General features: G+C 46.0%; 2 protein-coding genes and 1 long non-coding RNA gene across 3 annotated transcripts; all 3 read left to right on the top strand.

The window, feature by feature from the left end:
- The first annotated feature begins 34783 nt into the window (after positions 1 to 34783).
- Positions 34784 to 62175, top strand: LOC138663227 (oocyte zinc finger protein XlCOF7.1-like). The gene is made up of 7 exons (XM_069749389.1): positions 34784 to 34860; positions 55728 to 55877; positions 56004 to 56180; positions 56264 to 56387; positions 56994 to 57076; positions 58116 to 58206; positions 60361 to 62175. Exons 2-7 carry the CDS (start codon positions 55800 to 55802, stop codon positions 61212 to 61214), a joined length of 1407 nt encoding a protein of 468 aa, XP_069605490.1. The 5' UTR covers positions 34784 to 34860; positions 55728 to 55799; the 3' UTR covers positions 61215 to 62175.
- Positions 39900 to 42764, top strand: LOC138663232 (uncharacterized). The gene is made up of 6 exons (XR_011318137.1): positions 39900 to 40021; positions 40114 to 40199; positions 40280 to 40318; positions 40405 to 40566; positions 40664 to 41557; positions 42238 to 42764. It is a non-coding gene; the product is annotated as an uncharacterized lncRNA (long non-coding RNA).
- On the top strand, positions 61698 to 64845 carry LOC138666424 (gastrula zinc finger protein XlCGF8.2DB-like). The gene is made up of 3 exons (XM_069754646.1): positions 61698 to 61704; positions 62806 to 62932; positions 63590 to 64845. The coding sequence occupies exons 1-3, from the start codon at positions 61698 to 61700 to the stop codon at positions 63888 to 63890; spliced, it is 435 nt and encodes a 144-aa protein (XP_069610747.1). The 3' UTR covers positions 63891 to 64845.
- The last annotated feature ends 7244 nt before the right edge of the window (positions 64846 to 72089 follow it).

Genomic DNA, 72089 nt, shown 5'->3' with positions numbered 1-72089 from the left:
AGACCTCAACTATGGGAGACAAACTGAGAAAAAAAATCCAGAAAATCACATTGTCTGTTTTTTTTTATCATTTTTTTTGCATATTATGGTGGAAAATAAGTATTTGGTCAGAAACAAACAATCAAGATTTCTGGCTCTCAAAGACCTGTAACTTCTTCTTTAAGAGTCTCCTCTTTCCTCCACTCATTACCTGTAGTAATGGCACCTGTTTAAACTTGTTATCAGTATAAAAAGACACCTGTGCACACCCTCAAACAGTCTGACTCCAAACTCCACTATGGTGAAGACCAAAGAGCTGTCAAAGGACACCAGAAACAAAATTGTAGCCCTGCACCAGGCTGGGAAGACTGAATCTGCAATAGCCAACCAGCTTGGAGTGAAGAAATCAACAGTGGGAGCAATAATTAGAAAATGGAAGACATACAAGACCACTGATAATCTCCCTCGATCTGGGGCTCCACGCAAAATCCCACCCCGTGGGGTCAGAATGATCACAAGAAAGGTGAGCAAAAATCCCAGAACCATGCGGGGGGACCTAGTGAATGAACTGCAGAGAGCTGGGACCAATGTAACAAGGCCTAACATAAGTAACACACTACGCCACCATGGACTCAGATCCTGCAGTGCCAGACGTGTCCCACTGCTTAAGCCAGTACATGTCCGGGCCCGTCTGAAGTTTGCTAGAGAGCATTTGGATGATCCAGAGGAGTTTTGGGAGAATGTCCTATGGTCTGATTAAAGCAAACTGGAACTGTTTGGTAGAAACACAACTTGTCGTGTTTGGAGGAAAAAGAATACTGAGTTGCATCCATCAAACACCATACCTAATGTAAAGCATGGTGGTGGAAACATCATGCTTTGGGGCTGTTTCTCTGCAAAGGGGCCAGGACGACTGATCCGGGTACATGAAAGAATGAATGGGGCCATGTATCGTGAGATTTTGAGTGAAAACCTCCTTCCATCAGCAAGGGCATTGAAGATGAAACATGGCTGGGTCTTTCAACATGACAATGATCCAAAGCACACCGCCAGGGCAACGAAGGAGTGGCTTCGTAAGAAGCATTTCAAGGTCCTGGAGTGGCCTAGCCAGTCTCCAGATCTTAACCCTATAGAAAACCTTTGGAGGGAGTTGAAAGTCTGTGTTGCCAAGCGAAAAGCCAAAAACATCACTGCTCTAGAGGAGATCTGCATGGAGGAATGGGCCAACATACCAACAACAGTGTGTGGCAACCTTGTGAAGACTTACAGAAAACGTTTGACCTCTGTCATTGCCAACAAAGGATATATTGCAAAGTATTGAGATGAAATTTTGTTTCTGACCAAATACTTATTTTCCACCATAATATGCAAATAAAATGTTAAAAAAACAGACAATGTGATTTTCTGGATTTTTTTCTCTCAGTTTGTCTCCCATAGTTGAGGTCTACCTATGATGTAAATTACAGACGCCTCTCATCTTTTTAAGTGGTGGAACTAGCACTATTGCTGACTGACTAAATACTTTTTTGCCCCACTGTATGTGTGTGTCCTGTGTGTATATATGTCCTGAGTATATAGATATATGTGTCCTGTATATATGTGTGTGTCCTGTGTGTATATATGTCCTGAGTAAATAGATATATGTGTCCTGTATATATGTGTGTGTCCTGTGTGTATATATGTCCTGAGTATATAGATATATGTGTCCTGTATATATGTCTGTGTCCTGTGTGTATATATGTCCTGAGTATATAGATGTGTCCTGTATATATATATGTGTGTCCTGTGTATATATGTCCTGAGTATATAGATATATGTGTCCTGTATATATATATATATATATATATATGTGTGTGTGTCCTGTGTATATATGTCCTGAGTATATAGATATATGTGTCTTGTATATATGTGTGTCCTGTGTGTATATATGTCCTGAGTATATAGCTATATTTGTCTTGTATATATGTCAGGAAGGAGGATGGGGGAGCCATGCACGCAGGGGAGGAGGATGGAGGAGCCATGCACGCAGGGGAGGAGGATGGAGGAGCCATGCACGCAGGGGAGGAGGATGGAGGAGCCATGCACGCAGGGGAGGAGGATGGAGGAGCCATGCACGCAGGGTGAGAGGATAGAGGAGCCATGCACGTAGGGGAGGAGGATGGAGGAGCCATGCACGCAGGGGAGGAGGATGGAGGAGCCATGCACGCAGGGTGAGAGGATAGAGGAGCCATGCACGTAGGGGAGGAGGATGGAGGAGCCATGCACGGAGGATGGGGGAGCCATGCACGCAGGGTGGGAGGATGGAGTATAAATATGGAGTATAAATACTGGGCCCTAAAGGGGGGACACATTGTAAGAGGACAGTGTGAAGAGGGGGCCGGTATGGAAAGGAGAGGTCAGTGTGAAGAGTATGTACCATAAGAGGGACAGTGTGGGGTTCATATTTTGTGCAGACAATATAGTGAGGGGCAATTTTTTATTCAGGAGCATTATAATGACACTTGTATCTTTAATGGCATCATGTGGAGATTTTCTGCAAAAGAACGGAGAAGATGGAAGTCTGCAGAGATGGCTGTGGATGAGAAAACTCATCATAGGGTCTGGACAGGATGAAGAGACGACGTCATCTATCAGGTACCTGGATGTAAATGTTATTTGTGATACTAACTAACTCTCATGTTTTTATTTATGTTAGGAGCATTAAAGGGGATGTCCAGGTTTGTAATGAGTCTGCAGTCATTCTTTGTGACTGCAGACTTCTGACTTCTCACAGTGCGCACTGCACGCTGTCAGGATTCCCTCATGCCGGCGATTTACATACGTGCGGTCACGTGCTGACTAGACATGTGTGGCGTCAGTCAATGAAAATGAACTGAGTGAGGCCGGGCACGTCTAGTCGGAATGTGGTCAGAAGTGTACAAATCACATGCTTGTGCTGACATGACTGTCCACCAGCAAGGGAGAATCCTAGTAGTGTGCAGTGCATGCGTTGTGAGAATTCAGAAGCTGCGATGTCAGGATTCAGCTCTGCAGGTTCCAGTAGTCGTCACATGGACACTTCACTCACATGCGACTTTCATACTTATGGTCCTGTGACAACGAGCTTCTCTTCTGCTTCTCTCAGTTTTTCACTGAACATTGAGAGCATTAGGGAGAGCGGCTCGTGGGTACATGAATAAGTGTGAAAATCTCGTATGTCCTTGGTGGAGGGGGGGCACCAAAAAGGAATTCTTGCCCCTGGTGCCAGAAACCCTAGATACTCCTCTGCCAGTATGCTACAGCGAGCAGTGATTACCGGGTCTGGTGGAGGGAGGTCTGTGCACAGGCAGTGAGGCAGGGACTGAGGGTGTGCACAGAGAGAATGGAGACCCGGAGACTGCCCATCCCTGTCTACGCTGTAGCCTGGAGCCCTCCTTATCATACGAATATGACAGTTAATTGTTTTTCTAAAGCTTTATAGTGTAGTTTTAGGTCAGAGAGGGATGGTTATGGATGAGCTGGCAAGGTGCAGGGACAGGTAGTGATGGCTACTTGCGGACATGTGCGGCACTTGCGGTGATACAAAATACACTGCTAGCAGTGTTTTTTTCCATTGCTGCAAGTACCGCATTTGCCGGATCGCGGCAAAACCGCAAGTGCCGCACATGCCCGCAAGTCCCATAGGGAATGAATGAGGCCAAACGCAGTGTTGCCGTAAGTGATCAGTTACATGGCAGATGCGGAAAAACTGCCGGATCTGCTGCAAAAGGCCAAAGTCACTGCCGATAGTGTCATACTCACCAAAGGGGGAGGCAGCACTAAAAGTGCCTAGGGCAATCTTGCCTTGCGCAGGCGTGTACTATGGAGGACAGAGAATTAACTTCAATCCAATATTGCAGCCAGCATGCAGCCAGCGGGTAAGGAAAGGGTGAATCAAACACCCGAAAACCCCGCCCCTACGGCTGAAGATTGTTCCCTCCAAATTCAGGTGACAGAGATCCTTTAATGGATGGGTTAGTGAATTCTGGAGTATTTTCAGTAAAATAGTTGTCAATAGCTTTTTGGATCGTGGCCATATGAATGGGATCATGGGTAATGGAGGAGTTGCATTTCCACATCCTCGCATTTTTTAGTAATGGGCCAAGAAAAATCTCACCAGTGACTGGGGAATGATCCGATATCGTCCTATCTCCTATGTATATTCTTTTTAACCTCTCCAGAGAGAAAATGTCTGTAAGGATCAGGTCTATCCTAGAAGCCGATTGGTGGACTGTAGAGAAATGAGTGAATTCCTTAGATGTGGAATTCAGACATCTAAAAGTGTCGTAGAGTTTGTTTCTATCCAGCCACCAATTTAGGTTATCTGAGGCTGGTCTAGAGCCTGATGAAGAGTCTAGAGTCCTGTCAGGTGTAATGTTGAAATCTCTCAAAAATATGAGAGTCCCTTTTTTTACCTCATTTACCTTCTTCAGTAATTTTGATAGGAATCTAACCTGGTTTCTATTAGGTGCGTACACATTTGCCAGAGTACATGTTTGACCATTGATGACACAAATCAAGATATGGTATCTGCCTTTAACATCACCAAACTCCTCAAGGACCTCAAAGGGGACGGTATTTTTGACCAAAGTGATCACCCCAGCTCTTTTACTGGAATTGCAGGCTTCAAAAATGTGAGGGAAGCTGCGATGTTTGAAGTAGGGGTGATTTCCTGCCAAAAACTTCATCTCCTGAATACAAGCAATATCTGCCTGAGATTTGAGTAACTCTCTCCATATAGTATGCCTCTTTTGGGGGCTGTTTAGCCCTCTGATGTTGTAAGAGAGAATTTTAAAAGTCATTTTAAACAGTTCGCTATGATAGAAAATAACACTTTAAACCTTAGGATTTCTATAGTCTGAGAAGGAAAAATTGCACTTAGAAACGAGATATTGTGTTAACCCGTGTACCGTATTATATCTTTCTTCTTGCGAACCGCAGTCTCGACGGGTCTTTAGTTGAGACCTGAAAGATAAGATAACGTCTACAATGTCTACACAAGTAGGTCCTCAGAACTACCTGAAAAGAGAAATTGGGTTATTAAAAGTGGGTGGGAATAGGGGAAAAATCCTAAACAGCGGTTGAGATGGAGACCCCCACCACTAGGGGATGGCTGAAAAAGAGCTTCCCTGTAACCATCATCTGGTTAATCTCTATTCAGCGGTCAAACGATCTAACGAAGTTCAATCCGTCTTCAATGGAGAAGATTGGTATGGTTCTTCCCCGGTGTGAAATTAGCAGTTTCAACGGAAAGCCCCATTTGTAACTGATTCCTTTATCGCGAAGAGCTGTAGTCACGGGCCTGAATTCCCTTCGGCCATCCAGAGTTTCTTTTGAGAAGTCGGGAAAAACCTTTAGATCCTTAGAAGGCTCTTGGAAGGTTTTCTTATCCTTTAGGTAGGCAAGTATCATCTCTTTGGTTTTGAAAAAGTGAAGTTTGAGGATAGTGTCTCTTGGTAATAACGCAGAGACCTTGGAAGGTTTGGGCAACCGGTCGGCTCTATCGATCGTTAGGTCTAGATCTGAAAGGTCGGGCAAGGCCGATTTAATAATATTCTTAAGCTTAAACCAGGGATTCAAGCTTCAGGAGGCTAATTTGCATATTCCAGGTGCCTTCTGGGAGAAGCGAAGTCTCCCTAAGCTAGAAGATCGTTGGGTACAGCCGGGACCAGCTGCTTCGAAAGCATCACCAAACCAGGGATTCAAGCTTCAGGAGGCTAATTTGCATATTCCAGGTGCCTTCTGGGAGAAGCGAAGTCTCCCTAAGCTAGAAGATCGTTGGGTACAGCCGGGACCAGCTGCTTCGAAAGCATCACCAAACCAGGGATTCAAGCTTCAGGAGGCTAATTTGCATATTCCAGGTGCCTTCTGGGAGAAGCGAAGTCTCCCTAAGCTAGAAGATCGTTGGGTACAGCCGGGACCAGCTGCTTCGAAAGCATCACCAAACCAGGGATTCAAGCTTCAGGAGGCTAATTTGCATATTCCAGGTGCCTTCTGGGAGAAGCGAAGTCTCCCTAAGCTAGAAGATCGTTGGGTACAGCCGGGACCAGCTGCTTCGAAAGCATCACCAAACCAGGGATTCAAGCTTCAGGAGGCTAATTTGCATATTCCAGGTGCCTTCTGGGAGAAGCGAAGTCTCCCTAAGCTAGAAGATCGTTGGGTACAGCCGGGACCAGCTGCTTCGAAAGCATCACCAAACCAGGGATTCAAGCTTCAGGAGGCTAATTTGCATATTCCAGGTGCCTTCTGGGAGAAGCGAAGTCTCCCTAAGCTAGAAGATCGTTGGGTACAGCCGGGACCAGCTGCTTCGAAAGCATCACTAAACCAGGGATTCAAGCTTCAGGAGGCTAATTTGCATATTCCAGGTGCCTTCTGGGAGAAGCGAAGTCTCCCTAAGCTAGAAGATCGTTGGGTACAGCCGGGACCAGCTGCTTCGAAAGCATCACCAAACCAGGGATTCAAGCTTCAGGAGGCTAATTTGCATATTCCAGGTGCCTTCTGGGAGAAGCGAAGTCTCCCTAAGCTAGAAGATCGTTGGGTACAGCCGGGACCAGCTGCTTCGAAAGCATCACCAAACCAGGGATTCAAGCTTCAGGAGGCTAATTTGCATATTCCAGGTGCCTTCTGGGAGAAGCGAAGTCTCCCTAAGCTAGAAGATCGTTGGGTACAGCCGGGACCAGCTGCTTCGAAAGCATCACTAAACCAGGGATTCAAGCTTCAGGAGGCTAATTTGCATATTCCAGGTGCCTTCTGGGAGAAGCGAAGTCTCCCTAAGCTAGAAGATCGTTGGGTACAGCCGGGACCAGCTGCTTCGAAAGCATCACCAAACCGCGCGCCGTACGGCGCGCGAATTTTTGCCTGTAGGACATTATTGCAAGAGAGCTTGGCTGAGTAGATTACACAAGAAGGAAAACACACAGCAAGTCAGCAGGATCTAGGAGCAACATGGCAGATGTGACAACCTACATGGTGAGCTGCAGCATGTGCTACATGTTCACAGATCGACCAGAAGAAGAATCCAATTTCACCTGTCAGAAGTGTAGACTAGTGGCCCTTTTAGAAGAAAAGGTGCGGGGTCTGGAAGAAAGAATAGCAACTTTGAAACTCATCAAAGAGAATGAAGACTTTCTAGACAGAACAGAAGCATCTCTACTGGTCACAGAAGGTGCAAAAAGTGTCAGAGAACCTCCAAAAGCAGATGAGTGGAAGCATGTGACCAAAAGAAGTAAGAAGACCATGGAGAAATCACCAACCACACAACTGAAGAACCGATATCAAATCTTTGTAGAGGATGAAGATGGCACACCTAAGAATGAAGCAATACCAGCAAGCAAAAAAGAAAAGGGCACACAGCAACAAGTGACAGCAAAAAGTACAGCCAAGAAGCAACGAAGAGTGGTGGTGGTGGGAGACTCACTACTGAGAGGCACAGAAGCAGCCATCTGCAGACCGGACATAACTGCAAGAGAAGTATGCTGCCTTCCAAGTGCGATGATCAAGGATGTGACCGATAGGATACCAAAGCTCTTCAGCTCCAAGGACGTCCACCCATTTCTTCTGATACATGTTGGCACCAATGACACGGCAAGGAAGGACCTACCGACAATCTGCAAGGACTTTGAAGAGTTGGGGAAGAAAGTAAAGGAACTGGATGCACAGGTAGTTTTTTCTTCTATCCTTCCAGTAGATGGGCATGGCACCAGGAGATGGAACAGGATCCTTGATGCAAACAACTGGCTAAGACGATGGTGCAGACAACAAGGATTTGGATTCCTGGACCACGGTGTGAATTACTGGTATGATGGACTCCTCGCCAGAGACGGACTACACCTCAACAAACCTGGGAAACACACATTCGCCAGAAGACTCGCTACACTCATCAGGAGGGCGTTAAACTAGAAGAAGAGGGGACGGGAAGAAAAACATTAGACTCGAACAAAGACGACCCAGGAAAACATACTCAGAAGGGAGGTAAGAACATTTCTAAAACAATCCACAGTGAGGAGATTGGAACAAAACAAAATCCTCTAAACTGCATGCTCGCAAACGCCAGAAGCCTGACAAACAAGATGGAAGAACTAGAAGCAGAAATATCTACAGGTAACTTTGACATAGTGGGAATAACCGAGACATGGTTAGATGAAAGCTATGACTGGGCAGTTAACTTACAGGGTTACAGTCTGTTTAGAAAGGATCGTAAAAATCGGAGAGGAGGAGGGGTTTGTCTCTATGTAAAGTCTTGTCTAAAGTCCACTTTAAGGGAGGATATTAGCGAAGGGAATGAGGATGTCGAGTCCATATGGGTTGAAATTCATGGAGGGAAAAATGGTAACAAAATTCTCATTGGGGTCTGTTACAAACCCCCAAATATAACAGAAAGCATGGAAAGTCTACTTCTAAAGCAGATAGATGAAGCTGCAACCCATAATGAGGTCCTGGTTATGGGGGACTTTAACTACCCGGATATTAACTGGGAAACAGAAACCTGTGAAACCCATAAAGGCAACAGGTTTCTGCTAATAACCAAGAAAAATTATCTTTCACAATTGGTGCAGAATCCAACCAGAGGAGCAGCACTTTTAGACCTAATACTATCTAATAGACCTGACAGAATAACAAATCTGCAGGTGGTTGGGCATTTAGGAAATAGCGACCACAATATTGTGCAGTTTCACCTGTCTTTCACTAGGGGGACTTGTCAGGGAGTCACAAAACATTGAACTTTAGGAAGGCAAAGTTTGACCAGCTTAGAGATGCCCTTAATCTGGTAGACTGGGACAATATCCTCAGAAATGAGAATACAGATAATAAATGGGAAATGTTTAAGAACATCCTAAATAGGCAGTGTAAGCGGTTTATACCTTGTGGGAATAAAAGGACTAGAAATAGGAAAAACCCAATGTGGCTAAACAAAGAAGTAAGACAGGCAATTAACAGTAAAAAGAAAGCATTTGCACTACTAAAGCAGGATGGCACCATTGAAGCTCTAAAAAACTATAGGGAGAAAAATACTTTATCTAAAAAACTAATTAAAGCTGCCAAAAAGGAAACAGAGAAGCACATTGCTAAGGAGAGTAAAACTAATCCCAAACTGTTCTTCAACTATATCAATAGTAAAAGAATAAAAACTGAAAATGTAGGCCCCTTAAAAAATAGTGAGGAAAGAATGGTTGTAGATGACGAGGAAAAAGCTAACATATTAAACACCTTCTTCTCCACGGTATTCACGGTGGAAAATGAAATGCTAGGTGAAATCCCAAGAAACAATGAAAACCCTATATTAAGAGTCACCAATCTAACCCAAGAAGAGGTGCGAAACCGGCTAAATAAGATTAAAATAGATAAATCTCCGGGTCCGGATGGCATACACCCACGAGTACTAAGAGAACTAAGTAATGTAATAGATAAACCATTATTTCTTATTTTTAGTGACTCTATAGCGACAGGGTCTGTTCCGCAGGACTGGCGCATAGCAAATGTGGTGCCAATATTCAAAAAGGGCTCTAAAAGTGAACCTGGAAATTATAGGCCAGTAAGTCTAACCTCTATTGTTGGTAAAATATTTGAAGGGTTTCTGAGGGATGTTATTCTGGATTATCTCAATGAGAATAACTGTTTAACTCCATATCAGCATGGGTTTATGAGAAATCGCTCCTGTCAAACCAATCTAATCAGTTTTTATGAAGAGGTAAGCTATAGACTGGACCACGGTGAGTCATTGGACGTGGTATATCTCGATTTTTCCAAAGCGTTTGATACCGTGCCGCACAAGAGGTTGGTACACAAAATGAGAATGCTTGGTCTGGGGGAAAATATGTGTAAATGGGTTAGTAACTGGCTTTGTGATAGAAAGCAGAGGGTGGTTATAAATGGTATAGTCTCTAACTGGGTCGCTGTGACCAGTGGGGTACCGCAGGGGTCAGTATTGGGACCTGTTCTCTTCAACATATTCATTAATGATCTGGTAGAAGGTTTACACAGTAAAATATCGATATTTGCAGATGATACAAAACTATGTAAAGCAGTTAATACAAGAGAAGATAGTATTCTGCTACAGATGGATCTGGATAAGTTGGAAACTTGGGCTGAAAGGTGGCAGATGAGGTTTAACAATGATAAATGTAAGGTTATACACATGGGAAGAGGGAATCAATATCACCATTACACACTGAACGGGAAACCACTGGGTAAATCTGACAGGGAGAAGGACTTGGGGATCCTAGTTAATGATAAACTTACCTGGAGCAGCCACTGCCAGGCAGCAGCTGCCAAGGCAAACAGGATCATGGGGTGCATTAAAAGAGGTCTGGATACACATGATGAGAGCATTATACTGCCTCTGTACAAATCCCTAGTTAGACCGCACATGGAGTACTGTATCCAGTTTTGGGCACCGGTGCTCAGGAAGGATATAATGGAACTAGAGAGAGTACAAAGGAGGGCAACAAAATTAATAAAGGGGATGGGAGAACTACAATACCCAGATAGATTAGCGAAATTAGGATTATTTAGTCTAGAAAAAAGACGACTGAGGGGCGATCTAATAACCATGTATAAGTATATAAGGGGACAATACAAATATCTCGCTGAGGATCTGTTTATACCAAGGAAGGTGACGGGCACAAGGGGGCATTCTTTGCGTCTGGAGGAGAGAAGGTTTTTCCACCAACATAGAAGAGGATTCTTTACTGTTAGGGCAGTGAGAATCTGGAATTGCTTGCCTGAGGAGGTGGTGATGGCGAACTCAGTCGAGGGGTTCAAGAGAGGCCTGGATGTCTTCCTGGAGCAGAACAATATTGTATCATACAATTATTAGGTTCTGTAGAAGGACGTAGATCTGGGGATTTATTATGATGGAATATAGGCTGAACTGGATGGACAAATGTCTTTTTTCGGCCTTACTAACTATGTTACTATGTTACTATGTTAAGGTGAGTCGACAGTTGTTCCTGAGTCACATCCTCTGATTTGCCCCTTACTTTCAGATTGTTTCGTCGACCTCTGTCTTCAAGATCCGCCATTTTGGAGCGTAAGTGTTTCATCTCTAGGTTGAGCCGGTCCAGTTCATCAAAAGTAATTGACGATCTGTGTTCGAGCCTATTTAACCTCTCCTCATGTTTTGACAGTTGTTTATCGATCTTGTCAATCTTGTCACAGTATCTCGGCTTGCGGCCGACTCTGTGCGTCTGATGAGGAGACGCTGCACCACAGTTCCTGCTCTCTGTTATCTGCCGCTTGATGCGGCGCTTCAGCGGCGTTCTCCTCCGCCGGTCTCCTGGAGCCACGGCTTGCGGACGACTCTGTGCCTGTAAGGCCCGCTGCACCTGCTCTCCGGGGTTAGCCTGACAGAAGATCCTCCGGCTTGTGACCTGCAGATCTCCCTGAAGGATTGCAGTGGGGGACCGTTTTGCAGGGAATGGGAAAGAATAGGGATGAGCAGGGAGAAAGTCTTTTGTTATTAGTATTAGGCCTCTCAGGCTTAAAAGGCCTCAAAGGCCCCGTCAGGCAGATGCCAGATTGCAGCCTATCGCGCAGTTTAGCCAGTCAATTTTTGGTTGGGAGTGTTCCCTATGGTGTGAGGGGTCTATATCGAGGGGTTGTGTGGCAGATAGACCCCTTTAGGATGCGTTGGTAGCCGCTTTGTGGGATTCTTCCCCAGAGCTCCCTCTTCAAGTGTGTCTCTCCATTGACACCGAAGCCACGCCCCCCTCCTCCAACCTTCTAGTCATTTTCCTCCCCATTGAGGTGCAGCCCATCCAGAGGCGTAGCTAGGGTTTTGGTTCGGGGGGGGGGGAATTCTGAGTGGGCCCCTAACCAGGTGACCCTGACTACAACTGGGTAACGCGCCCTAATAGTAGAGGAGAACCTCAGCAGATGACCGCGCTGTTACTGAAGATAAGGCAGCTCCAATAGGCAGACTCTATAGCACAAGGCAGCCCCCATAGGCAGACTCTATAGCACAAGGCAGCCCCCATAGGCAGACTCTATGGCACAAGTCAGCACACATAGGCAGACCCTGTAGTATAAGGCAGCACCCCCATAGGCAGACTCTGTAGTATAAGGCAGCACCCCATATGCAGACCCTGTAGTATAAGGCAGCACCCCATAGGCAAACCCTGTAGTATAAGGCAGCACCCCCATAGGCAGACCCTGTAGTATAAGGCAGCACCCCATAGGCAGACACTGTAGTATAATGCAGCACCCACATAGGCAGACCCTGTAGTATAAGGCAGCCCCCATTAAAAAACCTGTAAATAAATACTAACCTCTCTTCCTCTTTGTTCCTGCGGTGCTTCGAACTCCCGCTCATCTGACAGTGGGCGCCGGGTAGTGACATTATCGTGCCCGCTGTCAGTGTCGGTGATGTCAGACGCTGACAGAGAGATGATGGCAGAAGGAGCGTAGCGCTCCTTCCCTCATCAATGCTGTATTGGCTAAATGCCGAAACAGCTGACCTTGCGGTGATGGGCAGGGGGCCCACTGCTGGCAACGGGCCCCTCCCTGCCTGCTCAGGGGCCCCATAGTGGCAGAGCAGGGAGATCGATTCTCCCTGCTCTGCCACAGAATATAATTGTATCGACGTGTGCAGTTACAGTAGCATAGATCCAGGTGGGCCCCCTCTGAGCATCGGGATCGGAGCGATGGTCCCCTCTGCCCCCTGGTAGCTTCGCTACTGAGCCCATCCCTAGCATAGAACCTGTAGCCAACTGAGAAGTTGGCCCAGTTCTCCAGGAACCCAAACCCCTCCTTTCTACATTAATTCCTGAGTCACTTATTTATCTCCTTAATTTCCCTTTGCCTCTAGCTTGGCACGTGGTACAGTCAGTATTTCCGAGAATACCACCTTGGAGGTCCTTGCTTTTAGGACCTTCCACCTACCTCTAACTTTGTCATTCGTGTCAATGTGCACCATGACCGCTGGGTCCTCACCAGCCCCTCCCAGTAATCTGTCCACCCGATCAGTGATGTGTCGGACTCGAGCGCCAGGTAGGCAGCACACTCTTCGATGATCCCTGTCTTTGTGACAGATTGCCCTATCTGTTCCCCTTATAATTGAGTCCCCCACTACCAGCACCTGTCTGGCCTGCCCTGCTCTCCTATTTCCCTCCTTACTGGAGCAGTCACTCCTCCGGCTTTCAGAGGACATGCCTGGCTGCAGCAGTGCTACCCCTGTACGGGCACCCCACTCATCTGCCAACGTAGCAAACATATTGGGGTGTGCCAGATCAGGACTAGCCTCCCTGGCACTCTTCCCTCTACCCGGCCTTCTAACTGTCACGCAGCTTGCTGCCTCACTGTCCTGCGGCTCCATCCTACCATCCCCCCCATCTATCCCATTGAGCTCAGTGAGCAGAAGACTCCTTTCTATATTGTCTATGGATCTCAGTGTTGCCAGCTGCACATTTAGATCCAGAATCTGGGCTTCCAAATGCACAATGTGCTCACATCTCGCACAGCAGTATGCACCCTCGACCGGCTGCTCAAGGATTGCATACATGTGGCAAGACGTGCACTGGATGGCATTAACAATAGTGGAGCACATTTCCTAATGGGGATTGCACCAGACAGAAACGTTATGTAAAAAATAAGTGCAAAGTATTAATAAAATACTGATAGTAATTCAGTAATTCCTCCCTTGTAAACTCCCTGAATCCAAAGTCACTAAATCACAAGACACACACTTACTTCAGTTCACACTTATGCTCCGGTCACACTCAGCTCGTTCACACTCGCTGAGAACACCTTGTACACTCACGGCTCCGCTCCATACACCTTGTACACATACGGCTCCGCTCCATACACCTCGTACACACACGGCTCCGCTCCATACACCTTGTACACACACGGCTCCGCTCCATACACCTTGTACACATAAGGCTCCGCTCCATACACCTCGTACACACACGGCTCTGCTCCATACACCTTGTACACACACGGCTCCGCTCCATACAGCTTGTACACATAAGGCTCCGCTCCATACACCTCGTACACACACGGCTCTGCTCCATACACCTTGTACACACACGGCTCCGCTCCATACACCTCGTACACACACGGCTCTGCTATATCCACACTATAAACCCCTCCTAACCACACACAAACATCCCCTCATCCAGCACCATGACAACCAGCACAGTATAGTCCTGCATAGGCCGGAGTCACACATGCGAGAAACACGTCCATATCTCGCATGTGAACAGCAAGCTCTGGCGCCGGCACTTCGGAGCGGAGCGTGTAGCCGCATAGGAACACATGGAGCAGCACGCTCCGCTCCGAAGTGCCGGCGCCAGAGCTTGCTGTTCACATGCGAGACATGGACGTGTTTCTCACATGTGTGACTCCGGCCATACACTGAGGCCCCTGATCATGTGACTCCGGACTCCTCACCTCCTGTGACCTCATCACAGGTCCTGTGTGCACAGAGCAGCCATATATGTGGAGTGCGACTCTGTGGGTGGGGTTGCATCTAGTTTGGAGTTGATTTTTTGTGGTTCTCAAAAAATCAACTCCATTGTAGCTGATTCACTAGTGAGCCGTCTAGATCGGAGTTGATTTTTTGAGGCCTCATTTTTTCAACTCCACTCTAGACGGCTCACTACTGAAGTGACTAGATCGGAGTGGATATTTTGTGGTCCTCATTCCATCCACTCCACTCTAGCCGGTTCACAGGTGAGGTGACTAGATCGGAGTTGATTTTTTGATGATCTCTCTGCAGCTTCTCCATTCTAGACCGTTCAGTTTCTACAGTGACGTCCCTCAAAAAATCAACTCCAATGTTCAGAATGGAGCTGATTCCAGGAGCCTCATAGACTGCAATGTAGTGGAATTGGAATGTATACACACTGTGTGTGTGTGGGTGTGTGTATATGTATATCTATCTATCTATCTATCTATCTATCGATCTATCTATATAAAATCAGCTTTATAATTGTAATAATATATTTTTATATTTTAGATACTTCCTTAAACTGTTATATTTGTTATGTGTTTCCAAAGGGCCAAAAAATTTTTTTCAAGATTAATCAAACTTGCATTTTATTACTGCTTTTTATAATATAAATAATTACACATAGCACGCATTGTTGATTTTTGCCTGAATTTTACTTTTGCTGTATTACCAGTCCTGGCCGCAGCATCGACATTGGAAGAGTGGACGGAGCCTCACAGGGAAAAACGTAACAGAGCGCATCAACAGAATCCTCATAATTTACAACGTTGGATCCTAGTGGAATTTTTGAGGTCCTCATTTTAGCAACTCCATTCTAGCTGATTCACTAGTGAGCTGTCTAGATCGGAGTGGATTTTTTGAGGACCTCCCTGTAGCCACCAATCTGTACAGTTTGGTGCTGAGGTGACTGGAATCGAGTTTTTCAAAGACTGAGTGGAGCTTCGCAAAGAGAAACATAACAGAGCGCAGCAACAGAGTCCTCATAATTTGCAACGTTGGATCGGAGTGGGTTTTTTGAGGACCTCATTTTAGCAACTCCATTCTAGCTGATTCACCATTGAGCCGTCTAGATTGGAGTGGAATTTTTGACTTCCTCATTTTAGCAACTCCATTCTAGCTGATTCACTAGTGAGCTGTCTAGATCGGAGTGGATTTTTTGAGCACCTCCCTGTAGCCTCCAATCTGTACAGTTTGGTGCTGAGGTGACTGGAATCGAGTTTTTCAAAGACTGAGTGGAGCTTCGCAGAGAGAAACATAACAGAGCGCAGCAACAGAGTCCTCATAATTTACAACGTTGGATCGGAGTGGGTTTTTTGAGGACCTCATTTTAGCAACTCCATTCTAGCTGATTCACCATTGAGCCGTCTAGATTGGAGTGGAATTTTTGAGGTCCTCATTTTAGCAACTCCATTCTAGCTGATTTACTAGTGAGCTGTCTAGATCGGAGTGGATTTTTTGAGGACCTCCCTGTAGCCTCCAATCTGTACAGTTTGGTGCTGAGGTGACTGGAATCGAGTTTTTCAAAGACTGAGTGGAGCTTCGCAAAGAGAAACATAACAGAGCGCAGCAACAGAGTCCTCATAATTTACAACGTTGGATCGGAGTGGGTTTTTTGAGGACCTCATTTTAGCAACTCCATTCTAGCTGATTCACCATTGAGCCGTCTAGATCGGAGTGGATTTTTTGAGGACCTCATTTTGTCAACTCCATTCTAGCTGATTCATTAGTGAACCATCTAGATCGTAGTGGATTTTTTGAGGACCTCCCTGTAGCCTCCAATCTGTACAGTTTGATGCTGAGGTGACTGGAATCCAGTTTTTCAAAGACTGAGCGGAGCTTCACAGGGAGAAACATAACATAGCACAGCAACAGAATCCTCTTAATTTATAACATTGGATCCTAGTGGATTTTTTGAGGACCTCATTTTAGCAACTCCATTCTAGCTGATTTACCATTGAGCCGTCTAGATCGGAGTGGATTTTTTGAGGACCTCATTTTGTCAACTCCATTCTAGCTGATTCATTAATGAAGCGTCTAGATCGGAGTGGATTTTTTGAGGACCTCCCTGTAGCCTACAGTCATGACAGTTTGGTGCTGAGGTGACTGGAATCGAGTTTTTCAAAGCGTGAACGGAGCTTCGCAGGGAGAAACATAACAGAGCGAAGCAACAGAGTCCTTGTTATTTACAACATTGGATCGTAGTGGATTTTTTGAGGACCGCCACAGCCACGTAGTATATAACACAGCCCACGTGGTTTGTTGCACAGCCACGTAGTATGTTGCACAGCCCACGTAGTATATTGCACAGCCCACATAGTATATTGCACAGCCACGCAGTATATTGCACAGCCGACGTAGTATATAACAGCCCACATAGTATATAGCAATGTGGGTACCATATCACTGTTAAAAAAAGAATTAATATAAAAAATCATTATATACTCACCCTCCGACGGCCCCCGGATACAGCCCAGGCATTCAGCGATGCTCCTCGCGACGCTCCGGTCCCAAGAATGCATTGCGGTCATAACGCGGTCCGTTAACGCTGCCATTAACCCAGTGTGAGCGCTGACTGGAGGGGAGTATGGAGGGGGCACTGACTGCAGGGGAGTAAGGAGCGGCCATTTCGCTGCCGGACTGTGCCCATCGCTGATTGGTCGTGGCTGTTTGGCTGCGACCAATCAGCGACTTGGGTTCTCCGTGACAGACAGACAGAAAGACGGAAGTGACCCTTAGACAATTATATAGTAGATAATATATTTTTATAACGCCATTTATTCCACGGTGCTTTACATGTGAAAGGGGCAGATATAGACAAGCACAATGAGCATGAGCAAAACAAGGCACACACAAGTACAGAAGGAGGACCCTGCCCACGAGGGCTCACAGTCCACAGTGGATGAGTTAGGATACAGTAGGAGAGGGTAGAGCTGGTCATGCGGCGGTTCAGCAGACTAAGGAACACTGCAGGTTGTAGGCTTGTCAAAAGAGGTGGGTCTTCAGGTTCTTTTTGAAGGTTTCTGTGGTAGGCGAGAGTCTGATGTGTTGGGGTAGAGAGTTCCAGAGTATGGGGGAGGCATAGGAGAAGTCTTGTATGCAGTTGTGGGAAGAAGAGATAATAGGGGAGTAGAGAAGGAGATCTTGAGAGGATCGAAGGTTGTGTGTGGATAAGTACCGGGAGACCATGTCACAGATGTATGGAGGAGACAGGTTGTGGATGGCTTTGTATGTCATAGTTAGGGTTTTGAACTGAAGCCTCTGGACAATAGGAAGCCAGTGAAGGGCTTGGCAGACAGGAGAGGTTGGGGAATAACGGGGAGACAGGTCGATTAGTCGGGCAGCAAAGTGTAGAAGGGATTGGAAAGGTGCAAGAGTCCTAGAGGGGAAGCCAGAGAGTAGGAGGTTGCAGTAATCAAGGCGGGAGATGATAAGGGCGTGCAGTAGCGTTTTTGTGGTTTCATGGTCAAGGAATGCACGGATTCGGGGAATATTACTGAGTTTAAGTCAAAAGGAGGAGGCAAGGGCTTGGATATGAGGCTTGAAAGAGAGGGCAGAGTCGAGGATCACCCCGAGGCACCGAGCATGCGGGACTGGGGAAAGTGAGCAGCCATTGACATTGATGGATAGGTCTCGGGGAGGGGCAGATTGAGATGGGGAAAGATGATGAATTCTGTTTTGTCCATGTTCAGTTTTTAAAAGCAAGCAGAAAAGAAAGCTGAAATAGCAGACAGACATTGTGGAATTTTGGTAAGGATGTGAGGTCAGGTCCAGATCGGTAGATCTGCGTGTCATCGCCGTAGAGATGATACTGCAAACTGTGGGATTCTATGAGCTGTCCCAAGCCGAAGGTGTAGATGGAGAAGAGCAGGGGCCCTAGGACTGAGCCTTGGGGAACACTGACAGACAGGGGGCGAGGTGAGGAGGTGGTGTGGGAGAGGGAGACACTGTTCGGTCTGTTAGATATGACGAGATCCAGGATAGAGCCAAGTCTGTGATGCCAAGAGATGAAGAATCTGTAGCAGGAGGGAATGGTCAACAGTATCGAAGGCAGAACACTGGTCCAGGAGAAGGAGGACAGAGTAGTGTCGCTTGCTCTTGGCAGTTAGTAGGTCGTTGGTGACTTTAGTTAGGGCAGTATCAGATGAGTGATGCAGTCGGAAGCCAGATTATAACCGGACAAAGAGGGAACAGGAGGAGAGGAAGGAGGACAGTTCAAGATGGAGATGCAGTTCAAGTAGTTTTGAGGCATAAGGGAGAAGAGATATTGGGTGATAGCTAAACACAGAGGATGGGTCAAGGGAGGGCTTTTTGAGGATGGGTGTGATCGAGGCATGCTTGAAGGATGAGGGGAATTTGAGTGAGAGATTGAAGAGGTGTGTTAGGATTGGGATGAAGACTGTGGCGAGGTTAGGGATGAGGTGGGATGGGAGCAGGTCAAGCGAGCAAGTGTTGAGATGCGATCTTGACAGGAGGGTGGAGAGCACATCTGTCATGGAGGAGAAGCTGGTTTTGGAGGAACAGTGTTGAGCAGCTAAGAGGGGTATTGGGGGCTGCGGGCCAAAGCTTTCTCTGATCGTATCAATCTTCTGCTTAAAGAGGCAAAGTCTTCAGCAGAAATGAGAGGAGAGTGGGGAGGTGCTGGGGGACGTAGTATAGAATTGAAAGTGTTGAAAAGCTGTTTAGGGTTGTGTGACAGGGAGAATATGAGAGATGAGAAGTTTGTGTGAGCGTGGATTTAAAGCTGGCAAGGGACTGCTTGTATGCGATGAAGTGCTCGGCAGAGCAGGATCACTTCCATTTCTGCTTAGTTACCCTGGAAGCCCGCCTCAGTTCTGTGGTCAGGCTGGTCAGCCAGGGCTGCCTGTTGATTGTACGAGTTTTGCTATGCGTGAGGGGGCAGCCGAGTCAAGTGTTGATGTCATTGTGGTGTTATAAAGGCTGCCATCACACTAGCAGTATTTGGTCAGTATTTTACATCAGTATTTGTAAGCCAAAACTAGGAGTGGAACAAATAGAGGAAAAGTATAATAGAAACATATGCATCACTTCTGCATTTATCACCCACTCCTGGTTTTGGCTTACAAATACTGATGTAAAATACTGACCAAATACTGCTAGTGTGATGGCAGCCAAAAAGTGATAGCAGTATCTGTGTCATGAAGGGAAGCTGTCTGTTAGAGGGAGAAGGGACTCGGAGTGATTGTAAATTGAGGTGTTAGATTTCTGCAAGGGTGAGTGAGTTTGTGGAGTAGGGGTTGCACACTAGGAGAGGAGAGAGAAGAGAATGTCAGTAGGTTGTGGGCAGACAGGGGGAGGGGTGAGTTAGTGAGATTGAGATTAGTAAGGGAACAGAGGCGGGTGGAGATAAGGTCCAGCATCTTTGTGAGTGGCCGCAGAGGACCATTGAGTGAGGACAAAGGAGGCAGTGAGTGATAGACGTTTAGAGGCAGCTGGGTGGAAGCATCAATGGGGATGTTGAAGTAGACCATGATGATAGTGAGGATGTCAGCAGAAAGGAAATGAAATAGCCAGGTGGTGAAGTGGTTGAGAAAGGTGGAGATGGCTAGTTCTGGGGGGTGGCATATGAAGGCCAGCTGGAGGTTGGAGGGGAAGTAGATGCCGACGGAGTGCACTTCAAACGAGGGAAGAGTAGTGGAGGGTGGTAGTGGAATTGGAGTAAAGGAACAGGTGTCTGACAGGAGCAAGTCAACTCCTCCACCGCGTTTGTTGCTGGGGCGAGGGGTGTGAGAGGTGGAATCCGCCATTGGAAAGTGCAGCTGGAGAGGCTGAGTTAGAGGTAGTGAGCCAGGTTTCAGTGATGCAAGGAAGGAGAGTTTGTTGTCAATAAAGAGGTCATGGATAAACGGCAGTTTGTTGCAGACAGAGCGTGCGCTCCATAGAGCGCCAGCTAAGGGGACCGGGGGACTGGGGGCTGGATGAGTGGGTATGAGGTTATCATCATTGAGAAAACATGTAGAGGATCGTGGTAGGGTGTTCAAAATGAGTGTGGGGATGTGTTGAGGAGGGCCAGGATTTGGGGATACGTCATCAGCAACGAGGAGTAGCAGAAAGAGCATTAGAAGGTCATGATGAACTGTCTAGACTGGCCTCTATTCTGTAGTTTGGTGCTGAGGCGACTGGAATTGAGTTTTTCAAACAGTGAGCGGAGTTTTTCCTTGTAGCCTCTATTCTGTACAGTTCATTGCTGACATGACTAGAATGGAGTTACTGGAGTGATGTCCTCATAGAATCAAATCTAATCTAGACGGCTCATGACTGAAACTTTCAGAATGGAGTTAATTCCGGGAGCTCCTCCTAGATTCCAATCTTGTGGCATAGGAATTATAAATGTATGCATGTATGTATTGTCACTTTTTGTAAAAAAATAATTAGGCCGGTTCCACACGTCAGTGGCTCCGGTACGTGAGGTGAGTTTCCTCACGTACCGGAGCCACTGACACACATAGACACATTAAAATCAATGCATCTGTGCAGCGCCAGCCAGCGAGGGAGCCTGGTGAGTATTTTAAGAACAGCGGGAGGGGGGGGGGGGGGGGTGGAAAGGGTGCGCACAGGGGGTGGAAGGACCTGGATATTGATTTTACACACGATTATTCATATCTTCTCTACAGCAAATGCTGCTGCAGGGAAGATATGAATCGTGGCTTCAGCACGATGCAGGGGACAGCGCTAAACTTTAGCGCTGTCTCCTGCACGGTGCGTGTGGTACCCAGTGGGCACACAGGCAGCACATGTGTGCTGCACGTGTGCCACACTAATGTGCCACAGAAACGCACCGGCACACGGATAATTCCGGTACCGATTTTTCCGGTACCGGAATTATCTGGACGTGTGAGACTGGCCTAACACACAGCACTGATTGTTCAGTTTTGCCGAATTTGACTTTTACTGTATTCCAACCAGTCCCAGCTCCGACATTTCTGGAGTGGGTGGAGCTAGACCGGCTGATAACCTCTGAAGGAGCATGCGACTTTTGCCATTTTTTTGTGTGCCTGATTTTGCCTATCGGGACTTTGCGACGCGTCGGACCTTTCTGATGAGTGTTGTGAATTCTGCTTTTGGGTTTTCTCCAGTGGTTGTTGGTGCGAATGCAGTTGTCTCTGACTCGCAGTCCTGGCCAGGTGTATCGGATGATTACAATTCTGACTGGGATATTTAGGTGTGCAGGATCCTTTAGCCCTTGCCAGTTGTCAATGTTCCTTGTGAAGTGATGGATCACTTTCTGGCTTCTCCTGCTTGCTGCCAAATTCAGCAAAGATAAGTGTTTGGTTTTTGTATCTGTGGCACACTGCTGTGTGCTTGTTTCAGTTTTATTCCTGCTCTGATTGTAGGATTCACTGGAGTTGCAGATTTACGCTCCTACATCTTTTAGTAGATGTAGGAAGTTTTTTTTGTATATTCTGCTGTGTATGTTTTGAAGGGTTTTAATACTGACCGCACAGAACTCTGTCCTATCTAGCTAGAGTGGCCTCCTGTGCTAAATCCTGTTTTTCTACCTGTGTTTTTTCCTCTCCGACTCACCGCCAATATTTGTGGGGGGCTGTCTATCCTTTGGGGATTTTCTCTGAGGCAAGATAGTTTTCCTATTTCCATCTTTAGGGGTAATTAGTCCTCCGGCTGTGACGAGGTGTCTAGGTGTGTTAGGTACACTCCATGGCTACTTCTAGTAGCGGTGTTAAGTTCAGGATTGCAGTCAGTATAGTGGACACCTTCTCCAGTGAAAGTTCTCATGCAGCTCCTAGGTCACCGGATCATAACAGATGAGGATGTGGAGAGGCATCCAGAGGGGGTGTTATAGCGCTACTGTAATCAACATTGTTGGGATATGAAAGAGCGGGGGTTAATAGAAATTCTTTATTAGCTATTTGGGCTATAGGGAATGATGTAGGATGCCCCAAGATTGCCATAGAAACACAGCTGTGACCTAATAAAATAGTCTGTAGGATGAAAAATATCTACATTATTGCAAACCTATTATCGTGGCTATTTGTGTAAATACTTCTGGATTTTTTAAAAAAGATTTTGCAAGAAAACACACCTTCATAGAGATCAAACAGCCAGTAACCTGTCATTAATGCCCCAACAAGCTTTTCTCAAACTGTTTGATTAACCCCTTAGTGACAGAGCCAATTTGGTACTTAATGACGGGCCAGTTTTTACAATTCTGACCACTGTCACTTTATGAGGTTAAAACTCTGGAACACTTTAACGGATCCCGCTGATTCTGAGATTGTTTTTTGGTGACATATTCTACTTCATGATAGTGGTAACATTTCTTTGATATTACTTGCGATTATTAATTAAAAAAATGAAAATACGGATAAAATTTTTTAAATTTAGCCATTTTCAAACTTTGAATTTTTATGCCCTTAAATCGGAAAGATATGTCACACAAAATAGTTAATAAATAAAAAAATTTTTTAGGAACCATCTCACATTTAAAGTCACTTTGAGGGGTGTACTGTTGTGAATTCCGCTCTTGGGCTCCCTCCGGTGGTTGTAAGTGGCACTTTTGTGAGTTCTGCTCTTGGGCTCCCTCCGGTGGTTTTAAGTGGAATGGCTGCTCCTTGGATTTAGCAGTCTGCAGCTGCTTCCACTAATTGTCTTTCTGCTCGGCTATTTATGCCTGGCTCTTTCCTTCAGCCAGTGCCACTTGTCAATGTTTCCTGGCTGGATTCACATCTCTGCTTGGATTTTCCTGGTTTCCTGACCAGTTCAGCAAAGATAAGTCCTGGCTTTGCTCATTTCAGTCCACATGTTGTGGACTTATTGTTCTGTGCATTCTATATTTGTCCAGCTTGTCAGTATGGATTATTTCTGTTAGCTGGAAGCTCTGGGAAGCAGATTTACCCTCCAAACCTTTAGTCAGGTGTGGAGATTTTTGTAAACTCCGTGTGGATTGTTTTGTAGTTTTTATACTGACCGCACAGTATCCTTTCCTGTCCTATCTATCAAGCTAGACTGGCCTCCTATGCTAAAATCTGATTTCATTTCTGCGTATGTTATTTTCCCCTCCTCTCACCGTCAATATTTGTGGGGGCTATCTTTCCTTTGGGGATTTTCTCTGAGGCAAGATAGGTTTCCTGTTTCCATCTTTAGGGGAAGTTAGATCTTAGGCTGTGCCGAGGGGTCTAGGGAGCGTCAGGTACCCCCCATGGCTATTTTTAGTTGCGCTGTTAGGTTCAGGGTTTGCGGTCAGTACAGATACCACCTCCTTCAGAGCTTGTCTCATGTTCCTAAACCACCAGATTATAACAGTGTACATGACAGAAAATACCCAAACTTAACACCATTCTAAAAACTACACCTCTCAAGGTGCTCAAAACCACATTCAAGAAATTTATTAACCCTTTACGTGCCTCACAGGAACTGAAACAATATGGAAGGAAAAATTGAACATTTAACTTTTTTTTGCAAACATTTTACTTCAGAACCAATTTTTTTTTATTTTCACAAGTGTAAAAAGAGAAAATGAACCACAAAATTTGTTGTGCAATTTCTCCTGAATATGCCGATACCCCATATGTGGGGGTAAACCACTGTTTGGGCGCATGGCAGGGCTTGGAAGAGAAGGAGCACCATTTGACTTTTTCAATGTAGAATTGGCTGGAATTGAGATTGGACGCCATGTCTCGTTTGGAGAGCCCCTGATGTGCCTAAAAAGTGGAAACTAGGGTTGAGCAAAATGGATCGGTCAAATTCAAAAATCGCCGACTTTCCTAGTGTGGGATCGGCCATGAGGTCGGCGATCGTCGCGCCAAAGTCGCGTTTCGTATGACGCTTTCAGTGCCATTTTTCAGACAATGAAGGAGCATGCAGAGTGTGAGCAGCGTGATGACATAGGTCTCGGTCCCCACCATCTTAGAGAAGGGCATGACAGTGATTGGCTTGCTTTCTGTGGCGTCACAGGGGCTATAAAGGGGCGTGCACGCCGACTGCCATCTTACTTCTGCCGATCTTAGCATAGGGAGAGGTTGCTGCAGCTTCATCAGAAGAAGGGATATAGTTAGGGAGGGAAGATTAACCCCCAAACCGCTTGTGCTGTAGCGATTTCCACTGTCCAACACCAGCTTTTCTTTGCAGGGACAGTGGAGTTTATATTTTTGTGCATCAGCGCTGTAGCTTATTAGGCTGCCTTATAAGGCTCACTGATAGCTGTATTGCTGTTTGTACGCTGCTGTGCAAACCAACTGCTTTTTTAAAAGCAAAAATCCTGTTGCTTCTTTCTGCACAGGTATCTTGTTTCTTTGTCCACACTTTTGTGTGCAGCAGTAGCTTTTTATTGCTGCCATACTTGTCCTGACTGAGATCATTGTAGGGAGATTGAAATTGTACTACAGTCCTTGTATTTTTGATATATCTTCCAGCCACGTTCTGCCACTTACATCGTGTAGTGTCATACACTGGGCCTGAGTTTTGTTGCAGTTTCCTCCCCCCCCCCCCAAAAAAAAGGGAGATTTAAATTGGCACTAAGTGGATCTACGTCAGTTTTTTTTGTCGTATATCAGCCCGCCACGTTCTGCCACTTACATTGTGTGTTGTTATACACTCGGCCTGAGTTTTGGGTGCAGTCTCCCCCCCAAAAAAGGGAGATTTACATTGCTACTAAGTGGATCTACGTCAGTTCTGTTTGTCGTATATCAGCCAGCCACGTTCTGCCACTTACATTGTGTAGGGTAATACACTGGGCCTGAGTTTTGGTGCAGTCTCCCCCCCAAAAAAAGAGAGATTTAAATTCTCAACAAGTTTATATACACCTTCTACCTTGTTTTACAGTACCATATAATGTTTGTTATTTTGCTTACATTTTCCCAAAAATGAGGAAGTCTGGTGGAAGAGGCCGTGGGCGGTCGTTGCCAGCTGGTAATGATGGTGGTGGAGCAGTAAAGGGAGAGAAAAAAAGAAGCGCAAAAGAGGTGCACACTGATCCACAGTACTAATCAATTACAAATCTTTATTGAGACCAACAGACAGTGCTAGACATTAAAAACAGCATAAAACATATGCCTACACACACTAAGTCAATGTCCTCTGGATACGAGGACATGATAGAAACCAGACCCCTAAGGAAAAATAATCCTACAGTGTATCTCCGTGAGTAGCATGCAAGATAAGACCTTATCCAATACAGGTGAGTGCCTGTTAGCCAGCTCCCAGCGTTTATGTAATGATATAAGGAAATGGTATCCAAAAGCTATTATATATGTAGATATAAATATAGTTATACAATGAATATAAATATGAGTAAAGAAATGCTTTGTATTAATACAAGTAAAAAACTAAAATTAGCCAAATATCCAATGTATGTGTATATACTATATAGTATGCAATAAATCCACTGCCCAGTATAGGTACTTCAGTACATACTACCATTTCCATTATATATGTATATAGATGGTCACAAATATCGCCAGACCTGGCACCACAGGCACTACCAAATACATAAAGCAGCAGTCATGATATAAATACTCACTAGGAGGTAGGGTCTGCTGCTTTATGTATTTGGTAGTGCCTGTGGTGCCAGGTCTGGCGATATTTGTAGTAGCTCTGAAGCAGAGGAGGATGATCCACAGCAGCCATCTACATCGCAACAGCTTTCATCTGGAAGGCCCGTATCTGGCCAAAAACGTTTGACAAAACCAAAAACACTTTTAGGGCAGCGTGGCCATCCGGTGAAAGTAGCACAGCGTGCAATGCCTGAACAGGTATTCGATATTAGGAAGAGTGCAGTGTGGGAATTTTTTAACCAAGATCCGAATGATCATTGCAAAGTTATCTGTAAGAAATGCTCAAAGACCTTTAGCAGAGGGAAAGAATGTCCAAAATTTAAATACAACGTGCATGCGTAGACATTTAACCAGCATGCACTTGCAAGCCTGGACTAACTACCAAATATCCCGTACCGTTGGTGCACCCGTTCAGAATGAAGGTAGTCAGCAACGCTACATTGCTTCCCTCACTGTAAGCCCACTGCTTAGGACACCACCAGCAGCAGCAAATGTGGAGGTATCGTCGCAAGGCCAAAGCAGTCAGGGAATCACAAGGTTCTTAGTAGGAAACACTGTATGTAGGCCAACATCAAGAATACAATCACCAACCCTCTCTCAATCTGCCATGTCCACCACACCCCCGCTAGTTCCACCATATGCAGCTCTCCAGTCCAGCTCACCCTACAAGAGACTCTCGTTAGGAAAAAGAAGTACTCATCCTCTCATCCGCGTACACAGGATTTGAACGCCCACATTGCTAGACTAATCTCGTTAGAGACGATGCCCTACCGGTTGTTTGAAAGCGAAGCTTTCAAAGCCCTGATGGCCTACGCAATACCACGCTATGACCTACCCAGTCGACACTTCTTTGCGAGAAAAGCCATCCCAGCCCTCCACCAGCATGTCAAAGACCGCATTGTCCATGCACTCAGGCAGTCACTTGAAAGGTGCACCTCAGAACAGATGCATGGACCAGTAGGCATGGCCAGGGATGTTACGTGTCCATCACGGCACACTGGGTTAATGTGGTGGATGAAGGGTCTACAGGGGACAGCCATAGTGGGCCTAGCCCACGGTCTAGGAAACAGTTGGCTGTAGATGTTCGCCACCCCTCCTCCTCCTCCAGAAGCGAAAGCTCGTCCAGAGCGCAGTCGCACGACCATTCCATCCACAGCTGCCAGTGTTGCACACGAGGTGTCACATTATGGAACAGCTAGTAGTAAGCGTCAGCAGGCTGTGTTGGAAATGAAGTGTTTGGGCAACAACAGACACCGCGGAAGTACTGGCCGAGTACTTGCAGCAAGAAACTCATTCATGGCTGGGCAGTGTACATCTTGAGGCAGGCAAGGTAGTCAGTGATAACGGAAGGAATTTTATGACTGCCATAGCCATTTCAGAACTGAAACACATACCTTGCCTGGCTCACACCTTGAACCTGGTGGTGCAGTGCTTCCTGAAAAATTATCTGGAGTTACCAGCCCTGCTCCTGAAGGTGCGAAGACTTTGCTCGCACATCCGCCGGTCGCCCGTACACTCCAGCCGTATGCTCAACCATCAGCGATCGCTGAAGCTTCCCCAGCACCGCCTAATAATCGACGTTGCAACAAGGTGGAACTCCACACTGCACATGCTTCAGAGGCTGTGAGAACAGAGGCGTGCTGTAATGTATTTATGGGAGGATACACATTTACGGGCAGGCAGTTGGATGTCAGACATGGAGTTGTCTGGTGTGCAGTGGTCAAAGCTACAAGACCTCTGTCAAGTCCTTCAGTGTTTTGAGGAATGCACATGGTTGGTAAGTGCAGACAACACCATCATAAGCATGAGCATTCCACTAATGCGTCTGCTGATGCAAAGTTTGACGCACATTAAGGAGCAGGCGTCTGCGGCCAAGGAGGAAGGAAGTCTTGATGACAGTCAGCCATTGTCTGCTCAGGGAACTCTCCTGGACGAGGTGGCGGACGAAGATGATGGGGATGATGATGGGGATGAATATTTATGGGAGGAGGATGCTTCTCAGGGGGCAATAGAAACTGGTGGCGTTGCAAGGTCAGGTACAGGGTTTTTGCGGGCCACAAGTGATGTTGATTTGCAAGAAAGGCTACGTTCACATTTGCGTTGGGCGCAGCGTCTTCGATGCATACCGACGCATGCGTCATGCGCCCCTATCTTTAACATGGGGGGCGCATGGACATGCGCCGGTATGTGTTGTACTGCATTTTACGACGCATGCATCATATAGACGCACAAGACAGGGCGCAGAGGACACTACTTGTAGTATTTTCCCTGCGCCGAAATTCCTGATCTGTAGGATCTTATGACAACGCATGCGTCGCAAAACGCTGCCTTATGTACATGCGTTGTTGGTTGTGTCGCCGACGCTGCGCCCAACAACGCAAATGTGAACGTAGCCAAAGTGCTCCTCAACCCAGCACAAGCAGTGAATTGACACCTGGAACATTGGTCCACATGGCTGAGTATGCCTTGCGTATCCTAAAAAGGGACCTCCGCATTATCAAAATGATGACTGATGACAATTACTGGTTGGCCTGCCTTCTGGATCCACAATATAAATGGAAATTACAAAATATCATGCCACATGAGAACCTGGAGCAAATATTGGCTACCAAACAAGCAACTCTTGTAGACCGTTTGGTTCAGGCATTCCCAGCACACAGCGGCGGTGATGGTTCTCACACGAGCTGTAGGGGCAACATGGCAGAGGTGTTAGAGGTGGACAAATCCGAAGTGGTGTTGGACAGAGGGGTTTTATGACCAGGTTGTGGAGTGATTTTGCAATGACCGTAGACACGAAAGGTACTGCTGCATCGAGTCAAAGTAACAGGAGACAGCATTTGTCCAGTATGGTTACAAACTATTTTTCCTCCCTTATCGATGTTCTCCCTCACAGGTCTTTCCCCTTTGATTACTGGGCATCTAAAATAGACACCTGGCCTGAATTGGCAGAATATGCATTACAGGAGCTCGCTTGCCCTGCTTCTAGTGTGCTATCAGAAAGAGTCTTCAGTGCTGCTGGTTCAATACTGACCGAAAAAAGGACTCGTCTGGCTACCCAGAATGTTGATGATCTAACCTTCATAAAAATGAACCACTCATGGATTTCAAATTATTTTGCCCCACCTTCTCCTGCTGACACGTAGCTTGCCTGAAAAATGTCTTGCTTTTGGCCTCCTCTTACTGACTGCTCCAATTCCTCCATTTGCAGCTGCTGAAAGTCCACCATAAGCCATTTTTATACCTCTCTAAATGGGCTGACTCCCCCCACAGGGCCGTGGTCACCACCTGGCGCAAGCACCCGTGCGAGTGCCGTTTACCTGGACAGGTGGGTGCGCCCACTCTTGGGCGACGGCACTGGCACAGGGTCCCTCATAGTACAATGAAGTGTCTGACGGTGGTGGTGCACAACCAACATCAGACACACCGTCGTAATATGAGGGGCCTGTGCCAGTACCGCCGCCCACGAGTGTTCCCCCCAGCTCGAACAGTGCTCTACCACTTGCAATACTTACCTCTCCCTGCTCCACTACTGTGTAGTCTGTGCTGTTAAATCCTTCAATGGCACTGCCAATACAAATTTGTTGAAATGATAGATGTTATTATTATTATTATACATTTTTATAGCGCCATTTATTCCATGGCGCTTTACATGTGAATACGGGGCAAATATAGACAAATACATTAAACATGAGCAGATAACAAGGCACACGAGTACATAAGGAGGGAGGACCCTGCCCGCGAGGGCTCACAGTCTGTAGGGGGTGGGTGAGGATACACTAGGAGAGGGAAAAGCTGGCTGTGCGGCTGTTCAGTAGGTTGAGGATCACTGCAGGCTGTAGGCTTGTCGGAAGAGATGAGTCTTCAGGTTCTTTTTGAAGGTTTCTATGGTAGGCGCAAGTCTGATGTGTTGGGGTAGAGAGTTCCAGAGTATGGGGGAAGCACGGCATGTTAAAATATACAGGGGCCCTGGCCTCCATTTAGACCAGTTAATACTTTGCGCCTACTACCACTGTCTACTACTCAGCAGAGGAGCCCACCCCTGTACCTAGCTATGCCACCTGTTTAGTCCTATTACTAATTTTGAACTGCATTTAGCCTTTTTTATTTTGGGCCTACTATGTCTGTGCCACTCAATACAGCTGTTTTCCACTGAACAAAGCTATGCCGCCTGTGTACTCCTGTTACCATATTTGAACTGCATTTAGCCTACTTTTTTATTTAAGGCCTACTAAGTCTGACTGCGCCACTCCTTACAGTTGTCCTCCACTGAACTAAGCTATGCCGCCTGTGTACTCCTGTTACCAATTTTGAACTGCATTTAGCCTACTTACTTTTTTGGGCCTACTAACTGTCAGCCTCTCATTACAGTTGTCGTCCGCTGAACAAAGCAATGCCGCCTGTTTAGTCCTGTTGCCAATTTTGAACTGGATTTAGCCTACTTTCTTGTTTGGGCCTATATCTGTGTTTCCTCCTCGTCCTGCCCATTGGCCAGCCACTGCTAGATGAGTCTGCTGGTACATTGACCCAGACCACTACATTCCCCTTGCACTATACACAGCCAGAATCTGACCATGCTGAAAGTCAGGTTCCCCTTCCGGCATACCATACCACCTTACATGGGGACAAAGAGGAAGGTGCAGATGAAAGTGCAGATTCCTTCATCAGGTGGGGGGGGGGGGCATACTTGTTGGCACTGGCACAGGGCCCCTCATAGTACGCAAAAGTGTCTCTGGCAGTGGGAGGCGCCGCCCGCCGTCAAACACACCGCCGTACTGAGGGGCAGTGGGCCAGTGCCAACTAGTGGGCCCCCCCTGCTTGCTCTGGATCACAGCACTTGCAAAGTTGAAATACTTACCTCTCCCTGCTCCACCGCCGTGACGTATTCCGCGCTTCCTGGGCCCACGAAAATCTTGAGCCAGCCCTACCCCCACAACTTTAGCCAAATGACCCCGTTTTCAATGCCTATTATAAAGTAAATTAAAGATTGACAAGCTTCAGTAATAAGAATTGATGTTTTTGGCATTTAAATGGGCACTGTAGGTGTTTTCCTGTCCTCCACTCACTGCCGACTTTGATTCCCCATTGACTTGCATTGGGTTTCGTGTTTCGATCGGCCCCCGACTTTTTGAAATAATCGGCAGATTTCACCCGACCCCACTTTTGACAAAGTAAGGTTTCGCAAAACCCGACTCGATCCTAAAAAAGTAAAAGTTTCCATTTTGGAAACTAGACCCCTTATGGAACTTATGGCACAGTGGATTTGGTTTTCCATAGGGTTACATGGTACTGTAAACGTGATGGAAAACTGCTACGAATCCGCAGCGGCCAATCCGCACCGTGTGCACAGAGCCTAATTCTAACCCCAACCCTAGTGGAAAAATAAAAATATATTTTCTTTATTTTATCATTTTGCCTACCTATGGGGGTGATAAAGGAAGGGGGGGGGGTTATTTACATTTTTTTTTTATTTTGATCACTGTGATAGGTTGTATCACAGTGATCAAAATGTACCTGGAATGAATCTGCCGGCCGATTCGGTGGGCGCACTGCACATGTGCCTGCCCTTTTGGAAGATGACGGCGCCCATGGAGAAGACGGACGGACACCCGGAGGGACACCGGGACTTGGTAAGTATGGGGGAGCGCGGGCGGAGAGAAGACTGATGGCGGCGGATCGCCGCTGTCAGTCGGTGGAGGGGGCAGATCGGGGTCTCCAGCCGTGGCCGATGATATTGCAGCATCGGCCATGGCTGGATTGTAATATTTCACCAATTTTCAGTTAACCCTTTCACCCGATCTGCAGGAACGCGATCCTGCCATGACGCCACATAGGCGTCACAGGTCGGATTGGCACAGGTCGGATTAACTCTCTATGTACCATTTTATTATGTTCATTACTAAACACCGGGCTTGGTATTATCTATATATCTATCTATAGATTTAGAAGACTAAAAAAGGAAGGCAGCACTCCATTTTTTCAGTGAATGAGCAGGATTTATTCAGACCCACATAATGCGACGTTTCAGCTCTAGTGAGCCTTTCTCAAGCCTTGAGAAAGGCTCACTAGATCTGAAACGTCGCATTGTTATGTGGGTCTGAATAAATCCTGCTCATTCACTGAAAAAATGGAGTGCTGCCTTCCTTTTTTATTCTATTGAATGTGGATGACCATGGACAGGTTGCCTGGAGGCTCTGCACCCAGAGATAAGTAGTGGTGTGCTGTTCCTTTTTTGTGACTATATCTATAGATTTATCTATTATCTATCTATGTGTGTGTAAACATTCTTCAATGGAGTATATAAAGGAAAAGGTTGAACAAGAAATGACATCACAATTCTTTTTTTTTGGTTAAATAATAGATCTTTATTTAGCTTACAAAAACGCACACAAAGCCGCATGAAAATCAGCATCAAATCTGCACAGATTTTTCTGCCAAGAGATGCAGAATCTGCACAGAAAATTCCACAGGCAGATCTGCATTGTGTGCACATACCCTAATGCCCCCCCCTCCCCCACCCCCAAATTGGTGCGAAAACAGGGTGCATCTTATAATCTGAACCAAAAAAAAAAATTACTGAGGGGGGTTGCGGTGGTGGAGCAGTGATGCATGCCCCCTCACACAGCCCCCTGGATGCCCCTCTACATACCCCATGCCCCCCTCACACCAGCCACAAGGCACCCTGGATGCCCCTCTAAATACCCCATGCCTCCTCACAACAGCCACAAGGCACCCTGGATGCCCCTCTACATACCCCTTCACACAAGCCCCCTGGATGCCCCCTCACACCAGCCACACAGCCCCCTGGATACCCCATGCCCCCTGGATGCCCCATCTACATGCCCCCCCCCTCACACCAGCCCCCTAGATGCCCCTCTACATACCCCATGCCCTCCCCCCTCTACATACCCCATGCCCCCCTCTCACCAGCCACACAGCCCCCTGGATGCCCCATGCCCCCCCTCACACCAGCCCCTGGATGCCCCTCTACATACCCCCCCTCACACCAGCCACACAGCCCCCTGGATACCTCATGCCCCATCGCAACAGCCACAAGGCACCCTGGATGCCCCTCTACTTACCCCATGCCCCCTCACACCAGCCCCCTGGATGCCCCTCTACATACCCCATGCCCTCCTCACACCAGCCCTCTGGATGCCCCTCTACATACCCCATGCCCACTCACAACAGCCACAAGGCACCCTGGATGCCCCCTCTACATGCCCCCCTCACACCAGCCCCCGGATGCCCCTCTACATACCCCCTCACAACAGCCACAAGGCACCCTGGATGCTCCTCTACATACCCCATGCCTCCTCACAACAGCCCCCTGGATGCCCCTCTAAATACCCCATGCTTTCTCACAGCAAATTACAACCTCAGAGCACTCACACTGATTCCTGCATCCTCATTCCCTTGTACAAGGCTCCATGGTGCCACCTGAGTCCTCTCCACACACAGCTCCATGGTGCGGCCCCTCAGTCCTCTCCTCACACGGCTCCATAGTGCAGCCCCTCGGTCCTCTCCTCACACTGCTCCACGCTGCAGCCCCCGTCCTCTCCTCACACGGCTTCACGCTGCAGCCCCCCGGTCCTCTCCTCACACGGCTCCACGCTGCAGCCCCCCGGTCCTCTCCTCACACTGCTCCACGCTGCAGCCCCCCGATCCTCTCTACACTGCAGCCCCCCGGTCCGCTCTACACTGCAGCCCCCCGGTCCTCGCCACACTGCAGCCCCCCGATCCTCGCCACACTGCAGCCCCCCGATCCTCGCCACACTGCAGCCCCCCGATCCTCTCCTCACACGGCTCCACACTGCAGCCCCCCGGTCCTCTCCTCACACAGCTCCACGCTGCAGCCCCCCGGTCCTCTCCACACTGCAGCCCCCCGGTCCTCTCCTCACACGGCTCCATGCTGCAGCCCCCCGGTCCTCTCCTCACCTCCATGCTGCAGCCCCCCGGTCCTCTCCTCACCTCCACGCTGCAGCCCCCGGTCCTCTCCTCACACGGCTCCATGTTGCAGCCCCCCTGTCCTCTCCTCACACGGCTCCACGCTGCAGCCCCCCGTCCTCTCCTCACACAGCTCCACGCTGCAGCCCCCCGGTCCTCTCCACACTGCAGCCCCCCGGTCCTCTCACACGGCTCCATGCTGCAGCCCCCGGTCCTCTCCTCACACGGCTCCATGCTGCAGCCCCCCTGTCCTCTCCTCACACGGTTCCACGCTGCAGCCCCCCGTCCTCTCCTCACACGGCTCCACGCTGAAGCCCCCCGGTCCTCTCCTCACCTCCACGCTGCAGCCCCCTGGTCCTCTCTTCACCTCCACGCTGCAGCCCCCCGGTCCTCTCCTCACCTCCATGCTGCAGCCCCCCGGTCCTCTCTTCACCTCCACGCTGCAGCCCCCGGTCCTCTCCTCACCTCCATGCTGCAGCCCCCCGGTCCTCTCTTCACCTCCATGCTGCAGCCCCCCGGTCGTCTCTTCACCTCCACGCTGCAGCCCCCCGGTCCTCTCCTCACCTCCATGCTGCAGCCCCCCGGTCCTCTCTTCACCTCCATGCTGCAGCCCCCCGGTCCTCTCTTCACCTCCATGCTGCAGCCCCCCGCTCCTCCCCTCACGGCTCCATGGTTCAGCCTCTCATTTCCCGCGTCTCTTCTCCAGCAGCAGCTTCCTTCCTTGCTATCGGCTCGTCAATAAAGGAGGCCCCGCCTCTTCCGGTGACATCATGATTTCAAGGAATCACTCCTCCCCCTCAAGAAATCAACTCCAATCTAGACGCTACCGTACACCGAGGCCCCTGATCATGTGACCCCTGACTCCTCCCCTCCTGTGACCTCATCAGAGGTCCTGTGCCCACACAGCAGCCATATATCTGGTGTGCAGCTCTGCAGGTGAAGGTATGTGGAGATTCCCCATTACTGGCGCATTAATATTAGAAATATATTTCTTGGTCTTCCAGTCCTTATCTTGACCTCTACTGTTCCTGGTAACTGCTATTTCTTAGTTACATTTCGAACTGAGGAAAGGGCAACTTGAAAACGCTTTGTTATCTTCTTATATCCTTCTCCTGCTTCCTGGGCCTCCACCATTTTCAGAGAGCTCGGCAGCTGCTTCTATGTCTTCTATATTTGCATCTCGCCTTCCTGTCTCCATTTCTAGCACTGTATTCTGTAAGTAGGGAGACTCTATTGTGGTGCAGGATGTCGTTACTCACATGCGCTGGGTACAATGTCCTTGTGTCTCTCCCACCAGAAGCTCCTGATTTTATCCTCCATTATCAGTGTCTGTTATGTTCTTTATGTGCAGATATTCTCTTCATGTTGTCACTGTGGTCACCGGTCTATGTGGGATAAGACCCTTCCAGATGATGCACTTTAGATTTACATATTAGTTTTGTGTCTCCCTATTTGATGAGGCTAGTGATGAGCGAGTATACTCATTACTTGAGATTTCCCAAGCACGCTCGGGTGGTCTCCGAGTATTTGTTAGTGTTCGGAGATTTAGTTTTTGTTGATTCAGCTGCTTGATTTACAGCTATTAGCCAGCATTAGTACATGTGGGGGTTGCCTGGATGCTAGGGAATCCCCACATGTACTCAGGATGGCTAACAGATGTAAATCATTCAGCTGCGGCGATGAAAACTAAATCTCCGAACACTAAAAAATACTCGGAGGACCCCGAGCGTGCCTGGGAAATCTCGAGTAACGAGTATACTCGCTCATCACTAATGAGGACCAATCGTTTATTGACATAACAGTGCAGTGTAACATCCCCCACACATAGTGTATAGTGTAATAAACCCCCCATAATATACCTGGTAACATACACAGATCACCTCATTATACCACCATATCCCTACATACTGTATAATGTTTCCACAGTACCGCCATCATCCCACACATCGTACACCATGTATGGCTCCGCTCTGTATACGTGCGGCTCCACTCCGTACACCTCGCACACACACAGCTCTGCTACATCCACACTGTAAACCCCTCCTGACCCCACACATAAATGTACCCCTCATCCAGCACCATGACAACCAGCACAGCAGAGTCCTGCATACACTGAGGCCCCTGATCATATGACCCCTGACTCCTCCCCTCCTGTGACCTCATCAGAGCTCCTGTGTGCACAGAACATCCATATATGTGGAGTGCGGCTCTGCGGGTGGAGGTCGGTGCTGGAGGCTCCATTATTCTCTATGTGGAGTGTGGCTCTGCGGGTGGAGGTCGGTGCTGAAGGCCCCATTATTCTCTATGTGGAGTGCTGCTCTGCGGGTGGAGGTCGGTGCTGGAGGCTCCACTATTCTCTATGTGGAGTGTGGCTCTGCGGGTGGAGGTCGGTGCTGGAGGCTCCATTATTCTCTATGCGGAGTGCGGCTCTGCGGGTGGAGGTCGGTGCTGGAGGCTCCATTATTCTCTATGTGGAGTGCGGCTCTGCGGGTGGAGGTCGGTGCTGGAGGCTCCATTATTCTCTATGTGGAGTGTGGCTCTGCGGGTGGAGGTCGGTGCTGGAGGCTCCATTATTCTCTATGTGGAGTGAGGCTCTGTGGGTGGAGGTCGGTGCTGGAGGCTCAATTATTCTCTATGTGGAGTGCGGCTCTGCGGGTGGAGGTCGGTGCTGGAGGCTCCATTATTCTCTATGTGGAGTGCGGCTCTGCGGGTGGAGGTCGGTGCTGGAGGCTCCATTATTCTCTATGTGAAGTGCGGCTCTGCGGGTGGAGGTCGGTGCTGGAGGCTCCATTATTCTCTATGTGGAGTGAGGCTCTGTGGGTGGAGGTCGGTGCTGGAGGCTCCATTATTCTCTATGTGGAGTGAGGCTCTGTGGGTGGAGGTCGGTGCTGGAGGCTCCATTATTCTCTATGTGAAGTGCGGCTCTGCGGGTGGAGGTCGGTGCTGGAGGCTCCATTATTCTCTATGTGGAGTGAGGCTCTGTGGGTGGAGGTCGGTGCTGGAGGCTCCATTATTATCTATGTGGAGTGCGGCTCTGTGGGTGGAGGTCGGTGCTGGAGGCTCCATTATTCTCTATGTGGAGTGCGGCTCTGCGGGTGGAGGTCGGTGCTGGAGGCTCCATTATTCTCTATGTGGAGTGCGGCTCTGCGGGTGGAGGTCGGTGCTGGAGGCTCCATTATTCTCTATGTGGAGTGCGGCTCTGCGGGTGGAGGTCGGTGCTGGAGGCTCCATTATTCTCTATGTGGAGTGCGGCTCTGCGGGTGGAGGGATGTGGAGATTCCCCATTACTGGGGTCATCTCGTGGGTTTGGATCAGGGAGAACCTTCTGAGTGGCCCGATACCCAGGTAACCCTGATTACACTATGGTGGCGCCCCCTTCTCTCGGGTGACACCGTAGACTTGTATCGGGGCGAGTGAGCCGAGTCTCGCTGATAATCCCAGATCCTCGCTGCCCATAGAGCAACACGGGGCCGAGTTCTGTGTGAGGTTTATCCCTTACCCCTCGGCCGTGTTATACAGTAATGTGACTCCGCCTAGTAGTGGATGTAGGAGAACCTCAGCAGATGACCGCGCTGTTACTGAAAATAATCTCTATACAAAGACCTGCACTGATATTACCGCCATATAGTGACATATAGTGATAGATCTCAGCCCTGCAGAACATACAGGAGATTACAGCACAGTTACAGATGGTGACTTACAGCTGACGTCTTTTCCATCTGGCCCAGACCGACGCGACAACTTCTCCAGCCAGGACTCATCTGCAGAGATTACACCAGACACATTTCACTTCTCACATTTACAGAGAAGGAGAGCGCCAGGAAACGGGACCGAGGTGAGTATGTGGTGTGTTTTGGTTTTTGTTTTTTTTTCTCTCGTGTTTGGGTTGTTTGGGTGGGCATGGGGAGGCTATGGGGGTGTGACATGGTGCTGCACACATGGGGGGAGACATGCGGCACATGGTGCTGCATATTGAGGCGACTTGCTTCTCATAGATAGATAGAAGGTTTTTCCACCAACATAGAAGAGGATTCTTTACTGTTAGGGCAGTGAGAATCTGGAATTGCTTGCCTGAGGAGGTGGTGATGGCGAACTCAGTCGAGGGGTTCAAGAGAGGCCTGGATGTCTTCCTGGAGCAGAACAATATTGTATCATACAATTATTAGGTTCTGTAGAAAGACGTAGATCTGGGGATTTATTATGATGGAATATAGGCTGAACTGGATGGACAAATGTCTTTTTTCGGCCTTACTAACTATGTTACTATGTTACATGGGGAGGCTATGGGGGCGACATGCAGTGTATATAGGGAGGCTGTGTGGGGCTCATACCGCATATGGGGGAGGCGGTGTGGGACTCATGCCGCATATGGGGGAGGCAGTGTGGGGCTCATGCCGCATATGGGGGAGGCGGTGTGGGGCTCATGCCGCATATGGGGGAGGCGGTGTGGGGCTCATGCCGCATATGGGGGAGGCGGTGTGGGGCTCATGCCGCATATGGGGGAGGCTGTGTGGGGTTCATGCCGCATATGGGGGAGGCTGTGTGGGGCTCATGTCTCATATGGGGGAGGCTGTGTGGGGCTCATGTCTCATATGGGGGAGGCTGTGTGGGGCTCATGCCGCTTATGGGGGAGGCTGTGTGGGGCTCATGCCGCATATGGGGGAGGCGGTGTGGAGCTCATGCCGCATATGGGGGAGGCGGTGTGGGGCTCATGCCGCATATGGGGGAGGCGGTGTGGGGCTCATGCCGCATATGGGGGAGGCGGTGTGGGGCTCATGCCGCATATGGGGGAGGCGGTGTTGGGCTCATGCCGCATATGGGGGAGGCGGTGTGGGGCTCATGTCGCATATGGGGGAGGCGGTGTGGGGCTCATGTCGCATATGGGGGAGGCGGTGTGGGGCTCATGTCGCATATGGGGGAGGCGGTGTTGGGCTCATGCCGCATATGGGGGAGGCGGTGTGGGGCTCATGCCGCATATGGGGGAGGCGGTGTTGGGCTCATGCCGCATATGGGGGAGGCGGTGTGGGGCTCATGCCGCATATGGGGGAGGCGGTGTGGGGCTCATGCCGCATATGGGGGAGGCTGTTGGGGTGCCCACTTAACATTTAATAATGTATGTCCCGAGTCTCCCCCCTGTTGAGCTCCCCTCTGCACAGTATGGTGTTCTTAGGCTGCTTTCACATTTGTGTCTGTGCGCGCAGCGTTTCATCCGCATAGATCCGCATGTGTCATGTGTGCATATATTTAACATGGTGTACGCAAGGACATGCAGTTTCATGCTTTTGAGTACGTATGCGTAGTTTGGCGGTGTGCAGCAGGGCGCGGCAAGCGGAACATGTTGCATTTTTGGAGGCGACAAACATTGCGCAATCATCGGCATATGGACGACTGCAGATGATTGTGTAAAAAAAAAACCCATTACTGTCTATGGGAACGCATTGGTACGGAAGGACATGCATACGCATGCGTTCGAAACGCAATGCGTACTTCACACTAATCATGTCCAGGAAACTGTTACCACCTGCAAAATCACTGATGTATAAAAGGGGGTGTGGAGACAGGTAGTCCATTACTCTCAAGACTCTGGACAGAAGCACAAGACTAGTTGTCTCCTGATATACTGTATATCCCCTCTTGAGGAAGCGACAGTCAGGCTCGCAAAACGCGCGTCGGGGTCAGTGGTCGCCCCCTGAACTGGACTGAATCGGAGATACTATTATGGGTAATTAACTCTATATTTATTCTATGTTTTTTACATTTCTCTGAACAGCGCTGTATTGTGAGAGACGTGATGTCTTTTCAGTCTAGATGAGCCATATGACCTGACTTGAATTACGCTGTTCCCTTCAGTTAAATTTAATGACTATATATACTGTCCATTTGGACATCATCTTCAGTGCTGCATCATATGTGTCCAGGTTGGCGGCAACTTAATATCGTCACCTTTAGGATCAAATTCTTATCCGTTTTTTTGTTCCTTTAGACTGGTTGTCTCCTGGTGCTGCCGACTCTCCTGGTGCTGCCGTCTCTGCTGCTGGCATCTGTCCTGGTACTGCCACCTGTCCCTGTGCTGACTGTGTGCTGTTGGACTACTGCCTGTAATGTAAGTAATGTTGTCCTTTTTTTGGGGGGAGGGGGGCTACATTGTGTTTGGCCCTTAACAAGTTTAACTGTTGTTTTGTTTTTTTTCTGTAGTGTTCCACTTGACTGCTGCCTGCTCTTCAACCATGTCGTCAAGTGAAGAGGTGACGGCTTCCCAGGGTGGACATGACCCCGATTATGTAATCACATTTGCTATACTGATTGGTATGTGTTGACTGGCAATACTATAGCTGTGTTACATCATGTAATCTCTTTACAGGCACCTCGGGCTCATGTGTCTCAGGAGCAAATACGTGGTGTAAGTATTCTTTTCATCAGAGTTGTCATTGATTTTTGATTCATTTTTACTTAAAATTATTGGCTTATTGGCTTCACAACGGGAAGAAGCCAAACAGGACATTGAAAACGAGCAACTAATTCACCTTGTGGTACATCCGTGATCGTCAGCACTCAGACATTGCTGTGATTCGACGACTCTGGAAGAAGTGGCCAGATCGCTGCTGCATGATCGGGACCGTGTCACGCCACGTATCAGAAATGATTTTGGTAAGTATTTGAATGTGGTGTGACGCGCCAGTGAAACTGTAAATGTAGGTGCATTGTTTTACAATTAATTATTTCCTTTTTTTTATCCCCACCACAGTGAAGAGAATAAGAGTGCGTTGGCGCTCGATGATGGATCTCTTCAACATGGACATGAGACAGGAGAACCAGGTTAAAAGTGGTGCTGCCCAAAGGATACTTAGCAAATACAAATACCACCGGAACCTTGCTTCTCTGATGCCTGCGCTTGCTACCTGAACGTGAGTATTTTTTTGTTCTGTCTTACTATTATTTAATCTCTTTTTGGTGTTATACTAATGTTTTTCTTTTTTTTTTTTCCACCACACAACCTGGATTGTCCTCTTTTGGAGCGGACCCTCATCGACCAGCCAATGAACAAGCACAATCCCAATCCACCAGCGATGTAGCAACCTGTCAGGCCTAACAGGCCGAGGAAGAGGCAGCCGCCGATCCATCTGGTTTTCCCCTCTCCCAGCCCTCTGCCGCTGCTTTTGTTGGGTCTTCTCATCAGCGGCAGAGGGCCTGGGAGATGTCACTCATGCCCGAGTTTATGCACTTACGCTCGATCTTCCAGGATGGGATTACGGTGCTTGGTGATGGACTGAAGAGTGGGTTCACCCATGTGAACACTCATACAGGATGTCAACAAACGCCTTGACCGCCTGGAAATCGACCTTGAGAGACCAACGTGACATTTTTTTTTCTTCAATAGAGTGGGAAGTGTCAGAAAACCTTACGCCTCAATTCCAGATCAACGTCATGCAGGCCTGCCAGGCTACTTATAGCCAAGCATTGCTGCAGCAGTCACAAAGCTACAATCCACAGGCCGGAAGATATTACCAGCAGCCGAACATGTACTTTCAAACTCCGAGAGTGCCGAACTATGCTCCACCACCCCCGCCTCAGTTCACAGATCCACCACGCTGCCAACTTTATCATCCCTGCGGCCAGCAGCATCTGCGACTCTCCCAAGGTCAGCACCCCTGCAGCCAGCAGCATCCACCCTGCTACCAAGTTCAGCACCCACCACGCTACCAAGTTCAGCACCCACCACGCTACTAAGTTCAGTTATTAGAGGACTGGGGGGTCTGCAATACCAAGACAGGTTATTACACTTGGGGTTATTTAGTTTGGAAAAACGAAGGCTAAGGGGTGATCTTATGTTAATGTATAAATATATGAGGGGACAGTACAGAGACCTTTCTAATGACCTTTCTAATCATAGACCTGAGACAGGGACAAGGGGGCATCCTCTATGTCTGGAGGAAAGAAGGTTTAAGCATAATGACAGATGCGGATTCTTTACTGTAAGAGCAGTGAGACTATGGAACTCTCTGCCGTATGATGTTGTAATGAGTGATTCATTACTAAAATGTAACAGGGGACTGGATGCCTTTCTTGAAAAGTATAATGTTGCAGGGTATATACACTAGATTCCTTGATAGGGCGTTGATCCAGGGAACTAGTCTGATTGCCGTATGTGGAGTCGGGAAGAATTTTTTTCCCCAATGTGGAACTTACTCTTTGCCACATGGTTTTTTTTCACCTTCCTCTGGATCAACATGTTAGGGCATGTTAGGTTAGGCTATGGGTTGAACTACATGGGCTTAAAGTCTCAACCTTAATAACTATGTTTCTATGTTTCCTCTGCAGTCAGCAGCATCTACCACGCTGCCCAGTCCAGCACCACGCCAAAAGATTGCTACAGAGGCCACCACTCCCACTTGGCCAAGAAAGCAAAGGTCCAAAACTAATAACATTTCCACCAGGACGAAGACCCGGAGTCAAAAAACCCTGCTAAAATTGGACCCACCACCTCCACCCTCACCTACCAATGTGTCTCTGTTGTCAAATGTGTCACTACCTTGTCTTGTCTGTCCCTTCCAGTTTGTCTATCCATTCCCATGATTCCACTCTGTCTACTCCCAATGTGTCCAGTTCCATCCATGATCCAATCCTTTAATTTGTTGCCCCTTCCCCTGTAACCCCTTCATCGACTACCACCCAATCCTCAGCTCCACACCCCCAAGGTCCACCACATCTCACCCTCAGATAGACCCCGATCCTAAACCCAGTTATTTTTTGGTTAAATAAATGTTTATTTTCTTTGCACAATATCTGGGTTTTCTTTGTCTCTTTGAGCTCCGCTGCCACTAACATAGTAAATGTTTTACTACAGGTATTTTATTTAATTCTGCAAACATTGCAGGTACATTTAGAATTTACAGGTACATTTAAGCAATACAAACAGCGCCAGCACGGGAGTATAGGGTTTATTATTATTATAATCGGGGCCAAACATATTAATCAAGAAGGGGTTGTCCTATTGGACGCTGACTATGGCCCAGCCTAATAGCCCTTCGTACATTTCAGGCCCAGACACCATTATTAGGCATGTAAGTATCGTAGTAACTATACCGCTCCATACTATTGAGTCTGGAATTGCTTGCCTGAGGAGGTGGTGATGGCGAACTCAGTCGAGGGGTTCAAGAGAGGCCTGGATGTCTTCCTGGAGCAGAACAATATTGTATCATACAATTATTAGGTTCTGTAGAAGGACGTAGATCTGGGGATTTATTATGATGGAATATAGGCTGAACTGGATGGACAAATGTCTTTTTTCGGCCTTACTATGTTACTATGTTACTTTGGGTCAGAGGGCATTCATCCATACTCTGTCACACCTTCTTAGGTGCCATGTTTGATTTTGGCAGCAGCAAGTGGTTAAACTGCCAGGGCTTTGTTGTAGCCGCCCCTGTGCCATCCCTGCAGTGTAAATCTATGTTTAGGGGCCCAGCAGAGTAAAACAAATGTTTTAACGTGTCAAAAAAAAATTTTTAGTATCTGTTTTTTTTTCCTGGTGTTTTTCCTGTAATCTAGGAAAGCCTAAGGCCAGAAATAAATCCCATAAAACGCTGTACATGGAGACTTTGGGATCAGATAATTTCTGTCCGCTGTGTTTGTGCAAACAAAAAAGCTTTTTGTCATGATCCTTTCCAGGGTTTAATCCTGTCTGCCCTTTTTTCCAGGGGGGATCATGTCAAGTTAATTTTGCTCTGCCTCATTCTGGGTTCAGGTTTGCTATTTAGCTCCCATGCATCCTGCTGGCGGTGTCAGCTATAGTTCTGCCTTCGGCATGTGAACCTGACTCTGGTAGCTCTTGGTTTGTCCTGCTGTGATCTTTGACTTGCCCCGTGTCTGTTGACTCCCTCTGTCTGCCCTTTTTCCAGCGTTTGGATTTTGATTCTCTGATTTCTGATTTGGCTTGTATTCAGACTCAATTCTGCCTCCTGACTTTGTATTATCCGCTTCTGACCTATGCTGAACCTTCTGGCTTGTTCCTGACCACATGTATTGCTGATCCCTTTAGTACTTCTGCCTATTGTTGTTTTTTGACTCTGCTTGTTGGACCACTCTCTCGGCACTTGGTGGTGCCTATGCTGCTGCTCTGCAGTGCTTCTCTGTGTACGCAGTCTCACTTCCCTCTCAAGCTCCCTCTGGTGGAGGTTGCGTTATACTGCACTGTAGCAGCATGACACTTTTCTAAAAGCCTCAAACTTCTGTGCATGACTCAGACATGAGATCTAATGTGATAGAAGATTACAGTGCGGGGAAGACGGGAAACATTCATATAAATGGCCAGTGGGGATGGAGCCAGTCACGGACTCTGGACAAATATGTTTCTAGAGCCGTAGAAGAAGATGATGTCTTTCTCATCAAGAAGTAGTTATTTCTCATGTCACGTAATTAATATCTCCTGCAGTATTGCTAATGCCGACTCCAGTATCGGTAAATGAGACGAGAATTAGTGTTATGGAAGATGAGTCTATGAGAAACGTATTCAGCTGCCGACTCCGAGGAAGAAACTGCTTGTTGTCAGCAGCCTAAAATGCACTGCTCAAAAAAAATAAAGGGAACACTTAAACAACAGAACATAGCTCCAAGTAAATCAAACTTCTGTGAAATCAAACTGTCCACTTGGGAAGCAACACTGTTTGCCAACCAATTTCATATGATGTTGTGCAAATGGAATAGACAACAGATGGAAATTATTGGCAATTATCAAGACACACTCAATAAAGGAGTGGTTCTGTAGGTGGGGACCACAGACCACATCTCAGTACCAATACTTTCTGGCTGATGTTTTGTTCACTTTTGAATGTTGGTTGTGCTTTCACACTCGTAGCAAGAGACTAACTCTACAACCCACACAAGTCGCTCAGGTAGTGCAGCTCATCCAGGATGGCACATCAATGTGAGGTGTGGCAAGAAGGTTTGCTGTGTCAGTCAGCGTAGTGGCCAGAGGCTGGAGGCGCTACCAGGAGACAGGCCAGTACACCAGGAGATATGGAAGGGGATCAGCCTTTGTGCAAGGAGGAGCACTGCCAGAGCCCTGCAAAATTACCTCCAGCAAGCCACAAATGTGCATGTGTTTGTACGGTTATAAACCGACTCCATGAGCATGGTCTGAGTGCCCGATGTCCGAAGATGGGGCTTGTGTTCACAGAAAAAAATTCACCGTGTGAAAACTGTAGTTAAGACGTAATTAAAGGTAATTTTTTTTAACGCAGTAAGGTGATATTAAGGACCACTACCACCATTTTAAAGATACCAGGAGGTGCCTGTTCCCACTAAATTGAACTGTTCCTACCTACTAGCGGAGGTTGGCATCCTACACTTGCACAATGGCGTCCCCGCTCACCATCGACTGTCCCTCCTACCCCTATCCAGCCCTGTGGGATGGGGAAAGAAATAGGAGGAGAGATAATGAAATGAGTTTGTTTGGACAGTATACCACAATTAGAGGGGGGATTGATGTATTACTTTTTTATTATTACTGCCAAAATTTTAATGTGGTGTAGTAAACCACGTGAGAGAAAATATATTTAGATTTTCAAGTACCCAAGAAGGGGGTTGTGAAAGATAATATAGACCTGGTGAGGGGCCAAAATGAGTTGAAGGGGCCTTACCCTTATCTATCTCCTGCCTATCAGCGGAGGTTGGCACCTTATATGATATTTACGATTTTGTTGGTGCCCCCGGTCCAGACGGCTGTCCCTCCTAACCCTAAGACCATAAGGTCATTTCCATATCAGGGGCAGTGAAGGGGTGAAGTCTAACAATGATGGCAATGATATGTTAGGCTCAACAGTTTACTATCCAAAATTAAAATACAAGTGAGCTCAAACTAATAAATGATCAATATAGTTCCACTTCCTCTTATAGAGCAAATAGTTATACTGTCTGAGTAGGAACTAAACAGATAGCCAATGTCATATATAAATATCATAGAGCCTGCATAAATATGCACGATCCCAGAGCATTCACCCCTTAACCCCAAGGGTGGTTTGCGTGTTAATGACCAGGCCAATTTTTACAATTGTGACCACTGTCCATTTATGAGGTTATTACTCTGGAACGCTTCAACGGATCCTGGTGATTCTGACAGTGTTTTCTCGCGACATATTGTACTTCATGTTAGTGGTAAAATTTCCTCAACATTACTTGCGTTTATCTGTGAAAAAAACCAGAACATTTTGAAAATTTCGCAATTTTGTAACTTTGAATTTATATGCCCTTAAATCATAGAGATATGTCTCACACAAAATACTTAATAAGTAACATCTCCCACATGTCTACTTTACATCCGCACAATTTTGGAACCAAAATATTTTTTTGTTAGGGAGTTAAGGGTTAAAAGTTGATCAGAAATTTCTCATTTTTACAACACCATTTTTTTTTTTTTTTTTTTTAGGAACCACATTACATTTGAAATATGAAAAATGAGAGTGTTTAGCGCATAAAAATGGCCAATTTTATGTGTACCTGGTAGCCCCTTTACGGCGTATTTCTAGTGCAGTAATGCAGTTCAAATTTCGTATTTCAAGTTTACATGTTTTAGCGCTGCAGTGTGCTGCCTTATTTACTTAACCCCTTCCCGACCCATGACGCCACGTAGGCGTCATGAAAGTCGGTGCCATTCCGACCCATGACGCCTATGTGGCGTCATGGAAAGATCGCGTCCCTGCAGGCCGGGTGAAAGGGTTAACTCCCATTTCACCCGATCTGCAGGGACAGGGGGAGTGGTAGTTTAGCCCAGGGGGGGTGGCTTCACCCCCTCGTGGCTACGATCGCTCTGATTGGCTGTTGAAAGTGAAACTGCCAATCAGAGCGATTTGTAATATTTCACCTATTATAACGGGTGAAATATTACAATCCAGCCATGGCCGATGCTGAAATATCATCGGCCATGGCTGGAAATACTAATGTGCCCCCACCCCACCGATCGCCCCCCCAGCCCCCCGATCTGGCCGGTACACTGCTCCGGCTCCCCTCCGTCCAGTGCTCCGCTCCCCCCCGTGCTCTTGTCCGCTCCCCCCGTGCTCCAATCACCCCCCCGTGCTCCGATCACCCCCCCTGCACTCCGATCCACCCCCCCCCGGTGCTCCGTTCCAGCCCCCCCGTGCTCCGTTCCAGCCCCCCGTGCTCCGTTCCAGCCCCCCGTGCTCCGTTCCACGCCCCCCGTTCTCCGTTCCACCCCTCCCGCGCTCCGATTCCCCCCCCCCGTTCTCCGATCCCCCCCCCCCGTGGTCCCCCCCACCCCATCATACTTACCGATCCAGCCGGGGTCCCGTCCGTCTTCTCCCTGGGCGCCGCCATCTTCCAAAATGGCGGGTGCATGCGCAGTGCGCCCGCCGAATCTGCCGGCCGGCAGATTCGTTCCAAAGTGTATTTTGATCACTGAGATAGATTATATCTCAGTGATCAAAATAAAAAAAATAATAAATGACCCCCCCCTTTGTCACCCCCATAGGTAGGGACAATAAAAAAATAAAGAAATTTTTTTTCCCCACTAATGTTAGAATAGGGTTAGGGCTAGGGTTAGGGCAAGGGTTAGGGGTAGGGTTAGGGGTAGGGTTAGGGGTAGGGCTAGGGTTAGGGCTAGGGTTAGGGTTTCGGTATGTGCACACGTATTCTGTTCCTCTGCGGATTTTTCCGCTGCGGATTTGATAAATCGGCAGTGCTAAACCGCTGCGGATTTATGGCGGATTTACCGCGGATTTTCTGCGCATTTCACTGCGGCTTTACAACTGCGATTTTCTATTGGAGCAGTTGTAAAACCGCTGCGGAATCCGCACAAAGAAGTGACATGCTGCGGAATGTAAACCGCTGCGTTTCCGTGCAGTTTTTCCGCAGCATGTGTACAGCGATTTTTGTTTCCCGTAGGTTTACATTGAACTGTAAACTCATGGGAAACTGCTGCGGATCCGCAGCGTTTTCCGCAGCGTGTGCACATACCTTTAGAATTAGGCTATGTGCACACTGTGCGGATTTGGCTGCGGATTGGCCGGTGCGGATTCGCAGCAGTGTTCCATCAGGTTTACAGTACCATGTAAACATATGAAAAACCAAATCCGCTGTGCCCATGGTGCGGAAAATACCGCGCGGAAACGCTGCGTTGTATTTTCCGCAGCATGTCAATTCTTTGTGCGGATTCCGCAGCGTTTTACACCTGTTCCTCAATAGGAATCCGCAGGTGAAATCCGCACAAAAAACACTGGAAATCCGGGAAAATGCGCAGGTAAAACGCAGTGCCTTTTACCCGCGGATTTTTCAAAAATGGTGCGGAAATATCTCACACGAATCCGCAACGTGGGCACATAGCCTTAGGGTTAGGGTTGGAATTAGGGTTGTGGTTAGGGGTGTGTTGTGGTTAGGGGTGTGTTGCGGTTAGGGTTGTGATTAGGGTTATGGCTACAGTTGGGATTAGAGTTAGGGGTGTGTTGGGGTTAGTGTTGGAGGTAGAATTGAGGGGTTACCACTGTTTAGGCACATCAGGGGTCTCCAAACGCAACATGGCGCCACCATTGATTCCAGCCAATCTCGTATTCAAAAAGTCAAATGGTGCTCCCTCACTTCCGAGCCCTGACGTGTGCACAAACAGTGGTTTACCCCCACATATGGGGTACCAGCATACTCAGGACAAACTGCGCAACAATTACTGGGGTCCAATTTCTCCTGTTACCCTTGTGAATCTAAAAAAATGCTTGCTAAAACATAATTTTTGAGGAAAGAAAAATGATTTTTTATTTTCACGGCTCTGCGTTGTAAACGTCTGTGAAGCACTTGGGGGTTCATAGTGCTCACCACATATCTAGATAAGTTCCTTGGGGGGTCTAGTTTCTAAAATGGGGTCACTTGTGGGGGTTTCTACTGTTCAGGCACACCAGGGGCTCTGCAAACGCAACGTGATACCCGCAGACCATTCCATCAAAGTCTGCATTTCAAAAGTCACTGCTTCCCTTCTGAGCCCCGACGTGTGCCCAAACAGTGGTTTTACCCCCACATATGGGGTATCAGCGTACTCAGGAGAAACTGGACAACAACTTTTGGGGTCCAATTTCTTCTGTAACCCTTGGGAAAATAAAAAATTCTGGGCTAAATAATTATTTTTGAGGAAAGAAAACGTATTTATTATTTTTACGGCTCTGCATTATAAACTTCTATGAAGCACTTGGGGGTTCAAAGTGCTCACCACACATCTAGATAAGTTCCTTTGGGGGTCTAGTTTCCAAAATGGGGTCACTTGTGGGGGGTTTCTACTGTTAAGCCACATCAGGGGCTCTGCAAACGCAACGTGACGCCCACAGAGCATTCCATCAAAGTCTGCATTTCAAAACGTCACTACTTCACTTCCGAGCCCCGGCATGTGCCCAAACAGGGATTTACCCCCACATATGGGGTATCAGCGTACTCAGGAGAAACTGGACAACAACTTTTGGGGTCAAATTTCTCCTGTTACCCTTGGGAAAATAAAAAATTGCAGGCTAAAAGATCATTTTTGAGAAAATAATTTTTATTTTTTATTTTCATGGCTCTGCGTTATAAACTTCTGTGAAGCACTTGGGGGTTCAAAGTCCTCACCACACATCCAGATTAGTTCCTTTGGGGGTCTAGTTTCCAAAATGGTGTCATTTCTGGGGGATCTCCAATGTTTAAGCACACAGGGGCTCTCCAAACGTGACATGGTGTCCGCTAATGATTGGAGCTAATTTTCCATTTAAAAAGCCAAATGGCGTGCCATCCCTTCCGAGCCCTGCCGTGCGCCCAAACAGTGGTTTACCCCCACATATGGGGTATCCGCGTACTCAGGACAAACTGGACAACAATATTTGGGGTCCAATTTCTCCCATTATCCTTGGCAAAATAGGAAATTCCAGGCTAAAAAATCATTTTTGAGGAAAGAAAAATTATTTTTTATTTTCATGGCTCTGCGTTATAAACTTCTGTGAAGCACCTGGGGGTTTAAAGTGCTCAATATGCATCTAGATAAGTTCCTTGGGGGGTCTAGTTTCCAAAATGGGGTCACTTGTGGGGGAGCTCCAATGTTTAGGCACACAGGGGCTCTCCAAACGCGACATGGTGTCCGCTAACAATTGGAGCTAATTTTCCATTCAAAAAGTCAAATGGCGCGCCTTCCCTTCCGAGCTCTGCCGTGTGCCCAAACAGTGGTTTACCCCCACATATGAGGTATCGGCGTACTCGGGAGAAATTGCCCAACAAATTTTATGATCCATTTTATCCTACTGCCCATGTGAAAATGAAAAAATTGAGGCGAAAAGAATTTTTTTGTGAAAAAAAAGTACTTTTTCATTTTTACGGATCAATTTGTGAAGCACCTGGGGGTTCAAAGTGCTCAATATGCATCTAGATAAGTTCCTTGGGGCGTCTAGTTTCCAAAATGGGGTCACTTGTGGGGGAGCTCCAATTTTTAGGCACACGGGGGCTCTCCAAACGTGACATGGTGTCCGCTAAAGAGTGGAGCCAATTTTTGATTCAAAAAGTCAAATGGCGCTCCTTCCCTTCCAAGCCCTGCCGTGCGCCCAAACAGTGGTTTACCCCCACATATGAGGTATCAGCGTACTCAGGACAAATTGGACAACAACTTTCCTGGTTCAGTTTCTCCTTTTACCATTGGGAAAATAAAAAAATTGTTGCTAAAAGATAATTTTTGTGACTAAAAAGTTAAATGTTCATTTTTTCCTTCCATGTTGCTTCTGCTGCTGTGAAGCACCTGAAGGGTTAATAAACTTCTTGAATGTGGTTTTGAGTACCTTGAGGGGTGCAGTTTTTAGAATGGTGTCACTTTTGGCTATTTTCAGCCATATAGACCCCTCAAACTGACTTCAAATGTGAGGTGGTCCCTAAAAAAAATGGTTTTGTAAATTTCGTTGTAAAAATGACAAATCGCTGGTCAAATTTTAACCCTTATAACTTCCTAACAAAAAAAAATTTTGTTTCCAAAATTGTGCTGATATAAAGTATACATGTGGGAAATGTTATTTATTAACTATTTTGTGTCACATATCTCTCTGGTTTAACAGAATAAAAATTCAAAATGTGAAAATTGCGAAATTTTCAAAATTTTCGCCAAATTTCCGTTTTTATCACAAATAAACGCAGAATTTATTGACCTAAATTTACCACTAACATGAAGCCCAATATGTCACGAAAAAACAATCTCAGAACCGCTAGGATCCGTTGAAGCGTTCCTGAGTTATTACCTCATAAAGGGACACTGGTCAGAATTTCAAAAAACGGCAAGGTCTTTAAGGTCAAAATAGGCTGGGTCATGAAGGGGTTAACTATATACGAGTTGGCGACTCTAGGTTCAGCACCTGTTCACACTTAGTCTATGTTTGGATGTGCCAGTCAGGTTTTTGAAACACATTACATTTGATGGTGTCTCCGCAGCTTCTTTTCATGCATCTGCATATTTCCCATAAGGGATGGGGGCAGTGTTCTGGAATCACTGTGTTGAGAAACACGTGATGGTGTCGCCGTGGTGTTGGATGTTTTGGTCTCCCCGAGGTCAATCATCTGTGCCTTTATAGCCTTTTTACTAGGCACTGCTCCTAATAGCCAGATTCCTACTCCACACTGATTAGGGGCAAAAACCCCGAAACAGCTGTCTGTGGATGGATACCATGCTTGGCATAGGTGGCTTTCCTTCATAGGATGCTGCCCTTCCCGTGGTTGTTCCTTCCCGGGGAAAGGCCTGGCTATTCACTGCTTGCGTCGAGAAACACGTGATTGTGTCTCCGCAGCTTCTTTTCATGCATCTGCATATTTCCCATAAGGGATGGGGGCAGTGTTCTGGAATCACTGCGTTGAGAAACACGTGATGGTGTCTCCGTGGTGTTGGATGTTTTGGTCTCCCCGAGGCCAATCATCTGTGCCTTTATAACATTACATTTGAAGTCACTTTGAGGGGTCTATATGATAGAAAATACCCAAGTGTGACACCATTCTAAAAACTACACCCCTCAAGATGCTCAAAACCACATTCAAGAAATTTATTAACCCTTCAAGTGTTTCACAGGAATTTTTGTAATGTTTAAAAAAATAGAATGAACTGGTCACTTTTTTTTTCACAAAATTTTTTACTTCAGATCCAATTTGTTTTATTTTACCAAGGGTAACAGTAGAAATTGGATCCAAAAAGTTGTTGTACAATTTGTCCTGAGTACGCTGATACCCCATGTGTGGGGGTAAACTACTGTTTGGGCGCACGGCAGAGCTCGGAAGGGAAGGAGCGCCGTTTGGAATGCAGACTTTGATGGCATGGTCTGCGGGCGTCGCATTGCGTTTGCAGAGCCCCTGATGTACCTAAACAGTAGAAACCCCCCACAAGTAACCCCATATTGGAAACTAGACCCCCCCCCCCAAGGAACTTATCTAGATGTGTTGAGAACTTTGAACCCCCAAGTTTTTCACTACAGTTTATAATGCAAAACCGTGAAAATAAAAAATCTTTTTTGCCACAAAAATGATTTTTAGCCCCCAAATTTTTATTTTCCTAAGGGTAACAAGAGAAATTGGACCACAATATGTTGGGATAAACCCCTGTTTGGGCGTACAAGAGAGCTCGGAAGGGAAGGAGCATTGTTTTACTTTTTCAATGCAGAATTGGCTGGAATTGAGATCGGATGCCATGTTGCGTTTGGAGAGCCCCTGATGTCTCTAAACAGAGGAAGCCTCCCAATGCTAACTACAACTCTAACTCGAACACACCCCTAACCCTAATCCCAATCCTAACCACACCCCTAACCCCAACACACCCTTAACCCCAACAAACCCCTTACCCTAATCCCAGCCCTAACTTTAGCCCTAACCCTAATGGAAAATAAATACATTTTTTTAAAAATTTTATTATTTTTCCCTAACTAAGGCGGTGATAAAGGGGGTTTGATTAACTATTTATAGCGGATTTTTATATTTGACAGCTGTCACACACTAAAAGACGCTTTTTATTGCAAAAAATAGTTTTTGCGTCACCACATTTTGGAAGCTATAATTTTTCCAAATTTTGATCCACAGTCACGTGAGGTCTTGTTTTCTGCTGGACGAGTTGATGTTTTTATTGGTACGGTTTTCAGGCATGTGACATTTTTTGATCGCTATTTATTCCTATTTTTTGAGTTGGCATGAACAAAAACCAGGAATTCATGAATTTCTTTTTTGGGGGGGCGTTTATACCGTTCTGCGTTTGGTAAAATTGATAAAGCAGTTTTATTCTTCAGGTCAGTACGATTACAGTGATGTCTCATTTTAGATCCTTTTTTTATGTTTTGGCGCTTTTATACAATAAAAACTTTTATATAAAAAATAATTTTTGCATCGCTTTATTCTGAGAGCTATAACTTTTTTTTTTTTTTTCTTTTCTCTAATGACGCTGTATGTCTCTCTTTGCGGGACAAGATGATGTTTTCAGCTGTACTATGTTTATTTATATCTGTAATTTTGATCGCGTGTTATTCCACTTTTTGTTCGGCGGTATGATGATAAAGCATTGTGCTTTGCCTCGTGTGTTTTTTTTTTTTTTTTTTTACGGTGTTCACAGAAGGGGTTAACTAGTGGGACAGTTTTATAGGTCAGGTTGTTAAAAAAGTGGCGATAATAAATGTGTACTTTTTTTTATTTACATAAAGAAATGTATTTATTGGAACAAAGAAAAAAAATATTATTTAGGATTTTTTTAAAAAAATGTTTTACACAGTGTAATTTTTTTTTTTTCAACTTTTTTTTTTTTTTATAACTTTGCTCCGGGGGGGACATCACTGTATATTATCAGATCACATCACATCACATTCCGAGGGTCTCAGGGAAGCACCCAGGGAGCCCCCTCCCTGCGCGATGCTTCCCTATGCCACCGGAATGCGATGTGATGTGATCTGATCTTTGATCACAGTGTTTCGGGGGTTAAAGTGTCAGGAGCGGTCACAGTGCCAGATGTCAGCTGTGATAATCGCCTGACACTTAGCTGTGCTCCTCCGGTGAGCGCGGCTGATCAGGTATGATGTACTATCCCGTCCAGGTCACATGGACGGGACAGGACCTCCGATGGCAGAAAGGGGTTCAGCAATAAGCCCAAAAATATTCAAAATCAGATAAGGCTCAGCTGCATGTTAAAGAACAGGTACATGTCATCAAATCAAGAACTTATAAAAAAAAACAAACAAACCTAAGAGCTCTGAAACGCACTCAACACATTTCCCCTTTCAAGGTTCATCAGGAGTGAATACAGTATACATAGCATAAAGAGACTGCTTAGCTGCTGAAGAAATTGCTATGACCGGCACAATAGCAGGGTTTAGAGTTCAAGCACATAAGGAAACGATACCCCTTCATAGTGTGCTGCATGATACGGTGCATGTTGATCCATGTTGCTATTGTGCCGGTCTTAGCAATTTCTTCAATCACTATAATTGTGATATATTGTCCAAACAAACTCTCATTTCAATATCTCTCCTCCTATTCCTTTCCCCATCCCACAGAGCTGGATAGGGGTAGGAGGGACAGTCGCAGGTGTAGGGTGCCAGCCTCCGCTGGTAGGTATGAACAGTTCAGTTTAGTGATAGGTACAGGCACCTCCTGCTATCTTTTAAATGGTGGTAGTGGTCCTTGTTATCACCTTACTGCGTTAAGACGTAATTAAAGGTAATTGTTTCAGTACAGTTTTTACACAGTGAATTTCTTTGTTCAATTTTTCTTATTCTTGCTGTGATTTCCTCATGGGTTGTGCTCACAGCCCAACACCGTGCAGGACACTTGTCATTTGCCACAGAACACCAGGATTGGCAAATTCGCCACTGGCACCCTGTGCTCTTCACAGATGAAAGCAGGTTCACACTGAGCACATGTGACAGACGTGACAGAGTCTGGAGACGCCGTGGAGAGCGATCTGCTGCTTGCAACATCCTTCAGAATGACCGGTTTGGCAGGGGGTCAGTAATGGTGTGGGGGGGGGGCATTTCTTTGGAGGGCCACATAGCCCTCCATGTGCTCGCCAGAGGTAGCCTGACTGTCATTAGGTACCGAGATGAGATCCTCACACCACTTGTAAGACCATATGCTGGTGCGGTTGGCCCGGGGTTCCTCCTAATGCAGGACAATGTCAGACCTCATGTGGCTGGAGTGTGTCAGCAGTTCTTGCAAGATGAAGGCATTGAAGCTATGGACTGGCCCACCCATTCCCCAGACCTGAATCCGATTGAACACATCTGAGACATCAAGTCTCGCATGATCCATTAACGTCACGTTGCACCACAGACTGTCCATGAGTTGGCAGATGCTTTAGTCCAGGTCTAGGAGGAGATCCCTAGGAGACCATCCGCCGCCTCATCAGGAGCATGCCCAGGCTTGTAGGGAGGTCATACAGGCACATAGAGACAACACACACACAACTGAACATCATTTCCTTGTCTTGAGGCATTTCCACTGAAGTTGGAGCAGCCTGTAATTTGATTTTCCACTTTGATTTTGAGTATCATTCCAAATCCAGACCTCCATGGGATATTCATTTTGATTTACATTGATAATTATGTTTTATTATTCTCAACACATTCCACTATGCAATGAATACAAATTTGCAACTGAAATATTTCATTCAGTGATATCTAGGATATGGTATTTTAGTGTTCCCTTTATTTTTTTGAGCAGTGTATATAGGTTTTATTAGTAGATGTAAAGAAGAAAACTAAATACTGTAAAATAATCACTCATATGCTTCCCTTATTTCCAGTAATTGCATTATTACACGGGATTTTTATGATGTTACATCGGCTCATCTTCTCATTCAGGTCTCCACAATATCAGATCCTCTCAGTGAAGATCTTCTATATAAGAGAATTTTCCTGATTTACCCATCAAAGATGGATATGGACAGAGACAAGATGGCGGAGAGGATATTACACCTCACCCTAGAGATCCTATTCCGGCTTACTGGAGAGGTGAGAGATTCTGATGTCACATTACAACATTCTTATCTATGGGAATAACAGATGGACAGAAGTGGAGAGGTGAGGACTCTGGAAATGTCTGTAGTGAGATTTATTAATGTGTCTCTCCATAACCAGGATTACACAGTAGTGAAGAAGACCTCTAGTGATCACTGTCAGGACCCTGTGTCTGAGGAATGGAGAAGACCCCTGAGCCCAGTCACGGGGCCTCCACCTCACCTGATACATGAGAACATCTATGACCAGAAGATCCTAGAACTCACCTACAAGATGATTGAGCTGCTGACTGGAGAGGTGACACTGCTGGGAATGCTGGGACATTATACAGTAATGCTATGAAGGGATCTGGGGGATGACGGTATCATTGTATGTGTTAGGTTCCTATTAGGTGTCAGGATGTCGCCGTCTATTTCTCCATGGAGGAGTGGGAGTATTTAGCAGGACACAAAGATGTATACAAGGAGGTCATGATGGAGGTTCCCCAGCCCCTCACATCACCAGGTAATAGTAGATCTAGAAAAACTGACTGAACAGCAATCTAATCTGAACTGGTGCATAACCAAAAAAGTCATATAGCAAATAGATCAATGGCTGCACTCAAAATTAATCTGTGCTAGAACAAGGAAATGTGCGATACATGAAATGGAAATAGCATAATGGCTTGTGAAATATATGAAAAAACACATGAGATTCTTAGCACAAGATTTGGCCAAAAATTGTGAGCCCATCCACCAATCGTCAAGGTAATCTCAGAACGGATTTAAGCAGGCTTTACCACGTTATTAGCCATAGGTAAGTGTTCACACTAGGCAGTCAGCTCAGGTACCCATCCGTTCTGAGATTACCTTGACGATTGGTGGATGGGCTCACAATTTTTGGCCAAATCTTGTGCTAAGAATCTCATGTGTTTTTTCATATATTTCACAAGCCATTATGCTATTCCCATTTCATGTATCGCACATTTCCTTGTTCTAACACAGATTAATTTTGAGTGCTGCCATTGATCTATTTGCTATATCACCAGGTAATAGACAGGACTAAACACATACGGCCTATAATTATCTGTATGTAAAGAATGAATTCAGTCCCTGTATGTGTTTCCTCCAGTTCTATCCAGTAGGAGGACAACACCAGAGAAGTGTCCCCAGGACTGTAAACAAGAAGATCCCAATGTTCCTCAGGATCATCAGGTAGATGGAGAGAAGGTGTCATGAGATTCCTCTATGATGAGTAGATGGCTGTGAAGGTCTTGTTCTCAGTCTTGTTTTATTCTCCTGTATTATATGTTTTATACTTGTGTAATGAGAACGGTGCAGATGGCAGGCAGGGCTGCCACCAGGAATTTTGGTGTCCTATACTGGCAAAACTTTTGGGCCCCCTTGGGACTCCGCCCAGGCTACCGCCCCAGCTCCGCCTCCAACTCTCGTACCTTCCACAGTCCCACTGCCCACTCATAGAAAAACTCCACATCTGTATCTGTATAATGCAAGCCATAGTCATATATAATGGAATAATGCAGCCCTATAGCAGTATAATGTATCCCCTTAGGAGTATAATGCACCTCTATAGTAGGATAATGCACCCCCATAGTAGTAAAATGTGCCTCCATAGTAGTATAATGCACCTCGCAGTATAATGCATCTCGAAGTATAATGCACCCCCATAGTAGTATAATGCACCCCCTAGTATAATGCCCTCCCATAGTGGTATAATGCACCCCCATAGTAGTATAATGCAGCCCCATAATAGTATAATGCACCATCTATTATAATGCACCCCCATAGTAGTATAATGCAACCCCATAATAGTACAATGCACCCCCATAGTAGTATAATGCAGGGTCATTCTGCAGCTTTACAAAAAAAGGTTTATCCTTATCTGGCTGAGGTCCAGCGGTGTCCTCCACCTGATACATCTGAGGCGTGTACCATCATATGTGAGTGTCATTATACGCCGGCAATGTGCCCTCTGACATCAGCTGCCAGCTTGTGATCTCCCGCAAGGCAACGGATTTTAACTTGCCGTGCGTCTGACGATGCATGATCAGTTGAGCCTCTGGGGCCCGTAGAGGAGAGGCGGCCTGCTGCGGGCCCTCTCTGCTCGTCAGGCCCTATTCGCCAGTAAGGACTGTAATGCTCTGATGGTGGAACTGATGGCAGGATTAGAGCTGATTATAGATGTGACTATCTTTTCTCTTCATCTGTCTGTGACTATTACGATGTTTTTCAGGGTGAAGATCTGACCCATATTAATACTACAGAGACATATGTGAGGGGTGATGAGCGGTGTAAAGAGGAGATTCCTACATATGACTACCCAGGTGAGTAGTGACCACTAAATGCAGGGAAGTCACAGATTCTTCTCAGTCACCGGCTGTGGCTGCTTTATTGGTTGTATAGCCCGGTCGTATGACAATCGTGTGTTCACCATTTTGCCTCTAGACCTCAACATTCTCCTCCATCTTACTTTGACACATCAGCTCTAAACTATTATAAAATAATGTATTTGAATGTCTAATATTTCTTCTTGAAACTGATCTGACATCTGCCATTGGCCCTTACAATAATTTAGCTTGAAAGAGCCACTGGCCCCATACTCTAATTACCCCAGAGAGGTTTCTCCACTAGTTACTCATTTATTACTGATGAAGATTGTGGAGTTTGATCATTTCAGTAGATGTGTTATTGTCTATATTCAGTGTTTTACTACAGTAGTTACTGCTCAAATCCTCTGATTCAACCACTTCCCGCTGTCCTTTTTTGTTCCTAATCAGGACCCAATTTTTCGAACCTGATGTGTGTCACTTTGTGGTGATCACTTTGGAATTCTTCACAAAGGATAATAGGAAACAAATGGACCTTACAAATTATTTTACAACTTCTCTTGAATCTGACAATACCCTATATACAGTTGTACACTACTGTCTGGGCACATGGCAGGGTTAAGAAGCTATTTAGCTATTTGACTGCAGATCTTGCAGAAATACTTTGCAGACACGATGCATTGAGGGCACTGTTCGTGGTCACCTGGCAGCTCAAAAGATGGCCACCATGAACAGACTTGGCGCTATCTACTCCATTTTACAGATCCCAGGGATTGCCTTGTTCATCATACTTTAACCCATCTACATGGGTCTGTACATAGACAGAGACCCCTAGGCTTTGGCCATGGTGTTACCTTCTGTTATGTGATGTGAGATGTAGCAAGAATAGTCAGGTAACCGGGTCAGTACCAGGAGAGCAGAGACAATACAAAATCAGAAGACCCAAGAGTAGCCAGTAAGCGAGCCGAGGTCATAACAGGAAACAAATAAACAAGCCGGGAGCTGAGCACAGAGGAATTAACCAGGGGAGAAGGCTGTATCTGACAGCTTCCAGCAATATGCTTCGAGCTTTGGTAGGGTGTGGTGCTTTCCAACTGGCTGGAGCAGGGAGCTGGACAACACACACCCATACTGCCAGACTGGATGGCACTACAAATCCCAGGCACCCTAATCATAGTGGCAGGACAGAGCCTGCATCGCCCAGAACTTCTGGTTTCAATGTCTCCTCCATTACCAGTGCCACCTGTAGAATAAATAAGGTTGTGCCTGGTAACAGGACCAGACCTCACAGAAGCAGATCCCAGAGGAGATAGGACATACCATATGCAGAAGCCCTAATATGAGAAAATGTCAGAAAACCAGAGCAGTAGAAATTCCCATAAATTGGCTTAATTTTGGAAATTATAACCCTCAGGGGATTAATGTATTGGAGTAGTGACTATGTTCTTCCCAGAGCCACTTTCCAGAAATCAGCACGCAGTGGATATTGGAGAGTGAAAATTGCAAATATGCCATTTTATTACCCAACACACAGTGCCCAGATTGTGCTCCAGGAGACACACACATTATAAATTAAGTGGGTTCTTATCACTATAGTAATGCCAAATACATTATTATTTATCATTATTCATTTTTATAGCGCCATTTATTCCATGGCGCTTTACACGTGCTTTATACATGGATGCTAAATGTGGTTTGGGCACACTGCAAGGCTCAGAAACGAGGGGAAGGTTTGACTTTGAGAGAGCGGATATTGCTGGATTGGCGTATGGAAGCCATGGTGCTTTTCAAGAGCCTTTGAGCCACTTGTAATGTAGAAACCTGTTTTTCACTGAGAGATGATGGACCTGAGTGGGGATTTGTTTTTTTGGGAGATGAGTAGAAGGTTTATTGGTATAATTTTCCTCAACATAACATTGTTTGGTGACTTTTTACTCTATATTTTGAAGGCAGAATGGACAAACAGTTGAACACCATGCTCTACTGGTTCTTCCTATGAGGTTTTCTAGTAGACTGTGAGCTGTCTTGTCTTAGTGAATAATTACGTATTGAACATAACTTGTCATGTTGTGTACAGTTTACGTACAAATGTTAAAATATTTAAAATTCAAGGATTTTTTTATGAAAACTAATTGGTTTTATTTTTAACAGATGACTGCACCAGGCGATCAGAGGGGCAGCTGACATCTTCAGTTTTTAAATCAGATAATCTTGAGATCCCACAGGATACAATTGAAGTGAATGCCGTTACTCCAGATATACCATCATCTCTTCACAGCAAAGATCTATCGTCTGATCTTTTGAAACAGGCCCTGTCTTCTGATTCATTACCGACTACTAAGGAAAATCAAAGTCACAAAATAAGCATTAAAAAACAAATTGGTCCTGAAGTAAAGAACCCATTTTTACTTTTAGAATATGGAAATAGTTTTCCCCTCAAAGAATTGTTTCTTAAGCATCAAAAAATTCACACAGCAGAGAATAGATTTTCTTGTTCCAAGTGTGGGAGATGTTTTAACCGGAAGTGGAATCTTGTTCTACACCAAAGAACTCACACAGGGGAGAAGCCTTTTTCCTGTTCAGAATGTGGGAAATGTTTTAACCAGAAATCGGCTTTGGTTACGCATCAGAGAACCCACACAGGGGAGAAGCCTTTTTCATGTTCAGAATGTGGGAAATGTTTTAATCAGAAAGCGAATCTTGATAGCCACCAGAGAATCCACACAGGGGAGAAGCCTTTTTCCTGTTCAGAATGTGGGAAATGTTTTATCTGGAAAGCGCATCTTGATAGCCACCAGAGAATCCACACAGGTGAGAAGCCTTTTTCATGTTTAGAATGTGGGAAATATTTTAGCCACAAATCAAATCTTGTTAGTCATCAGAAAAGTCACACAGGGGAGCAGCCTTTTTCATGTTCAGAATGTGGGAAATATATTAATCGGAAATCAGATCTTGTTAGACACCAAAGAATTCACACAGGGGAGAAGCCTTTTTCCTGTTCCTAATGTGGGAAATGTTTTAGATGGAATTCAACTCTTTAAGAAACATCAGAGAAGTTGCACAGGGGAGAAGCCTTTTTCATGTTCAGAATGTTGGAAATATTTAACCAAAAATTGTAACTTCTTAAAACATTTGTCTTACTACTACAACAACACCTTGTCAAGCCTTATATTTGGCCTCCTTAAAACAAAAATACTTATACACCGCTCCCTTGCCAGTGCCAATTCAGCGATGTCAGGATTCATGTGAGGTTGTTACAGTACACAAGCACTGCGCCCAATCAGTGCCGGCTTCACTGTCCCCGCCTTTGGAAGTATTGAAAATAAACAGGAAACCAGAGCTGCGGCTGCTCTCTACTTCCTCCTATTGTTTGATTTGAAGTTGGGGACAGTGACATCAGCGCTGACGGGCCGCGGGGCTCATATGACGTGACAAACTCACATGATCTTTATGACTGCAAGTGCGGACACTGCTGGAACTGCATCGGCATGGAAGGTTTGAATAATTATTTTTATTTTAACAGGATCAAACATAATACGGAAGAAGGGATTGTCCAAGTAGAGAACAACCCTTTTAAACATAAAAAAAAAATCCCACACAGCAAGAAGTCATTATCATACCTAGAGTGTAAAGAATGAATTACTTAAATTGTATTTTGTTGAATTTTAAAAATAGCTCTGACCTGGAGAAAATTATATACAATGGGTAAAATAACTATTGGATACTATACTGATTTTGCAAGTTTTTCCAGATACAAAGAATGAATAATTTTTTTTTGTAGGTACACTTCAACTGTAAGAGACAGAATCTAAAAATAAAAGCCAGGAAATAACATTGTATGATTTTTGCATAATTAAATTGCATTTTATTGCATGAAATACCGTATTTTTTGGACTATACGACGCACCGAACCATAAGACTCACCTAGGTTTTAAAGGTGGAAATTAAGGAAATAAAAGCTGAAGCAAAAAATGTGGTAAAATTGTATTTAATATCTCCTACATCCTGATACACATTGTCACGATAATGTGAATATGCCATGTTTGAGTCTGCCTAGCTGTACAAGACACAAGCTGTGGGCAATTCCGACCCCCCCCCCCTCTTTTCTCTGCTGGTTGCCTGTGTGTGTGTGAGAAGAATTTTTATTGCCCCCTGCAAATAGCAGTTTCTGCGAAAGCTGCTCACTCCTCCCATCTAGCACTAGTTGAAACTGGTGTAAGACATGAGTTTCTTTGTTCTATTAAAGTTACATATCACGGCACGGATTTTGGCTGGAACTATACGAATTACATATTCCGGATGTCCATCGGTAGACCTATCGGCCACTGAAAGCGCGAGCAGCTAGGTGCAACGAGTGCAAAGTGCGGATTTCTCCTTAAGCAGATCATGTAATGGCTCCGTATTTACACTTAACAGAACACCCCTGATGTAGGGAACATCATGAGCATTGTGTCGTACTTATGTGAGGTTCACATAGCAAACTATGCATAAAAAATAGTTTTTATATTGTAAGAAAAGGGGAGGTTTCAGCCCCTAAGTGATGTCACCACAGGGGGAGTGCCTGGGCTTTAGGCAGGGAATATCTGTGTAAAACAGGAATCTTGCAGTGCCTTTTGCTGGGGATTCAGCTACGACAGGCTGTGCAATCTGACCTGAAAATAAGTGGGAAAAGTCCCCTCCCCCAGCCAGCATACGCCGTACAATTGAATGATATGAAAGAATCGTAAGTCAATTTTCACGTTAATCCCTTTTTATTTGTAATTGCAATATACACATGATTCGTCTTTATAATATCTTTTTAATATTTTTGTAAATACTGCCTATCTTTTATGGAGTGAAATATATAATTTTACTAGCTTGTCTCTTCATGCTCTATATGACTGTGCGTCCTCTGAGGTGAATAACGCTACTGATTTGGGTGGGCTCCGGACCCGTTAACCTTTGGTGAAAATCGGAGCTGGATGCAGCGACCTTGTTCTGTGCAATTGGACGTCTTTGCAGCGACCAGCGGCCTTGATAATTATTGTTACTGCCAGAGTGGGAGTAGTTATATCGTCCTCGCTGAAGTGTGCCCAATAGCCAGTACATAGCAGGCAGCCTTTCTGGCGACTAATTACCCTAGGTGCAGTACCTGATCTGACCTGAGGGTAAAGGGGGCGCCCGAGAGCTGCAAGTTCCAAACTGGGAAGTGGAATGTAGATAAATCCCCTTCAGAAGGAACCAGGGGAAATCAAGCAGCCCCCTTGTTATCAGGGTATCAGGGATGCCTGACATATTGTTGGGATCCATGACATATTGTTGGCAGCACGGTGGGAACCGTGACACACATGGTACCCTCATCCCTACTCTGGTATGCATGGCCCTCTCATCCCTATCTTAGTACGCATCAGAGAACCCACACAGGGGAGAAGCCTTTTTCATGTTCAGAATGTGGGAAATGTTTTAATCAGAAAGCGCATCTTGATAGCCACCAGAGAATCCACACAGGTGAGAAGCCTTTTTCATGTTTAGAATGTGGGAAATATTTTAGCCACAAATCAAATCTTGTTAGTCATCAGAAAAGTCACACAGGGGAGCAGCCTTTTTCATGTTCAGAATGTGGGAAATATATTAATCGGAAATCAGATCTTGTTAGACACCAAAGAATTCACACAGGGGAGAAGCCTTTTTCCTGTTCCTAATGTGGGAAATGTTTTAGATGGAATTCAACTCTTTAAGAAACATCAGAGAAGTTGCACAGGGGAGAAGCCTTTTTCATGTTCAGAATGTTGGAAATATTTAACCAAAAAATGTAACTTCTTAAAACATTTGTCTTACTACTACAACAACACCTTGTCAAGCCTTATATTTGGCCTCCTTAAAACAAAAATACTTATACACCGCTCCCTTGCCAGTGCCAATTCAGCGATGTCAGGATTCATGTGAGGTTGTTACAGTACACAAGCACTGCGCCCAATCAGTGCTGGCTTCACTGTCCCCGCCTTTGGAAGTATTGAAAATAAACAGGAAACCAGAGCTGCGGCTGCTCTCTACTTCCTCCTATTGTTTGATTTGAAGTTGGGGACAGTGACATCAGCGCTGACGGGCCGCGGGGCTCATATGACGTGACAAACTCACATGATCTTTATGACTGCAAGTGCGGACACTGCTGGAACTGCATCGGCATGGAAGGTTTGAATAATTATTTTTATTTTAACAGGATCAAACATAATACGGAAGAAGGGATTGTCCAAGTAGAGAACAACCCTTTTAAACATAAAAAAAAAATCCCACACAGCAAGAAGTCATTATCATACCTAGAGTGTAAAGAATGAATTACTTAAATTGTATTTTGTTGAATTTTAAAAATAGCTCTGACCTGGAGAAAATTATATACAATGGGTAAAATAACTATTGGATACTATACTGATTTTGCAAGTTTTTCCAGATACAAAGAATGAATAATTTTTTTTTGTAGGTACACTTCAACTGTAAGAGACAGAATCTAAAAATAAAAGCCAGGAAATAACATTGTATGATTTTTGCATAATTAAATTGCATTTTATTGCATGAAATACCGTATTTTTTGGACTATACAACGCACCGGACCATAAGACTCACCTAGGTTTTAAAGGTGGAAATTAAGGAAATAAAAGCTGAAGCAAAAAATGTGGTAAAATTGTATTTAATATCTCCTACATCCTGATACACATTGTCACGATAATGTGAATATGCCATGTTTGAGTCTGCCTAGCTGTACAAGACACAAGCTGTGGGCAATTCCGCCCCCCCCCCCCTCTTTTCTCTGCTGGTTGCCTGTGTGTGTGTGAGAAGAATTTTTATTGCCCCCTGCAAATAGCAGTTTCTGCGAAAGCTGCTCACTCCTCCCATCTAGCACTAGTTGAAACTGGTGTAAGACATGAGTTTCTTTGTTCTATTAAAGTTACATATCACGGCACGGATTTTGGCTGGAACTATACGAATTACATATTCCGGATGTCCATCGGTAGACCTATCGGCCACTGAAAGCGCGAGCAGCTAGGTGCAACGAGTGCAAAGTGCGGATTTCTCCTTAAGCAGATCATGTAATGGCTCCGTATTTACACTTAACAGAACACCCCTGATGTAGGGAACATCATGAGCATTGTGTCGTACTTATGTGAGGTTCACATAGCAAACTATGCATAAAAAATAGTTTTTATATTGTAAGAAAAGGGGAGGTTTCAGCCCCTAAGTGATGTCACCACAGGGGGAGTGCCTGGGCTTTAGGCAGGGAATATCTGTGTAAAACAGGAATCTTGCAGTGCCTTTTGCTGGGGATTCAGCTACGACAGGCTGTGCAATCTGACCTGAAAATAAGTGGGAAAAGTCCCCTCCCCCAGCCAGCATACGCCGTACAATTGAATGATATGAAAGAATCGTAAGTCAATTTTCACGTTAATCCCTTTTTATTTGTAATTGCAATATACACATGATTCGTCTTTATAATATCTTTTTAATATTTTTGTAAATACTGCCTATCTTTTATGGAGTGAAATATATAATTTTACTAGCTTGTCTCTTCATGCTCTATATGACTGTGCGTCCTCTGAGGTGAATAACGCTACTGATTTGGGTGGGCTCCGGACCCGTTAACCTTTGGTGAAAATCGGAGCTGGATGCAGCGACCTTGTTCTGTGCAATTGGACGTCTTTGCAGCGACCAGCGGCCTTGATAATTATTGTTACTGCCAGAGTGGGAGTAGTTATATCGTCCTCGCTGAAGTGTGCCCAATAGCCAGTACATAGCAGGCAGCCTTTCTGGCGACTAATTACCCTAGGTGCAGTACCTGATCTGACCTGAGGGTAAAGGGGGCGCCCGAGAGCTGCAAGTTCCAAACTGGGAAGTGGAATGTAGATAAATCCCCTTCAGAAGGAACCAGGGGAAATCAAGCAGCCCCCTTGTTATCAGGGTATCAGGGATGCCTGACATATTGTTGGGATCCATGACATATTGTTGGCAGAACGGTGGGAACCGTGACACACATGGTACCCTCATCCCTACTCTGGTATGCATGGCCCTCTCATCCCTATCTTAGTATGCATGGATCCCTCATCCCTATCCGGGCAGGAATAATCATCCTCATTTCTATCATGGTATGCAGGGCCCCAAACTCATCCTAGTATGCATGGCCTAATACCTATCCTGATATTCAGGGCCCCTTTCTTGTCCTAGTATGCATGGCCCCAATCCCTATCCTGGTATGCAGAGCCCCAATCTCGTCCTATTATGTATGGTCCCACCCCTATTCTGGTATGCAGGGCCCCCATCTCATCCATGGTCCCAGTCTATCCTTAATGCAGCAGCCAGGGTTGTCCATCTAGCTAATCGGTATTCAGACGTGTCCGCTCTTCGCCAGTCATTACACTGGCTGCCAATTCATTATAGAATCCAACTCAAAGTACTTGTTCTCACCCACAAAGCTCTCCACAGTGCAGCGCCCCCTTACATCTCCCTCATTTCGGTCTATCGGCCTAACCGACCACTGTGCTCTGCAAACGAATTTCGACTAACCTCTGCAGTAATCTGTACCTCCCACTCCGACTCAAAGACTTCTCCCGTGCTGCGCCAATCCTCTGGAATGCTCTACCTCTAGATATGAGGACTGTTATGACAATAATGGACCTGGTGGTTAAGAGCACACGGAATGACCTGATAGTTACTGATAATAAGGACGAGCTCTGGGACGTGGGAACTCTGCTGACCGCAATCCCTAAACCTATCAACCACACTAGAAATAGCCGTGGATTGCGCCTAACGCTCCCTTTGCAACTCATTATAAATGAAATGTGGATTACATCTGCGCTGCTGCGACAAATAATAGATCCAGATATACTGTTAGGGTGTTCGGGTGGTTTATACAACGCGTTTCGAAGCTCAAAGGCTTCTTCTTCAGGAAGTTTCCACACAAAGATATGCAACTCGGCACAGCCTAAGAAACTAGCTAGCCCTGAAGATAGGAAAATAAAGCCTACCTTGCCTCAGAGAAATTCCCCAAAGGAAAAGGCAGCCCCCCACATATAATGACTGTCAGTAAAGATGAAAATACAAACACAGAGATGAAATAGATTAAGCAAAGTGAGGCCCGACTTACTAAACAGACCGAGGATAGGAAAGGTTGCTTTGCGGTCAGCACAAAAACTACAAAAAGACCACGCAGAGGGCGCAAAAAGACCCTCCGCACCGACTCACGGTGCGGAGGCGCTCCCTCTGCGTCCCAGAGCTTCCAGCAAGCAAGACAACAAATTAAATAGCAAGCTGGACAGAAAAATAGCAAACCAAAGAAATACAAGCTGTAACTTAGCTTCAGATGGGAAGACAGGTCACAAGAACGATCCAGGAGTGAACTAGACCAATACTGGAACATTGACAGGTGGCCTGGAGCAAAGATCTAAGTGGAGTTAAATAGAGCAGCAGCTAACGAATTAACCTCGTCACCTGTGAAAGGAAACTCAGAAACACCCACCAGAGGAAGTCCATGGACAGAACCAGCCGAAGTACCATTCATGACCACAGGAGGGAGCCTGACAACAGAATTCACAACAGAGGACCATCTACAATTTGCATAGTTTTAGACGCTCCCTCAAAACACATTTGTTGAGAGCGGCCTATCACGTTTACTGATCAGTCATTTTATGTGTGTGTGTGTGTGTTTTTGTAGCCCATTCACTACTTCCATCTATCACCCACCCCCTGAAGATTGCTGGACCATCATTGTAACTACACACCTGTACTTTGTATCTCCCCCACCTCATTGTAGATTGTAAGCTCTCAAGAGCAGGGTTGTCTTATTTTGCTTTAATTATTGTATCGTTAACATTGTTACTTACGACTGTTGTGTTTGAAACTGTTAAACTGTAAAGCGCTGCGGAATATGTTGGAGCTATATAAATAAAGATTATTATGATTGGCCCCACCCCCATCCTGGTATGAATGGGCCCCATCAGAAAACATAAAAAAAATAAATCATTTCACTTACCTTCCCTGCGCCCCCACGCAGCATCTTGTTCCGGTGCCATCAGCTGCATTATGCTTGTAAGCAGCGCATGGCAGGGAGGTCATAAACAGAGCACAGCTGCCAGAATACTCAATGCTCTGCAGGCCGAGACTGTGTGCGCAAAGAGTAGTGAGTATTTATTGTTCTTCAGTAGCGCAGTGTCAGCCAGAGCCTTCCTGCTGCTGCCCGTGGTCACGTGTGCAGCTGCTTAAGATAAATGAACATTCATTTCTCTGGGCGTGGAGAGGTGAATATTCATTTAAGTAGTGGCACAAGTGGCTGCCCGGCAGCAGCAGGAAGCCAGCAGCTAACACTGTGCGCGCTACTGAAGAGCAATGAATACTCACTGACCACCACACACACAGTCCCGGTGTGCAGAGCAATGAGTATTACGGCAGCTGCCCTTCGGCTTACAAGCAGCGCATGATGTCCCTGCCCTGCGCTGCTTACAAGCATAAAGCAACATGGGGTTGGGGGCCAATCATACCAAGACGCTATCAAAGAGAAATAAATATTCATTGCTCTCCATGGGTGTGGAATGCAGTGAATATTCATTTCTCTTTAGCAACCCGCACAGGAGTTAGCCACAGCAGCCAGCTCCAGCCTCCTGTGACCCGCTGCTCCCCCGATGCCACTCACCCACGTCCCCAACACAACCAGAGCAGGTACATCCAGACTATAATACGCACTCCCCATTTTCCTCCACGTTTTTGGAGGAAAAAGTGCATCTTATAGTCTGAAAAATATGGTAAGTATTTGATCACTTACTAATCAGCAAGAATTCTGTCTCTCACAGACCTGTTAGTTTTTCATTAAGAAGCTCTCCTACTCTGCACTCATTACCTGTATTAATTGCACCTGTTTGAAATCATTAACTGTATAGAAGACCCTTGTCCCCACACTCAATCACACTCCAAGCTCTCCACCATGGCTAAGAACAAAAAACTGTCTAAGGACACCAGGGACAAAATTGTAGACCTGCACAAGACTGGGATGGGTTACAGGGTAGACTTGCACAAGACTTGCATGGGTTCCAGGACAATAGGCAAGCTGCTTGGTGAGAAGGCAACAACCCTTGGTGCAATTATTAGAAAATAAAATCTTCCTCGATTTGGGGCTCCCTGCAAGATCTCGTCTCAAGGGGTAAGTATGATTCTAAGAAAAGTCAGGAATCAGCCTAGAACTAAATGGCAGGACCTGGTCAAACACCTGAAAACAGCTGGGACTACAGTCTCAAACTTACTGTCAGTAACATACTACACTGTCATAGATTAAAATCCTGCAGGGCACACAAGTTCCCCCTGCTCACTCCGGCACAAGTCCAGGCCCATTGGAAATCTGTCAGTGACCATGTGGATGATCCAGAGGAAGCATGGGAGAACGTCATGTGGTCAGATGAGAACAAAATATAACTTTTTGGTATAAACTCCACTCCGTGTTTTGAGTAAGAAGGATGAGTACATCACAACCATGAAGCATGATAGGGGAAACCTCATAGTTGGTGCTTTACTACGAAAGAAATCAGATGACTGCACCATATTGAAGGGGGTCATGTATCATAAGATTATGGCCTACAACCTCTTTTCCTCAGTAAGAGCATTGTAGGTGAGTCATTGGTGGGTCTTCCAGCACGACATTGACCCCAAACACACAGCCTTGGCAACTAAAAAGTGGCTCCGTAAGAAGCATTTCAAAGCCCTGGAGTGGCCTAGCCAGTCTCCCGAAAAGCTTTGAAGGTAGCTGAAACTTAATGTTGCCCGGCGACAGCCCTGAAACCTGACCTAACTAGAGATCTGTATGGAGGAGTGGGCCAAAATCCCTGCTGCAGTGTGTGTAGACTTGGTCAATAACTATAGGAAACGTCTGACCTCTGTAATTGCAAACCAAGGTTTCTGTACTAAATATTAAGTTCTGTTTGACATGAAATCTACTATTGACATGAAATCCTCACCAGAATGTCACACACAAAAAAAATCTCATGATGGGTAAAACCAGTGAGCTGTCTCAAGACCTTTGCAACGTTATTGTTCCAAAATATACTCATGGGATTGGTTACAGAAACGTTTATAAACTACTGAAGGTTCTAGTGAGTACTGTTGTGGCAGTAGTCTGGTAATTGAAAGAACATTATTTTACCATAAACCGGTCATGACCAGGTTTTAGACAAAAATTTTTCCAAGAGCCAAGGATTACCTGAGGAGAGCTACAGAATCAGAATCAGCAGCTATAATTGTTATAAAGAAAACTGTAAGGCATGCACTCAACCTCCATGGTCTGTATGCAGGCTCACCTCTCAAGGATCCATTGCTAAACAAAAAGCTATTTTTTTTTTACAAAATTGCTTTTTTATTGATTTTTAACATCTATAATTAAATAATAAAATTATATACACTTAGTTTACAAACTCTCAGATGTAATTTCCTTCCATTTTCAAAATGAAAGGCTCCCAAACGGAGTAATTGAAAAGTAAAATAAACATATAATTCCCTAACTTCCTCCCTCCACCCAGACATGCAGGCTATACTATTTATATTTCCAGTGGTGGCTTCTATCCTATCATTCTCTTGACCACAGTAACCCTTCAGATGTTGCACTTCCTTATTTAATCTCTATACAATGTTCTGTTAGCCGGTATCTCTCCCCCCTTTTCCCTCCACATTTGGATCAATTCTTTTTAAGTTCCCCAATGTTCCACAAAAGTCTTCCAGTAAATACGAACTGGTCTGGTCAATGGGCCTTATGATTTTATGAAGTTCCTCCTTTTTATAATAACTGAGTACAAAGTCTTTCCACTTTATCATAAGCAATTTTCCATATCTCTCCTTATCACGTTCTGCTTTCATCCTTTCCAGATGGAATATGGCCGTCACTTGGCCGATTGTATCTTTCCAATTTGGAATAGATTCAGAAAACCAATATTGTAAGAAGCCTCTTTTGGCAATTACACAGATTGTATGGAATATTGGGGATAGTTTTTCCTTCTCCTCCAGGAATGGAAAAGAAATGGTAACAGATATAGAGGAACACTCGTATTTTCCAATATACGTTTTATGTCTTTCCAGAGTTCTTGTACTTAAGGGCAACTCCACAATCCATGTAGTAAGTCGGAATCTTTAAGTTTGCATTTTGGACAATGTGTCAGAAGATTTCTCGTATTTTTGGATATTGGTATATTAAAGGCCAAGATTGCTCTATGCATGATCCTAAACTATGCGTCCCTCCAAACCTCACTGAAAATGTTCTTCTGTCCTACCTTCCACTCTACTAGGATTTTTCCCCCAATTTCCTCTCCCTCTATTTGCCTATCATATGACCTAAATACAGTAGTGTTGAAAATAATAGCAGTCTGTTCAAAAACATGAGTTAATCACAAAATCTTCATACTAGTTTTGATTTCCAGCATTGGGAACATTGCACACAGTTTTCTAATTCAAAACATGAAGAGAAATGTATATCATTTTTAACTACTTTACAGAAAATAACAAAAATGAACATTGTGAAAGATCGCTCATGTGATCGCTCATGTGATCTTACTATATTTGTTCTTTCCCTCTGGTCGCTCACTAGTATACCTAAGGGCGATACTCACCATTGTTTCGGTCACCATTGATGATACAGACACGCTAATAATATGTGATCAAACATAGATATAATATAACAGCAGGAAGTGTTACTTGTTCCTCACCAATATGGCGCCCAGTGGCGACATCTGTCATCATTTACGTCACTTCCGGTGACATACACATGCCGGCATCATGTGACTGGACAAAGCCGGAAGACTCAGCGCCCTTTCACAAACATGGCTGTGCTTCTTCCTCAGCGCGGTTTGCTCTCTGCACAGGACTATATTGGTGAATGGATGTTT

The sequence above is a fragment of the Ranitomeya imitator genome, chromosome 2 (genome assembly GCF_032444005.1).
Source record: "Ranitomeya imitator isolate aRanImi1 chromosome 2, aRanImi1.pri, whole genome shotgun sequence".
Classification (NCBI taxonomy): domain Eukaryota; kingdom Metazoa; phylum Chordata; class Amphibia; order Anura; family Dendrobatidae; genus Ranitomeya; species Ranitomeya imitator.
The sequence above is the reverse complement of the archived record's forward strand: the minus strand, read 5'-3'. Positions and strand labels throughout refer to the sequence as shown.

Coding starts and splice junctions, on each gene's coding strand:
- LOC138663227 (XM_069749389.1), top strand. CDS start 55,800: ATGGATATGGACAGAGACAAGATGGCGGAGAGGATATTACACCTCACC. Junction 56,181..56,263: donor TTGAGCTGCTGACTGGAGAG/GTGACACTGCTG, acceptor TGTATGTGTTAG/GTTCCTATTAGGTGTCAGGA. Junction 56,388..56,993: donor CCAGCCCCTCACATCACCAG/GTAATAGTAGAT, acceptor TGTTTCCTCCAG/TTCTATCCAGTAGGAGGACA.
- LOC138666424 (XM_069754646.1), top strand. Junction 62,933..63,589: donor TTGAATGATATGAAAGAATC/GTAAGTCAATTT, acceptor TCCCTATCTTAG/TACGCATCAGAGAACCCACA.